At 49.0% G+C, this 72,089-nt stretch overlaps 1 protein-coding gene and 1 long non-coding RNA gene across 2 annotated transcripts; both read right to left on the bottom strand.

The window, feature by feature from the left end:
• Positions 1-14,233: 14,233 nt before the first annotated feature.
• LOC118476923 (uncharacterized) lies at positions 14,234-14,880 on the bottom strand. The gene is made up of 2 exons (XR_004857767.1): positions 14,706-14,880; positions 14,234-14,536 (listed from the first exon to the last, which is right to left on the bottom strand). It is a non-coding gene; the product is annotated as an uncharacterized lncRNA (long non-coding RNA).
• A 23,398-nt stretch (positions 14,881-38,278) lies between these two features.
• LOC100285322 (uncharacterized) lies at positions 38,279-47,034 on the bottom strand. The gene is given in 4 exon segments (NM_001158215.1): positions 38,279-38,562; positions 38,675-38,743; positions 46,451-46,537; positions 46,763-47,034. Coding segments are annotated over 4 exon segments (432 nt in total). The 5' UTR covers positions 46,904-47,034; the 3' UTR covers positions 38,279-38,427.
• Between the last annotated feature and the right edge of the window lie 25,055 nt (positions 47,035-72,089).

Genomic DNA, 72,089 nt, shown 5'->3' with positions numbered 1-72,089 from the left:
TTTGCCGCATAACAAGTTTTAACTTTGGACGGCGAGACCAACACAGCAGCTGCTCCTGCCCCGAAGGTTCCCCAAGACCCATCGCAAAACACTGTCCATACTTCGGCATCTTTATTTGTTTCTTCATCCTGAGCCCCTGGCGTCCAGTCAGCAATGAAGTCTGCTAACGCTTGGGACTGGATCGAAGATCTATGCACATAATCAATGTAAAATTCATTGAGTTCTGCAGCCCATTTTCCAATCCGCCCAGTAGCTTCTCTATTTCTCATAATATCCTTCAACGGCTGCGAAGAAGGAACAACAATATTGTATGCTTGAAAGTAATGCCGAAGCTTCCTGGATGCCATCAAAACAGCATATAACACCTTCTCTAATTCTGTATAGTTTTTCTTTGATATACTAAGAACTTCAGATACAAAATATACTGGGACCTGCTTCTTGACTTGACCATCAAGCTTCTCCTGGACAAGTGCTGCACTTACCGCTGAGTGCGAAGCTGCCACATATAATAACAAAGGAGCCCCTGGCGTCGGTGGAGTTAATGTTGTTAAATCTATCAGATATTGCTTCAACTCCTCGAAGGCTTTTTGTTGGCTTGGTCCCCATTGAAAGACTTCGACTGATTTCAACACTTCGAAGAATGGTAGATTCCTTTCTGCTGATCTGGATATAAATCTATTAAGAGATGCCAACCTCCTTGTTAATCTTTGGGCCCCCTTTTTTGTGGTTGGTGGCTCCATTCGAAGTATGGCTTCAATTTTACTTGGATTAGCTTCAATTCCCTTTGTTGAAACCAAGCATCCAAGAAATTTCCCCTTCTTTACACCGAAGACACATTTTTCTGGATTCAACTTCAAGCCAGCTTGTCTGAAACTGGCGAAGGTCTCCTGCAAATCAGCAACATGATTTTCCTGTTTCGTGCTTTTTACAATGATGTCATCAACATAAGTTAGCACATTTCTGCCTATCTGAGACTGGAGAACCTTCGCAGTCATTCTACTGAAACTTCCTCCAGCGTTTTTGAGCCCCTCAGGCATCCGAAGATAGCAATATGTGCCACTTGGGGTTATGAAGCTAGTCTTCGGCTCATCTTCCTTCTTCATCCAGATTTGGTGGTAGCCTGAGTAACAGTCTAGCAGACTCATGAGCTCTGAAGAAGCTGCTGCATCAACTAAAGAGTCTATCCTTGGCAATGGGAATTCGTCCTTCGGACAAGCCTTGTTGAGATCTGTAAAATTGATACACATTCGCCACTTGCCATTGGCCTTTTTTACCATAACAGTGTTAGCTAGCCATTCTGGGTACTTTACTTCTCTGATAACTCCTGCACTGAGGAGTCTTTTGACTTCATTACGAGCACCTTCGGCTTTATCATCAGACATTTTCCGAAGCCTCTGCTTTCTGGGTCTGAAGGATGGATCAACATTGAGCGAATGTTCAATAACATCCCTATTAACTCCGCAGAGATCATTGGCTGACCATGCAAAAACATCTTTGTTGTTGAACAAAAACCTTATCAAAGTTTTCTCCTGTTCTTCGGATAATTGAGAGCCCAACAGCACCTTCTGCTCTGCTATGTCCTCACATAAGAGCATGGGCTTCGGCAGATCTGCTGAAGCTGCTTTCTCCCTTCTGAATTTGTATTGTTCACAAGCTTCAGCTCCATCTATGTTATGGATTGCTTTTGAGTCAGTCCAGTTTCCTTCGGCCCTTCTGGCATCTTCCTGACTTCCATGAATAGCGATGGGTCCTTGATCCGAAGGTATCTTCATGCACAGATAAGCAGGATGAAGAATTGCTTCGAAAGCATTGAGGGTGCCACGACCAATAATTGCATTGTAAGGGTATTCCATGTCAACAATGTCAAACACAACTTGCTCAGTTCTAGTGTTGTTGATGAACCCGAAGGTCACTGACATGGTGATCTTGCCCAGTGCTACAATCTATCTTCCTCCGAAGCCACAGAGAGGATGTGTAGCATCATGAATCTTATCTTCTGGCTCTTGCATTTGTCTGAAGGCCTTAGCAAATATGATATCCGCTGCACTGCCTGTGTCAACCAAGACATTGTGGACCAGAAATCCTTTGATAACACAAGAGATAACCATGGCATCGTTGTGTGGGTAATCCTTGAGCTGAAGGTCCTCTTGGGAGAAGGTAATAGGAATGTGAGACCATCTTGACTTGATGAAGGGTCCTTGCACCCCAACATGCTGTACCCTTCTCTGTGCTTCCTTCTTCTGTTTCTTGTTGGCTGGCTCTGAGGACGAACCACCTGTAATCGGGAGCACCAGCTTCGGGTCCGAAGCAGCTCCAGCTTGATCGTTGAACGAAGCCATCAGCTCAAAAAGTGGAAGTGAGTTCACCGGAGGTGGGCGCCAATGTTGGGGACTTGTTCTCAAATGCTATGAATTAAGAACAAGGCAACATAAAATGTTAAATGTTAACGTCCTTCGCCCATGAAACAATATCCCCTTGAGGATAATGAACCATGGACGAAGGTTGATGAGAACATAATTATGAAGGTCAAGTCTTCGTAATTAAATTCTAATGGATGATATAAGATAACATAAAATAGAGGGTATGAAAAGATGAATGAATCATAAACGAATTAAATTATATTTATTTAATATATTGAATTGTTGAATACAATTATACCTTTGCCTTGGCAAAGACAGGTTCCCGAAAGATGCGATTACAATTACCAGAATGCGTGAACAGTAAAGGAATACTGTTCACTATTTATAGGCACAGGACACAGTCTGTGAGGAATTACAATTATGCCCCTCATAAAAGTTTACAACATTGACTCAGACCTTTATGGACTAAAAGGTCATTCTATTTTTAAGTCGGTTTGTAATACCGAAGCTTCATGAAGAGGAACCTTCGGCCATCTCATACAAACAGCTTCAGCCGAAAGCCGCTTTTTCTTAGAAGACCTTCGGCGACGAAGCATAGACCCAACAGCCGGAGAAATACGTCACCTGCCCCAGGGTCTCCAGCACCGCGTCGCCAACGATGTCAGGGTCAGGCCGCCGCCCGCATCCAGCGGGGTCGGTCAGAACCTGGCAGCCGCAGCGATGCTCCTCCGCGCGATGCCGGAGCCATCAACCACTGAGGGTCGGCGAATCCAAGGAGAGCTCAAGAATCTCCTGGAAGGCGCTGCGGCCCGACGGGCCGAGAGCACTGCCTCCCGAAGGCAGGGATACCCCTCGGAACCTCACGCCGCGACTTCCCGATTCATGCGGGAAGCCTCGGTCTACACCGGGCGCACGCGCAACACCGCGCCTGCGGCCCCGGGCCACCTCGGCAACGAGCACCACCGTCGTGACCGTCGGGCCCACCTCGACGAAAGGGTGCACCGAGGATACCACCCCAGGCGTGGGGGGCGCTACGACAGTGGGGAGGATCAGAGTCCCTCGCCCGAACCGCCCGGTCCGCAGGCCTTCAGTCGGGCCATCCGACGGGCGCCATTCCCGACCCGGTTCCGACCCCCGACTACTATCACGAAGTACTCGGGGGAAACGAGACCGGAACTGTGGCTCGCGGACTACCGCCTGGCCTGCCAACTGGGTGGAACGGACGACGACAACCTCATCATCCGTAACCTTCCCCCTGTTCCTCTCCGAGCTGCTCGCGCCTGGGTGGAGCACCTGCCTCCGGGGTAGATCTCCAACTGGGACGATTTGGTCCAAGCCTTCGCCGGCAATTTCCAGGGCACGTACGTGCGCCCCGGGAATTCCTGGGACCTCCGAAGCTGCCGGCAACAGCCGGGAGAGTCTCTCCGGGACTACATCCGGCGATTCTCGAAGCAGCGCACCGAGCTGCCCAACATCACCGACTCGGATGTCATCGGCGCGTTCCTTGCCGGCACCACCTGCCGCGACCTGGTGAGTAAGTTGGGTCGCAAGACCCCCACCAGGGCGAGCGAGCTGATGGACATCGCCACCAAGTTCGCCTCTGGCCAGGAGGCGGTCGAGGCTATCTTCCGAAAGGACAAGCAGCCCCAGGGCCGCCCATCGGAAGAGGCTCCCGAGGCGTCTACTCCGCGCGGCGCCAAGAAGAATGGCAAGAAGAAGTCGCAATCGAAACGCGACGCCGCCGACGCGGACCTTGTCGCCGCCGCCGAGTACAAGAACCCTCGGAAGCCCCCTGGAGGTGCTAACCTCTTCGACAAGATGCTCAAGGAGCCGTGCCCCTACCATCAGGGGCCCGTCAAGCACACCCTCGAGGAGTGTGTCATGCTTCGGCGCCACTTCCACAGGGCCGGGCCACCCGCAGAGGGTGGCAGGGCCCACGACGACGACAAGAAGGAAGATCACCAAGCAGGAGAGTACCCCGAGGTCCGCGACTGCTTCATGATCTACGGTGGGCATGTGGCGAATGCCTCGGCTCGGCATCGCAAGCAAGAGCGCCGGGAGGTCTGCTCGGTGAAGGTGGCGGCGCCAGTCTACCTAGACTGGTCCGACAAGCCCATCACCTTCGGCCAGGCTGACCACCCCGACCACGTGCCGAGCCCGGGGAAATACCCGCTCGTCGTCGACCCCATCGTCGGCAACGTCAGGCTCACCAAGGTCCTGATGGATGGGGGCAGCTGCCTCAACATCATCTACGCCGAGACCCTCAGGCTCCTGCGCGTCGATCTGTCCTCCGTCCGAGCAGGCGCTGCGCCCTTCCACGGGATCATCCCTGGGAAGCGCGTCCAGCCCCTCGGACGACTCGACCTTCCCGTCTGCTTCAGAACACCCTCCAACTTCCGAAGGGAGACCTTGACGTTCGAGGTGGTCGGGTTCCGAGGGACCTACCACGCGGTACTGGGGAGACCATGCTACGCGAAGTTCATGGCCGTCCCCAACTACACCTACCTGAAGCTCAAGATGCCGGGCCCCAACGGGGTCATCACCGTCGGCCCCACGTACAAACACGCGTTCGAATGCGACGTGGAGTGCGTGGAGTACGCCGAGGCCCTCGCCGAGTCCGAGGCCCTCATCGCCGACCTGGAGAACCTCTCCAAAGAGGTGCCAGACGTGAAGCGTCATGCCGGCAACTTCGAGCCAGCGGAGACGGTTAAGGCTGTCCCTCTCGACCCCAGTGGCGACACCTCCAAGTAGATCCGGATTGGTTCCGGGCTCGACCCCAAATAGGAAGCAGTGCTCGTCGACTTTCTCCGCGCAAACGCCGACGTCTTTGCGTGGAGTCCCTCGGACATGCCCGGCATACCGAGGGATGTCGCCGAGCACTCGCTGGATATTCGGGCCGGAGCCCGACCCGTCAGGCAGCCTCTGCGCCGATTCGACGAGGAGAAGCGTAGAGTGATAGACGAGGAGATCCACAAGCTAATGGCAGCAGGGTTCATCAAAGAGGTATTCCATCCCGAATGGCTTGCCAACCCTGTGCTTGTGAGGAAGAAAGGGGGGAAATGGCGGATGTGTGTAGACTACACTGGTCTCAACAAAGCATGTCCGAAGGTTCCCTACCCTCTGCCTCGCATCGATCAAATCATGGATTCCACTGCTGGGTGTGAAACCCTGTCCTTCCTCGATGCCTACTCAGGGTATCACCAGATCCGGATGAAAGAGTCTGACCAACTCGCGACTTCTTTCATCACGCCCTTCGGCATGTACTGCTATGTCACCATGCCGTTCGGTTTGAGGAATGCGGGCGCGACGTACCAGCGGTGCATGAACCATGTGTTCGGCGAATACATCGGTCGCACAGTCGAGGCCTACGTCGATGACATCGTAGTCAAGACAAGGAAGGCTTCCGACCTCCTCTCCGACCTTGAAGTGACATTCCAATGTCTCAAGGCGAAAGGAGTCAAGCTCAATCCTGAGAAGTGTGTCTTCGGGGTGCCCCGGGGCATGCTCCTGGGTTTCATTGTCTCCGAGCGAGGCATCGAAGCCAACCCGGAGAAGATCGCAGCCATCACCAGCATGGGGCCTATCAAGGACTTAAAAGGCGTACAGAGGGTCATGGGATGTCTTGCGGCCCTGAGCCGCTTCATCTCACGCCTCGGCGAAAGAGGTCTGCCTCTGTACCGCCTCTTAAGGAAGGCCGAGAGTTTCGCTTGGACCCCTGAGGCCAAGGAAGCTCTCGGGAACCTGAAGGCGCTCCTTACAAAGGCACCTATCTTGGTGCCCCCAGCTGATGGAGAAGCCCTCTTGGTCTACGTCGCCGCGACCACTCAGGTGGTTAGCGCCGCGATTGTGGTCGAGAGGCAAGAAGAAGGGCATGCATTGCCCGTTTAGAGGCCAGTCTACTTCGTCAGCGAGGTATTGTCCGAGACCAAGATCCGCTACCCACAAGTTCAGAAGCTGCTGTATGCTGTGATCCTGACGAGGCGGAAGTTACGACATTACTTCGAGTCTCATCCGGTAACTGTGGTGTCATCCTTCCCCCTGGGGGAGATCATCCAGTGCCGAGAGGCCTCGGGCAGGATCGCAAAGTGGGCGGTGGAAATCATGGGCGAAACAATCTCGTTCGCCCCTCGGAAGGCCATCAAGTCCCAGGTGTTGGCGGACTTCGTAGCCGAATGGGTCGACACCCAGCTACCGACGGCTCCGATCCAACCGGAGCTCTGGACCATGTTTTTCGACGGGTCGCTGATGAAGACGGGAGCCGGCGCGGGCCTGCTCTTCATCTCGCCCCTCGGGAAGCACCTACGCTACGTGCTACGCCTCCATTTCCCGGCGTCCAACAATGTGGCCGAGTACGAGGCTCTGGTCAACGGGTTGCGGATCGCCATCGAGCTAGGGGTCAGACGCCTCGACGCCCGCGGTGACTCGCAGCTCGTCATCGACCAAGTCATGAAGAACTCCCACTGCCGCGACCCGAAGATGGAGGCCTACTGCGATAAAGTTCGGCGCCTGGAAGACAAGTTCTTCGGGCTCGAGCTTAACCACATCGCTCGGCGCTACAACGAGACTGCGGACGAGCTGGCTAAAATAGCCACGGGGCGAACGACGATCCCCCCGGACGTCTTCTCCCGGGATCTGCATCAACCCTCCGTCAAGATCGACGACACGCCCGAGCCCGAGGCACCCTCGGCTCAGCCCGAGGCGCCCTCGGCTCAGCCCGAGGCGCCCTCGGTTCAGCCCGAGGTACCCTCGGCCCCCGGGGCCGAGGCACTGCACGTCGAGGAGGAGCGGAGCGGGGCCACGACTGATCGAGATTGGCAGACCCCGTACCTGCAATATCTCCGCCAAGGAGAGCTACCCCTCGACCAAGCCGAGGCTCGGCGAGTAGCACGACGCGCCAAGTCATTCGTCTTGCTGGGCGATGAGGAGGAGCTCTACCACCGCAGCCCCTCGGGCATCCTACAGCGATGCATCTCCATCGCTGAAGGTCAGGAACTCCTGCGAGAAATACACTCGGGGGCTTGCGGCCATCACGCAGCGCCTCGAGCCCTTGTCGGGAATGCCTTTCGGCAAGGCTTCTACTGGCCAACGGCGGTGGCTGACGCCACTAGAATTGTCCGCACCTGCGAAGGGTGCCAATTCTATGCGAAGCAGACCCACCTGCCCGCTCAGGCTCTGCAGACGATACCCATCACCTGGCCCTTTGCTGTATGGGGCCTGGACCTCGTCGATCCCTTGCAGAAGGCGCCCGGGGGCTACACGCACCTGCTGGTCGCCATCGACAAATTCTCCAAGTGGATCGAGGTCCGATCCCTGAACAGCATCAGGTCCGAGCAGGCGGTGGCGTTCTTCACCAACATCATCCATCGCTTCGGGGTCCCAAACTCCATCATCACCGACAACGGTACCCAGTTCACCGGCAAAAAATTCTTGGATTTTTGCGAGGATCACCACATCCGGGTGGACTGGGCCGCCGTGGCCCATCCCATGTCGAATGGGCAAGTGGAGCGTGCCAACGGCATGATTCTGCAAGGGCTCAAGCCCCGGATCTACAACGGCCTCAACAAGTTCGGCAAGCGATGGATGAAGGAACTCCCCTCGGTGGTCTGGAGCCTGAGGACGACGCCAAGCCGAGCCACGGGTTTCACGCCGTTCTTCCTGGTCTACGGGGCCGAGGCCATCTTGCCCACTGACCTGGAATACGGCTCCCCGAGGACGAGGGCCTACAACGATCAAAGCAACCAAGCTAGCCGAGAAGAATCGCTGGACCAGCTGGGAGAGGCTCGGGACAAGGCCTTACTACACTCGGCGCGGTACCAGCAGTCCCTGCGACTCTACCACGCCCGAGGGGTCCGGCCCCGAGACCTCCAGGTGGGCGACCTGGTGCTTCGGCTGCGGCAAGACGCCCGAGGGAGGCACAAACTCACGCCCCCCTGGGGGGGCCATTCGTCATCGCCAAAGTTCTGAAGCCCGGAACATACAAGCTGGCCAACAATCAAGGCGAGATCTACGGCAACGCTTGGAACATCAAACAGCTACGTCGCTTCTACCCTTAAGATGTTTTCAAGTTGTTCATACACCTCGCGCCCACGCAAAAGTTTAGTCATCAAGGAAGGGTCGGCCTCGCCTCGGCAAAGCCCGACCCTCCCTCGGGGGCTAAAAGGGGGGAGACCCCCTCTGCGTCGAATTTTTTCCTCGAAAAAAGATCTCTTTTTAGCAGAATTTCTTTCGTGCTTTTTGACTACTTCGAAAAGCGGATCCTGGAAACGACGGAGTACACGTAAGCAGCCAAGGCTGACCGAGCCGAGGGACTCCTACGCCTCCGGGATACGGATACCTCACTCATCACCTTCTGCGATAAGTAACTCGCATTCGGATAAAGTGACTCCGTGGACCGGACAAGTCTTTACGTTCGGAAGCTCTTCTGCCGAAGCGGTCCTTCAAGCTTTCTCGACTGAGTCGGAGACAGGGCCTCATGGACGGGTGAAAGTACGCGTAAGCGGCAAGGCCGACCGAGCCGAGGGACTCCCACGCCTCTGGGATACGGATACCTCACTCATCACCTTCCGTGAGAAGCAACTCTCGCCCACACAAACATCCCTGTTACCGACAAAAAGTCCAGATGCTCGAAATAAGAGGAAAGGAGACGCAGCTTTACAACGCAGCGAGGGTGTGTTTTCTGGCCTCAGCGGCCGCAGAAGGCACACGCTACAAGGCGATCTGATCCTGCAGGCTCGGGTCTTCACGCTGGAAGGGGGCTAGCACCCTCGGCATCGACGACACCTTCAGCGAGATCCGACCCAGCCTCGGATGGCGACGCGGTCCAGGGACTTCTCCGGGAATCCGGCCCGAGCAGGCGGCTCGGCCGGTTACCCCTGGGGCCTCGGCCAACCATCTTCCAAGGGTGCCAGCCCGACCCGAGGCCTCGGCTGATCGACTCCGGCGTCGGCCCCGCTGACGGGCAACCCGGCTAGGCTCCGGCCAACCAGGTTCCCATTTTCGAGCCAACTCCGCCTCTGTTCGTACTGATATCGCTACCCCTGGCCTCGGCTCATCGAAGAGCGGCCAAGGGGTCCCTTTAACTAAGCTAGAGGAGCCTCAGACAACAAGGCCGATCGAGCCGAGGGACTCCTACGCCTCCGGGATACGGATACCTCACTCGTCACCTTGACACGGGGCGACTCATGCTTGGTGAAGCGGTTCAGGTAATCAACAGGCGAGACTTAGTGCTCGAAAATAAAGAAAAAACACGGCTCCGTGCCGAAATTACATACATGTTCATGCCTCGACAGCCACAATGAACAAAGACACTGGCATCCAAGGTGCCATCACAAACGGAACTCCGGTTCCGTCCCCATGGGTACGAGCGGCCTCGAGCCTGTGGGGTAACGAACATCGGGAGGCTCGCCAGCGACCTCTGTAGCAGCAGCCATGGTCCCGGGTAGACGCGGCCACCGGAGGGCTCTTGTTCGCGGTCCCGCTCAAGGGACACGAACCGGCCATCAAAGCCAAAGAGCGGGCCGCTCCCAAGTGCTCCGGCAGATCCTCGCTGCCGTCCTCGCCGCGAATGCGAGGGAAAGGACGGAATGTTGCATCCTAGCTGGACAGCAACAGTTCGCCTTCCCCGGCATGACTGGAGGACGTCTCCGTCGCAGCGCGGGAGGACGATTGCCACCACCAGAAGCTGGAAGAGGAGGTGGTTCGCCGACCCGCGCAGGAGGTAGAGCCCCGGCTCGCCTCGCTCCCCGCCCCAGCGAGGATGACGAACACCCCCGATGCTGAGGGCGGGATCACAGCCTGGTTTGCCTCTCCCCATCCAGGAGCTGGAGGTCACCGTCTTGGGTGACCACCGGCGGAGGGGAGCAACCAGGCTGTGTGATGAAAATCCTTGAAGCCGAACGATGGCTGAAAGGTACCAACCCCCACGGAGTTGCGTTCCTCCAACGAGGAGGCGGAAAGACGGCGGGTACCCCCCATCCGGGGGCTTGGAAGATGGAAAGACACGACGCATGAGGGATGAAGAAGACATGGTCGCCTTCCGAAAGGGGTCACCCTCCTTTTAAAGGCAACTCTCCCTGCGTGCGCCCTCAAACGCCACTGGCCGAGTCTTCTCCAACACGCTCCAAGGCCCTCCCCTGCGGCGCGGGGGCTGGGTCCCGCATGTCATGCAAACCGGCTCAGAGCAGAAGAAGCCAAACCGCCGCGCGTGGTGCACACAACCGCCTAGCGGTTACAAGCGACCCCCCACTTTTGCCCAGACCAACGGGCGGAAGGGGCGGGCAGCCATGCAGGCGGCATGCAACCGCGCCAGGTGGACGCGCTTCTCTGACTTCTGACACGCCAGCTTGGAGGCCCAGGCCCACGCGTCACGCAACCAGCGCACCGGATGATGCATGCGGGCAACTGCACCGCCACTTGCGCCACTGTCGCACCTCTTCGGTTGCGGAACCTATGCCGCGACTCGAGGCGACCCAGCGCATGACCCAGCAGCGCTAGCCTGGCGCGACGGCCGAAAGTGGGCCGACAGTAGTGACGGTGGCAGGCGGGCGGGAGCAGCAGTCACGTCGTCAGCCAGGCTCACGTCCCATCTAAGGGCAGCAAGAGAGCCTCCTCCCACGGCGTGAAAACGGTGCGCCCGTGACCCGTTCCTCGAACGGCTCGCGCACGCGCAACGGCCGCCCCGCCAACCACTCGCCCCGTCGCATTAACTCCGCGGCGGAACAGGCGGCGTCTCTGGCAGGAGAAGCGGGCGACACTTCGCCTTCGCTGTAATAACCGCGCCAAAAAAGGTACGCCACGTCGTTCGATTTCGTATCCTTTTCCTTTTTTCCTCTTTCTCTATCTCTTGCAACAGGGACCGGGAAAGGGGGATACCCCGAAAAGGATCCTTCCCTGTGAAGGAACCGGGCTCCGAGCCCCCCTACTGATCAGAGGTTCGAAGGCTGGCCCTCCGAGGGGTTCAACAGTCGCCTCAGATCGCGTGGGCCCTACACCCACTACTGGTCAGAGGTTCGAAGGCCGGCCCCCCGAAGGGCTCCACGGCCGCCTCAGGCTACTCGGGCTCCGCGCCCATTACTGATCAGGGGTTCGAAGGCTGGCCCCCGAAGGGTTCACAGTCGCCTCAGACGCCGAGCGAGGGATGACCAGGGGTACGTTCGATACATAACCAAGGCTCGGGCTGCGCTCCCGAGGTACCCTAGGACATTTCCGAGACCAGCGGGAGCGATCTTGTAACGGAATCCCATCGGAGGGAGGCATCGAGCCCTCGGACCCCGTCGCCAGGGGACCGGGTCCGGCAGATCACCCGCAGGTACTTTTGGGCGTGCCTCTGGGCCCCTAGCCGACCCCCAACGAACGGGGCACGGACGTCCACTCGGATTACCCGCTTGCAGCTCACCGGAGACACCATGTTCGGTGCCCATCGAGGGTAACATGGCGCTCTCCCCCCTCCTCCTTGCGAAAAGGCGACGTAGGGGCGTATGTAAAAAGCCGAGTCTGTCCCTGATCGCCCTCTCGCCCTGTGCGGAGGCTCGAGGGCTGCTCTTGCAAACCCGGCTCCGGCCAGACCGTTGACAGCGTCAACATACCAGCCCGAGAGCTTGGGCCCCGACCGTGCACCCGGGCTGCGGCCAGATCGCATGAGGGAACAACCAGACTAGCCGAAGCATTACGCAAGGCATTAAGACCTCGAAGGAGTGAAACCACTCCTCCGAGGCCTCGGGGGCTACACCCGGCGGGTGCGCTCGCGCGCACCCACCGGAACAAAATGCAACCGAGAAAGGCTGGTCCCCTTGCAAAAAAGTGCGACGAAAGCCTCCAAGCGAGTGCTAACACACCCTTCGAGGCTCGGGGGCTACTGTCGGGGACCATAATTAGGGGTACCCTCAAGACGCCTAATTCTCAGCTGGTAACCCCCATCAGCATAAAGCTGCAAAGGCCTGATGGGAGCGATTAAGTCAGGAATCAGTCCATACGAGTGACTCGATCACGCTTCGCCTGAGCCTAGCCTCGGACAAGGGCAGCCGACCTCGAGGGACTTACGTCTCGCCCGAGGCCCCCCTTTTAACGGCGGACACATCTCCGGCTCGCCGAAGGCCTTGGCTTCGCTAAGAAGCAACCCTGACTAAATCGCCGCACCGACTGACCGAGTTGCAGGAGCATTCAACGCAAAGGCGGCCTGACACCTTTATCCTGACGCGCGCCCCCCGGCAGAGCCGAAGTGACCGCCGTCACTCCGCCGCTCCACTGGCCGGTCTGACAGAAGGACAGCGCCGCCTGCGCCACTCCAACTGCAGCGCCACTCGACAGAGTGAGTCTGACAGGCAGTCAGACCTTGCCAAAGGCGCCATAGGAAGCTCCGCTCCGCCCGACCTAGGGCTCGGACTCGGGCTAAGACCCGGAAGACGGCGAACTCCGCTCCGCCCGACCCAGGGCTCGGACTCGGGCTAAGACCCGGAAGACGGCGAACTCCGCTCCGCCCGACCCCGGGCTCGGACTCGGGCTAAGACCCGGAAGACGGCGAACTCCGCTCCGCCCGACCCAGGGCTCGGACTCGGGCTAAGACCCGGAAGACGGCAAACTCCGCTCCGCCCGACCCAGGGCTCGGACTCGGGCTAAGACCCGGAAGACGGCAAACTCCGCTCCGCCCGACCCAGGGCTCGGACTCGGGCTAAGACCCGGAAGACGGCGAACTCCGCTCCGCCCGACCCAGGGCTCGGACTCGGGCACAGCCCCCAGAAGACGACGAACTCCGCTTCGCCCGACCACAGGGCTCGGACTCCGCCCTGGCCTCTGCCGAACGACCTCCGCCTCGCCCGACCCAGGGGCTCGGGCTCGGCCTCGGCAACGGAAGACAGATTCGACCCCAGCTTCGGAGGAGCCCCCACGTCGCCCGGCCTCGGGCGCGGGCCCGCCACGTCAACAGGGAGCGCCATCATCACCCTACCCCGAGCCGACTCGGGCCGCAGAGAACAAGACCGGTGTCCCATCTGGCTAGCTCCGCCAGATAGGCAATGATGGCGCCCCGCGTGCCCTGTGACGACGGCGGCTCTCAGCTCCCTTACGGAAGCAGGGGGACGTCAGCAAAGACTCGACCGCTCCGACAGCTGTCCCTCCGCCAAGCTCCGTTGCTCCTCCGACAGCCACGACATCACGCCAGCAGGGTGCCAAGATCTCTCCGGCTGCCACATTGGCATGTACTTAGGGCGCTAGCTCTCCCTCCGCTAGACACGTAGCACTCTGCTACACCCCCATTGTACACCTGGATCCTCTCCTTACGCCTATAAAAGGAAGGACCAGGGCCTTCTTAGAGAAGGTTGGCCGCGCGGGACCGAGGACGGGACAGGCGCTCTCTTGGGGCCGCTCGCTTCCCTCACCCGCGTGGACGCTTGTAACCCCCCTACTGCAAGCGCACCCGACCTGGGCGCGGGACGAACACGAAGGCCGCGGGATTTCCACCTCTCTCACGCCCGTCTCCGGCCACCTCGCCTTTCCCCCCTTCACGCTCGCCCACGCGCTCGACCCATCTGGGCTGGGGCACGCGGCACACTCACTCGTCGGCTTAGGGACCCCCCGGTCTCGAAACGCCGACAAACATGAAAGGTGTACGTGAAGGATCCTGACTTCCTGTGTGTGCTGAGTTGCTAGACACTCTTGTTACTTATTTATGGCATATTCATGGTGTGGTTTACCATGGTATATATAAGACAAATGAACCTAAAGGCTTAAGGCAGGTGAAAGTTGATGTGAGGACAGACGATTGGGCTACCACAAATGGAGCAGGATGGGAAAATAAACTTGATTCATTCTGGCAAGGCAGAACTCAAGGTGAAGATGCTTGCACATCATCATCACCTCTAAAAAAGCAATAGTGGGGGAAAACAAGTGTCACTAACCGCTGACTAATCATAGCAGCAATTCTTGAGATAGAAATAAGTGCATAGTGAAGTACACTAGAAGACATAAAAAGACTTCCAGGTCCCATATAAATAGTTGCTTAAAATTCATTCTACCTGCCTGAGCCAAGATAAGCAGGAAGCTGGATCTGCCGCTCCTCTAGAACTTCAGACTGAGAGTGCCAAGTTGTAGAGTGGCTAGCCCTGGTGTAATGCCCAAGACAAGACTTATGGTGCTTCTGGAGAAGATGTATCCTAGAAGCCCCATAGAGAATAAAAGACCACCTGCAATACCAAATGAAGTACCATTATTTCACTTATCTGAATGTGGATACATGCACGACAAACAATTTTTAGCAAAAATTAGGAAGTGCCCTGCCACTCAATATAGACTTGAAATGATAATGCATATATCTATTGAGCAAGATCTTGTCATCCTAGCCGGTACTTCCACCTGAGTAGAAGTCTGCACGCCAGCTGCTTCTCCCCTCCCTCTCTTCGGTCCAACAAGAGGAGGCAACACAGCAGCAGCCACCGCCAAGCTTGATCTTCTTGTAACTCTGGACGTGGGGATCTGTCTCCAGAATATACCAAGACAGAGACATGGGTCAATGAATTAACGAAGTAGAAACAATGAGAATAAAATATGAGGTGCTGGCGTGCTGCTGCTATTCAGCAAATTCTTTATGCATATTTAGTTAGAATTGTATAGGCACACATATAAATCAGCGTAAAACCCCATTATTTTTTGACATAAAAAACCGAAGAGTGTAAAATACATGGTGATTGATCATAAATACACCTAAAAGTAGCATTAAGGTCGTGCATTAAAAAATTAGCATAGATGCTAGTATGAATCAACATAAGCAACCATAAATGTTTACAGGTGCGAAAGCCATAAATGGTAACTAGACTTGAGACATACAGGGAAAGCAAAGCCAAAAATCAGATGCAAAGAGCAATCTGAAAAGGCAGCCACAATTTTACAGGTGAGTGGGCGAGTGGGTGTTGGGGACAGGTGGGGTATGGATTTATCTGTTACAAGCTATCTATAGACATTTTTTAATTAAAATAAAGAAAGATCCACCTTTTCTTTTCTGATGAGCTTGCACCCTTCTACTGGATCAATGCTTTGGAAGACTTCGTGCAGTACTGCGTCCATCACTTGAAGATTGATATTGCCAACATACCTATTGAGAATGTGATCGATGAGCACAAAAAGGATAAATGTAGAAAAGGTAGTCAACATTATTTTGCAGAATTACATCATGCGAGGCCAATATGATCTATAACATTGAACACAAAACATTCGGCATAAAGGCCTTGTTTCATTTCGACCATTTAGAAATTAAGGGGTCAGAAAAGACATATTTTATGGAGATGTTCTTAAAAGAAGAATTTAGAACTATAGCAGTCCCTAGGGTATAAGATCAGAGAAAGAAAAACTTCCAACACTTACACGTTGCGGCATGTACTTTAATCAAGCCCAGGAGTCAGGTTTCCACTGACTATGGGCTCTATCTGCAAAGACATACAAGTGTAAGCAAAAGGTTCTATGAAGAACAGAGATAACATCTATGATTTCATAACGCAGTTCGCATTTGTCTTAAATGAAGAAAACTGGAGTCAGGCAAACAAATAAGTGAAACTATACCCACAAATAACCCAGTGAAATCATAAAGCTAAGGGTGCACATGGTACCTTTGGAATGAAAAAATCAAATCTGTTTGACCTCATAATTTCTCTCAGCCTGTTTATGACAAACTCTTCCATCTTCCTGTAACTGTTCTCTGCCTGACTCTACATCAAACGCCTCATTTCTGCGTCCCTTGACAGGGAGTCGGGTGCGACGCGGACGGCTGCGTGAGCTCCCTCGACCTCTCCAGCTCCAGCATATCGGGCCCGCTCTTTGGCAACGCGAACGCGACTCGGTCCCGGCTCCGCAGCAGGAGTTCCTGCTTCCTGGCCGCCATCTCCCTCCACTTGCGCGCGCTCTCCCCAGCCCCCGCGGCCGCTCCCCCTCGGCACGTCGTGGCGGGGAACCCGCACTCCGTGAGCCAGGCCGCGAGCTCCTCCCCCGCGCCCGGTGGCGCCGGCGCCCGCAAGCGCACCGCGGCGGACTCACCGAGGAGGTTGACCGCCGCCATCTCCACCAGCGGGTCCGCCGCCAGGATGGACCGCACCCGCGCCACACAGCCGCCGCACATCATGCCACTCACATCGAGCAGCACGGTGGTGGCACCGCGGCCCCCTCCCCGGCCGCCGTGTCGAGCTCGGACGACGGGTCAGCCGTGGCGCGAGGCCGGTCCGCGGGTGCGCCGCGGGTGGGGAGACGGAGGGGAGCAGTATGCTGGCGAAGGCTAGGGTTTGGATTGGCGTGAGGGAGAGGGCGGTTGGCGATCTGGTGTGACGCTGTGGGGTGAATGGGCCTAGCGCTCAGGCTCTTCTAGCTGGGCCTGTGAAGGTTCGGGCCTCCGCCACGTACAGGTCAGCCAGATCGAAAGGTAAGGCCAGGGCTTCCTGTAGTTATAGGAAGCCCAGGGCTCTAAATACTATAACTATAACTATATATATATATATATATATATATATATATATATATATATATATATATATATATATATATATATATATATATATATATATATAGGTATAACGGAAGCCCTGGGCTTCCAATAGTTAAAGGAAGCCCAGGCCGACCACCCCTGCAACGTGGTACAACCTAGCGCGCCGACTCATCCAGGCTGTCGAGTGCGCCACCCGCCCCATGTCTGTGCGCGCAAATAAAACAATGCATGCATGAGTCAAACACGTTTCCTTACATGCGTATAAATTTAGGAAAGATATGTATGACGATTTCTATTTTTAAATGCTTTATTTTCTCCATAAATTTAGGATCGCTGCAACAGCCATGCAGCTAGACTCGTAAGGACCATTTTATAATATATACTGATACTAAATATGTTATATTGTGTAGATAATTATGCAATTCGGTATACTGCATAAAAATCTGTTACCAGCTGCATGCGCACGAATTTATGATGGAAAGAATGTGCAATGAAAGGAAATGAATTGCACGCATAGAAACAAAAAACTGTATTTAATGTTTTATTTATTTCCTTCATAAATATAAGATCCCTCCAACAGCTGAAAGTTGCCTAGAGGGGGGTGAATAGGCAAGTTAAAACTTTTTCAACAAAAACTAGAAGCAAACTAGGTAAAACTGAATTGATCTCGAAATTCACCCAGTTAACTTTGGAAATGAGATGTTCTAGTTGATCCACAAGGTTCAAAGTAGTAGATCTGAGAAGGGCACTTCTCAAAATCCACACACCAAAAATATATAAACAAATCTTCCACGCAATGGTGAGAGAACGAAGAACACGAATAAGCACAATGAACAAGAACACAAAAGACACAAGATTTATCCCAAGGTTCGTCACACCACCAAGGTGCCCTACTTCCTCGTTGAGGCACCCACAAAGAGCCGGGTCTCTTTGAACCCTAATCCTCCCTTTGCCGACCACAAAGGTCAAGCTCACACACTAATCTTTGCTCAAACGAGCGGGTAATACAAACTTTCTTGTGGTCTTCCACAAGATTTGGAGACTCACAAGAGACACCTAGTCGTCTAGGAGCTAGAAGCTCCAAGAGTAATGAATCCACAAAGAACTCGATGCAGTACCAAAGCTCGAATGAAGAAAAGCAAGAGAGATGTGGAGATGAAGCACAAAAACCGCAGCTCTCAAACTCACTCAAAGATTTCTCTCCAAAGATTTGAAATGGGAGAGGCAAGAGATGTGTGAGATAGAGTGGGAGGTGTTCTTCAAGTTAGAAATGGAGTTTGGGTCGTGCTCTTGTGTGTGGGGAGAGAGGTAGGAGTGAGTATATATAGGTGGAGCTCAAAACTAGCCGTTGGGTAAAATTTTCTGTCTGAGACCGGTTGAACCGCCCCTGGCAGGTCAGGCAGACTGTCTACCAGTCTGACTGTCAGACTGACTGGCAGACTGACCTGCAAACTGGTCAAGTTGACCAAGATCGGTTGAACCGCCCCTAAGACCGGTTCAACCGCCTGGGGTAGGCTAACAGACAGTCTGCTAGTCAGACTGGCAGACTGCAGGTCAGACTGCAAAAACAGGTCCTCACACCGGTTGAACCACCCCTAGGGCCCGTTCAACCGCCTGGGGGTCACATTGGCAGTCAGTCTGCCAGTCAGGAGGTCAGACCGGTCAGGTGACCCTGACACCGGTTGAACCTCCCCTATGACCGGTTCAACCGGTTTTGACCAGTGAGGTCCAGGGAAAATACCCCGGCTGAACTTTCCCTGGACATCGGTTGAACCTCTATGGACCCCGGTTGAACCTGCCTGGACCCCAGTTGAAGTTGAAGTTCAGCTGGAGTTGAGAAAGCTCAACTCAGCTGAAGTACAGCTCAGCTGCAGCTGAAGAAGCTCAGCTGCTTTTCAACAAGAACACTGTAGGTTTCTCAAACCTAACCATGATCAACCATAGAATTTTAAAGAGATTTTTGGTTTTCAAAAAATAGCTTTTGAATATAGAGGCTTGAGCTTTGGCAAACACCAACCTTCTTTTTGGATCTCCCTTGATAGTACGACGATTCCTATACTCAAGTTAAATAAAATATAACTAAGTAAACTCCTTGAGTCATTGTTGTCTCATGTGTGATTTCTCCATGGCGTTGCTTCATAAGGATCACAAACATCTTTGTCTCACCTTTTGAAGCAAACATAAATCAAACCCTGTGACTTGTACCATATCACCATATGTGAGTTCAAATCATGGCTTCAAGTCACCGTACTAATGCATCAACATGTTATAACTCTTCATAGCTGATTAGATCATCGACTTAGTGCAAGTACTCTCTTCTTCACCTTAGCCATGGTACCTTAGTCCACAAGCCGTCGCTTGGCCTTCACCTTCGCTTAGTTCCTCGAAGCCCTTTCCTTGCTATCTTCACCATATCAAGCCATTCTTGAGTCACATCATATTGAGCATCCATTGAGAGAATCATTTCTTCCATATTGTGAACCTTGCTTGAATGTCTTCTAGATATAACTATTAAGATCAATCAAGCTCTAGTTTGATTCTCATAGGAGCATATATGGACTGATAGTAATATGGTCAGGCCAATTCACGATTCCTCATATATTATTCACTTTGGCTTGACCAATCCTCTTAATCACTTCAACCTCTATTCTGATCATATCTATGTAGTGATTTCTTAGGTTTTGTCCATATATTCAAACCAATATAGAGACCATATTATATCCATTTGCATTGTCTCATTGATCATTATACACTATTCAAGTATGTTCATCATACTAAATTTCCTGTTCAACACTTAGCAAATTTGTTAGACCTTTAAATGTGTTGTTATCCAAATCACCAAAACTCACAAAAGGGATGAATGCACTTTCAATCTCCCCCTTTTTGGTGATTGATGACAACACATTTAAAGCTTACATAAGATTTGATAAATAAGATTTTGAATCCTATGATATAGTTTCCTCCCCCTAAATATGTGCATTTCAGAAAATAACACTTTTAAACTTAAATGCCAAAAGCACATATTTGGGTCAAAGTACCAAGACAATTTATATCATACTATTCATGGGGTGCAGTGTGTCATAAAATAAACGTGATGCTTATGACATACTATGCACTCATCAACTTTCTATATCTTATGTTTTTCTTATGAATCCCCCTTTTTGTTAATTATTTATCCCCTTTTCAAAAATAAAGATAAGCTTTAATGCAAAATTTCTCCCCCTTTGTCATAAATCTCCAAAAAAGGATACAAAGAATATAAAGGGTATAAATTATGATTAAGCAAGATATGAACACACTATCATGAAAAGGGTCCTTAGATGACACAAAAGTAATGTAGAAGTGACATGAAGTGATGTACCTTTGCATTTTACCTTTTTAAGGGGAGTTCCAAACTTGTGTTGGATTTAGAATTCATTTGCAAGCTCTTGTTGGCATAATTGTGACATAGGTCCAAGATATCAAATGAATATTGTCATACTAATTGAAAGATAAACCTTGATACCTGGAGTCTAGATGTCACCTAGCATTTTATTATCATAACAAGAGGAAACATGAAGATTGCACAAGTATGGATTATCCAACTAGTGATCATTTACGAGAATATCAATTGAAAAACACCAATTGATACAGTTTGATAGATAAACATATCACTAATTTCATATTACATTACGTTCTCCTCAAGTTTTATTGCACACATATATATGTATTCAATTGATACCTATTGAGAGTACTTATTTTCAATTTAAAGTACCATTGGCATAAAAAGAGTATCAATTGAATATAATCATACAACATAAGGAACATGTGCACTATTTAATCAATTTAGTTCTAGAAAGGAGAATTTATAAGCTATGCTACTTTAGACATTTGCAATCCAAAAGGATATGATACATATTTACCAATTTTAGATGACGTTGGAGTAGCATATACAAGAGAAACTCATTCTCTTATGAAATGTATAAAAGATACATTTATTTGAGCAAAGAATCTTTGATACCCATCAAATTTGCAGTGGAAGCGATTGTCTTTGCCCGAAAGTTCCTTTCTAATTTGAGACTACACACATAATAGACTTGAAAATGAAGTTAGTCTCAAAGATTCAAATTATAGACCATTCTCCCCCTAAATGTGTGCATACAAGTGATGAATACTTGTTTAGCTTATGCACTTGGACTTGTGAGGCCAGGGGATTAAGTTCTACAATTTGAACCTTGGTATAAATAAAGTATGAAAATATAAAATTACACCAATTTAAGGAATTACTCATAATCAAACGGTATACTAATAGACATGATATGCAATATTTTAAGCCAAGATTCAAGTGCAACCTTATGATGTGACTTAAGATATTGCATATACATGCATACACTAACTTGTAAGAGCCTAGATACACAAATGTAATACAATAGTTCATGGAGTGACACACCTTTGTTCCATGCCATATGGTCTTCATTATAATCATGAATTTCTATCTTAGCTTTTGATAGGATTGACATTTCAAAGAGAAACTTATCCTCTTTAAACGATCAAGAGAAACTCATTCTCTTCAAAGAACTACACAAATTCACTAAAAGAAAATGTTAGTCTTTAAGGACACAAGATATAGAATGAGCTCCCCCTAAATGTATGCATCGAGTACTCGAATTACTTGTAACATGCACTTGATTCAATTAAGATTCTTAGAGGAGTTCATCATATATCTTGGTCAAGGCATAATATATTTGAAACAATTGAATTTATGCTAGAGAACACATATCGTTCCCCAATAGAACTAATCCATGGGGTGACATGTGGTAAATATTTGATCATTTCCTTGGAACCACTCATCCTCATTTGATGTTCTCCAAGGTGTGAGACTACAAAACATGAACTTGAAGAAATCATTAGCCTCACAAGATATAGGCTAAACTCTTCCTCAATTTGTGCATGCAAGAGTACACAAAGTACACTTATGCACATTAACAATACAAGGTTAAAGGAGATGTTTGCACTATATCTTGGTTTAACATAACATGCTTTACATAGATGATGAAAATTAAACCAATTAAAAGTTTAAGAACTAAAAGTATATCAATTGAAATCTTGGAGGGTAAAGCATGCTAATATGAACCTCAACCTCATAATGAAGGATATCATATAAATATGTCACTACATCTTCATTATTTGGTTGACAAAAAAAATATAACTCCCTTCTTGATTCACTATGATCTCTTTTCTCTTTGTGATTTCATCCAACCAAGTGATCTTGAACTTCATTCATTTTTTGTAGATTTTGAATCCATCTTGAAAGCTCTTGGAAGGACCTCGTTGTAACACTTAGAAAAGAGAGCATTAAAAACACAAGAGAGGGTTTCACAAATGATGATCCTTATATGTGGATGGCAAATGAATCATCATTGTTGAAACCCAAAAGGATAGACTAAATTCCTTTAAATTAGTGCACACATATAGTTGATGTCAAAATTATATGCACTACTGAACATTTTATATTGCAAGGAATTTAACCTATACTATGGTACATCCCACTAAGGATAGAATACTAAAACAACTGAAGGAGAGGAAGTTTTCATACCTTGGCCTCTTATCAACTTCTTCTTACTTTAGTTGAATAGTATCCTTTAAGCTTGTGATTTATCCAATTTAAAACAAGCACCATCTCTTAACATAGATTTTCTATGGATAAACTCAACACAAGAGATGACATTAGTAGCACAAGCACTAGTTTCTTATTTAGCAACCCTTTATATGTGGAAGACAAGTGTGTTGCTAAAATAGAGAAACATCATAATATGGACTAAATTTCCTTGAACCCTCATGCACAATATATTTTGAATGACATGGATAATATGCATGGTTATTCAATGAAGTCTAAAGGGATGACTTAATCCATATTATGGTGAGTGTCTAATATAGAAGAATCAAATCCAAATTAACTAGATAGAGAATACGTCACATAATTTTGGATTGTTCACCATATGATAATATTCATTCAACTTCCAATTAGACCTTTATTTCATAATCAACATCTGATGTATATCCTCAAGTGCTTCTTTTTTCTTAGTGGCTACACAAGTCACAAAAAGATAAGATTTGAAAATAATATGCATTTGAGATTCAGTTGTTATCACCCTTGCTACTATCTCCAAATATGATTTATACATTCATTATCGAGCACCCAACTTGATCCATTGAAGACGTGATCCTGCAAAACAAGTTTAAGCTTCGTATTTTGGTACCCAATTTGAATTGGGTCCTTTGAGATTAGTAGTAAGAGCCTTGAGTACCCACACAATCCTTATTGTGGCCTTTCTCTTTGTGTAGGCACCCACATATACTTGACAACCATCTTACATGGTGTTGGGTCTATGCTTCGTCGCCGAAGGTCTTATAGGAAGAAGCGGTCTTCGGCTGAAGCTGTTTGTATAAGATGGCCGAAGGTTCCTCTTCGTGAAGCTTCGGTATTACAAACCGACTTAAAGATAGAATGACCTTTTAGTCCATAAAGGTCTGAGTCAATGTTGTAAGCTTTTATAAGGGGCATACTTGTAATTCCTCACAGGCTGCGTCCTGTGCCTATAAATAGTGAACAGTATTCCTTTACTGTTCACGCTTTTTGGAAATTGCAATCGCATCTTCCGGGAATCAACCTTTGTCAAGGCAGAGGTATTATTGTGTTCAATGATTCAATATATTAAGTGAATATAATATAATTCGTCTATGATTTATTTACCCTTTTATACCCTTTGTCTTATGTTATCTTATACAATTTATTGAAATTTTATTACGAAGACTTGAGCTTCGTAAATTATATTCTCATCAACCTTCGTCCAAGGCTCATTATCCTTAAGGGAATAATGTTTCATGGACGAAGGACGTTAACATTTAACATTTTATGTTGCCTTGTTCTTAATTCATAGCATTTGAGAACAAGTCCCCAACACATGGTTTCAAGTCAATATTTAATCACATAGATAAAAACTAGAGTTAAGAATAGGAGCCTTTTCTCCTTTTATTAATACATCATTGTGTTGCCTTCTTGATGATGAACCTACCTTGACTTTGGGTGCACCTAGCTTATCAAGGTTAGTTGCACAAGAATTCATATCATAAAGACAAGTTATGCATGGAATTTACAACTTAGTGATCCAATTCAATGTGAAGCATATGATATCGATTGAAGTAGATTTCTAAGATATCAAAATATGGGTTTCCAAAATTTAGAGAGTATGGATCACTAATTGTACCTTTTACATTTTAAAAATCATATCCATGTTAGTGCATATGTATGTGATGAATATCAACAAAAAGGATTCTTATGCACTTTTAGAATTAACGATAAGGGAATTTTAAACAGCATCAAGAGTAGCTATTTAGAAAACAAAGATTACAATCCATATGAATGAGATACAAATTTATCATTTTGGATTGTCTTAGTATAGCTTACTCAAGTGAAACTTATTCTCTATGACACAAGATATATAATGTTCTCCCACTAGATATGTGCATCAAGTATTTGAATGACTTGCCACATGCACTTTCAATTTAGTTAAGAGTCTCATGAGGAGTATATTACATATCATGGTCAAGGCATGACAAATTTGCAATGAATTAACTTATTCCTAAGAATACTTACCACCATATAAAATGTACCATTTATTATACCAATTTGACAGATCTTACTATCTGTGGTGGTGTCACCTTAGTATTCTTCTTTTCATCATTTGTGGAGACTTCCTTCTTTGTTATCTCTTTTCCTTTTAAAACTAGTCGATAAAACACTTTGAAAAGAGGTATTAGTAGTACAAGGAAGTATTTAATGAATGATGATATCTATATATGAATGGCAAACAAATCATCATTTATGAGGCGTAAAGGCATAAATTAAATTCCTTTTAAGTTAATGCACATGGAGGAGTGAATTAACAATATGCACCAATTTACAAATGTAAGCCAAAGGAATTTAACCTTCATATTGACATTACTTTCCATAGAATATATTATTACCAATTGAAAGAATGTCACTTGAAAGGAACTATTATTGGTCACATACCAAATGAAACAACTAGTTCCATACCTTTGCCTTGAGCATTCCTAATCTTTATTTAGGTGAAGATTAACCTTTAAACTTGTGATTTTACCAATTGAAAGAGCACAATCTCTACTTATGAATTTCCATGAAATATATTAAAAGAGATTGTATTAATAACACAAGCGATAGTTTCCTATTTAGCAACCTCTAGTATATGAATGACAAGAAGGTTACTAAAACAAGGAAACCTCATGATATGAACTAAATTACCCTTACAAGCGTCATGCATAACATCAATTGTAAAAAAGATGAAAGTAGCATGATTATTTAATTAAGTTTACATGGCAAGTTTAATTCATAGCATGGTGAGTGATTAATGTATAAGACTCAAAACCAATTTAAACAAGAATGAATACATCACATAGTATTGGTTTGATCTTCTTTGAATGTTGAATGGCACACTCCATTTGGGAAGCACATTTTCATGTTGTGAGACTACATAAACACTTAGATAGAAACATTAGTCTCACAACTCTAGTCATATAGAGAATTCCCCATTTGGTAAGTTCTATAAGAATTTGAATTTCTTACTTAGCACTCTATTCATTTAAGAACATGGGATAATACTCTTTATGTCTAGGTCATGGCAATAATATGATGATTAACTTGAAATATGCCACAAGATACATACAATCAATTTAAAGCATGTAGATTGTCACAATATAAAAATATGAACTTGCAATCTACCATATAATTAGATCCTTTCCAAAACAAGGTAAAATCTTTTAAGTTCATTCTCAAGTGCTTCATTTTTCCTATGTGGCTACAAAAGACACAAAGGAATATACCGATTAAAAGCAATGTGCACTTAAGAATTAATTGTTACCATCCTTTGGATATCACTTGGTTGTAGGCCTTTTGCTTGATTCCCACAAAGGTTAATCCTTATTCCCTACAACACAAGTTCATGCTAGAGATGAATATGAAGTTAGTGATATAACAACTCAATTCATCTTTGGGTCAATCTTAAAGGATAGACAATGTAAGATTGATAGCTTGAGATAAGAATTGAGTTGAACCGCTCAAGCACCCCAAAACTTCATATCATCTCTGGGTACCTGCAAAACTTATTAAGTACATTTTGGTACCCATCTCATGATAGGTCTATCAAGGTTAGCCAATAAGGACTTAGGCACCCAAATAGCCTTGGTCCTAGAATGTGGTGAACTCATCACCTTTCTAGCACAAGAGTAAAATTTGGGTCTCCTAAGCATATTTGAATGTATTGACAAGTTAGGCTTAGGAGTTTTACCCTTTGGACAAACCTTGAATAAATGACCTTTTTCACGGCAATTGTAGCAAATGCGGTGATTGTCCTTGCAATGCATTTGCCTTTTGCTTTCATCTTTCTTGATGGTCATCTTTCTTGATCATGCAAGGTCTTGATTTTTCATGTGGGGACATGAATCAATTTCATGACCTTTCTCCTTGCATCCATAGCACCTTCTATCGCTTCTCTTTGATCTTTCTTTGTTGAAGCACATAGGTACATTGTTAGAGCAAATCATATGAGCATTAATTTTCTCACCATAGATTTTGCTCATGCCCTTCTTGGAAAACTTGGTATTCTTTTGAAGGGGTTTTGTGCATGCTACGGTTGTCCCCTTCTCAAGCTTTTTCACCATATTATCACGGTTATCTTGAGAAGGTTGAGCATGACACTTTCCCTTCAAAAGAGTTAAGCTCCTTCTTAGCCTTCCAACTTCTTCCTTGAGCTCTTTATTTTCTTGTGTCATAGAAATATCACTAATTCCTGAAATTTCTAGCTCAATGGAAGATTGGCTTTCTTGAGAGCAACATTTGTTAGCACATGATAATATAGTTTCTACTTGAGTACATGTGCATATGTGAGGTTGGTATGATTTCAAACTAGTTAACACAACCTCATGAGCCATTTCTAACATGATATGTGAATCCATAAATTTATTATGAGAGCACACAAGCATATCATGTTTTTCTTGCAAAGCTAGATTTTCAATATTTAGCCTTTCTATCGTGTTCTTGAACATAGCATTTTTATTTTCTAATTGAGCAATATATGATGAATGATTAACAACTTTAATTTGCTCAATTGAAATGTCTTCATACCTTTGGACCAAATCATCATGAGAGCACTTTAGCTTCTCATGCTCTTTGGTCAACTTCTCTAAGTCTTCAATTTTTCTGATGAGGAAGTCTTCTTGCTCATGAAGCATTTCTTTTTGTTCTTCCGCTCTTTTCATGAGTTTGAGCAAGCTCATCCGATGTTTCTTGCTTAGCTGAGCGAAGAATTGTTGAAGATCATCCTCATCTTCACTATCACTTTCTTGCTCCTCCTCATCCTCACTTTCGCTTTCACTGTCACTCCCATTAGCAATAAAGCACATATGAGAAGTGGATTTGAAAGACGAACCTTATGAAGAGGTGGATTCGTCATTTGGTCTCCATCGATCATTTTCTTCTTCAATTTTGTTCTTCGCCTCATCTTCCTTCATTTTGAGGAACATCCTTTCGGCGATTTTCATGGCAAGATCTATTGCACTAGGATCAACATCTGCAACAAAAGATGAAGTCGAGGCAACCTCAACTTTTTCAATCTTAGAAGCACTTTCGTTTCTTAGTCCCCCCGACATGATCTTTTCCTCACGCGGTTAAGCGTTAGAACGAGGATTAGGCTTTGATACCAATTGAAAGTTGCCTAGAGGGGGGGGTGAATAGGCAAGTTAAAACTTTTTCAACAAAAACTAGAAGCGAACTGGGTAAAACTGAATTGATCTCGAAATTCACCCAGTTAACTTTGGAAATGAGATGTTCTAGTTGATCCACAAGGTTCAAAGTAGTAGATCTGAGAAGGGCACTTCTCAAAATCCACACACCAAAAATATATAAACAAATCTTCCACGCAATGGTGAGAGAACGAAGAACACGAATAAGTACAATGAACAAGAACACAAAAGACACAAGATTTATCCCGAGGTTCGGTCACACCGCCAAGGTGCCCTACTTCCTCGTTGAGGCGCCCACAAAGAGTCGGGTCTCTTTCAACCCTAATCCTCCCTTTGCCGACCACAAAGGTCAAGCTCACACACTAATCTTTGCTCAAACGAGCGGGTAATACAAACTTTCTTGTGGTCTTCCACAAGATTTGGAGACTCACAAGAGACACCTAGTCATCTAGGAGCTAGAAGCTCCAAGAGTAATGAATCCACAAAGAACTCGATGTAGTACCAAAGCTCGAATGAAGAAAAGCAAGAGAGATGTGGAGATGAAGCACAAAAACCGCAGCTCTCAAACTCACTCAAAGATTTCTCTCCAAAGATTTGAAATGGGAGAGGCAAGAGATGTGTGAGAGAGAGTGGGAGGTGTTCTTCAAGTTAGAAATGGAGTTTGGGTCATGCTCTTGTCTGTGGGGAGAGAGGTAGGAGTGAGTATATATAGGTGGAGCTCAAAACTAGCCGTTTGGCAGATTTTTCTGTCTGAGACCGGTTGAACCGCCCCCTAGGGCGGTTGAACCGCGCCTGGCAGGTCAGGCAGACTGTCTGCCAGTCTGACTGTCAGACTAACTGGCAGACTGACCTGCAAACTGGTCAAGTTGACCAAGACCGGTTGAACCGCCCCTAAGACCGGTTCAACTGCCTAGGGCAGGCTAACAGACAGTTTGCCAGTCAGACTGCAAAAACAGGTCCTGACACCGGTTGAACCGCCCCTAGGGCCGGTTCAACCGCCTGGGGGTCACACTGGCAGTCAGTCTGCCAATCAGGAGGTCAGACCGGTCAGGTGCCCTTGACACCGGTTGAACCTCCCCTATGACCGGTTCAACCAGTTTTGACCAGTGAGGTCCGGGGAAAATACCCCGGCTGAACTTTCCCTGGACACCGATTGAACCTCTCTAGACCTCGGTTGAACTTGCCCTGGACCCCGGTTGAACCTGCCTGGACCCCAGTTGAAGTTGAAGTTCAGCTAGAGTTGAGAAAGCTCAACTCAGCTGAAGTTCAGCTCAGCTGCAGCTGAAGAAGCTCAACTCAGCTGAAGTTCAGCTCAGCTGCAGCTGAAGAAGCTCAGCTGCTTTTCAACAAGAACACTCTAGGTTTCTCAAACCTAACCATGATCAACCATAGAATTTTAAAGAGATTTTTGGTTTTCAAAAAATAGCTTTTGAATATAGAGGCTTGAGCTTTGGCAAACACCAACCTTCTTTTTGGATCCCCCTTGATAGTACGACGATTCCTATACTCAAGTTAAATAAAATATAACTAAGTAAACTTCTTGAGTCATTGGTGTCTCATGTGTGATTTCTCCATGGCGTTGCTTCATAAGGATCACAAACATCTTTGTCTCACCTTTTGAAGCAAACATAAATCAAACCCTGTGACTTGTACCATATCACCATATGTGAGTTCAAATCATGGTTTCAAGTCACCGTACTAATGCATCAACATGTTATAACTCTTCATAGCTGATTAGATCATCGACTTAGTGCAAGTACTCTCTTCTTCACCTTAGCCATGGTACCTTGGTCCACAAGCCGTCGCTTGGCCTTCACCTTCGCTTAGTTCCTCAAAGCCCTTTCCTTGCTATCTTCACCATATCAAGCCATTCTTGAGTCACATCATATTGAGCATCCATTGAGAGAATCATTTCTTCCATATTGTGAACCTTGCTTGAATGTCTTCTAGATATAACTATTAAGATCAATCAAGCTCTAGTTTGATTCTCATAGGAGCATATATGGACTGATAGTAATATGGTCAAGCCAATTCACGATTCCTCATATATTATTCACTTTGGCTTGACCAATCCTCTTAATCACTTCAACCTCTATTCTGATCATATCTATGTAGTGATTTCTTAGGTTTTGTCCATATATTCAAACCAATATAGAGACCATATTATATCCATTTGCATTGTCTCATTGATCATTATACACTATTCAAGTATGTTCATCATACTGAATTTCCTGTTCAACACTTAGCAAACTCGTTAGACCTTTAAATGTGTTGTTATCCAAATCACCAAAACTCACAAAAGGTATGAATGCACTTTCAACAGCCATGCAGCTAAACACATTAGAACTAGTTTATGATATATACTGATAAATATGTTACACTCGGACCGCCGAAACTGCGCCGGATCGGAGGATGTCACGCGCGATCATCGCTGCGCGCATCTCGCGCCTTCCGTGACGCCGCTCGCTCGAACCTCGCGCCTCATGCGTCACCGTCGCTGCTCGCATGTCGACGAGCACCGCTTGCTCGCCGGCCTTGGAAGTGCCGCCTCCTCGGGGCCTCGGAGACGCCGCCGCTTGCCCGCACAAGGGCCCCGCTGTCGCTCACCCTCAGGATCGGGGAGCCGCCGCCACCGACCTGGGAACCGTCGCCACTATTCCGAATCGAGGAACCTCCGCCACCGCGCGTCGAGGTCATGGAGCTGCGGCCACCGGCTGGGGGTCTACCGTCGCGCACGCTCTGGGGCAACCACCGTCATCGCACGCGGCGTCGCTAATGAATCGGGGTGGAGCGTAAAAAGCTGAACCCTAGCACTCCGGGTCCTGTTTTATAGACGTCCAGACCTGGTCTGGCTCGATCGGATTGCACCGTCTGACCTGCGCTTCCTCTAGTTATTGGAAGCTCAGGGCTCTTAATATGTATATATATATAGTTTATCTATTAAGAGCCTTGGGCTTCCAAAGAGTGACCGGAAGCCCTGACCTAACGCCACCTTTCGTTTCAGCCGCACCACCTCAAAGAGACCAGGCCTCGAGTCGTCTATAAAAGCTACCCGAGACCACCACGAATTAGAGTTTCAGCGTGGCAGCGGTTGCGGGCGGGCAGATCCAGCACGAGGGGTGCTGGCCGAACGTGTGACGGCGGCCATGCGGGCTGGCGGATCCAGCGCAGGCATCGCTGGCTGAGCACGCGGCGGCTGCTGCCGGCGTGGCAACCATGTAGGGACCTACTGCCGCTGCTGATCTCATTCGCGCGCGCCTGATCTCGCGGTTCCCCAGGGTGCCATGGGGATGTGGCAGCTGCAATGGTTGCGCGACGGCGGAACCAACGCGCGTGGGCGGGCTGATCCGACACGGGCGAACCACGACGGTGATGGCCGACATGCGAGCACGTGGGTCTGGCGGGATCCAGCGCGAACAGGGCGCGGCTCTGCCCGACGCGCGGCCGGGCGGTTCCGACGTGGACAGAAGGGGTCCACGGCTGGCGGACGGACGTGGCGCCGTCACAGGCAACACGGCTGAGATGGGATCGGCGGCGACGGACTTCCCGAGGGGCGAGCTGCGACGACGGCCTCCCCTAGGCGCGAGCAGCGTCGGATCCCAGAGGCGCGTGCAGCGGGCGACGACTCCCTTAGGGCGTGAGCGACAGCGTATTTTTATGCTACTCTGTATACATATTTATGCCAACGTCAATAGGTGTTTACAATATATATTTCAGTTAATAACTACCCTTCCATCTATTGTCTATTTATGATATTTCTATTCACATTTTATGTAAACGTTTATAGATTTATATGCATTATCTCGTTACCTAACCTAGTGTGTATACGGGGATTCTAACATTTACGTTAGCTCGGTATTTACGATCAAAATTGAGAGGTTTACACTCAAAACTGAAGGTTTTTACGATCGAACATGGAGATGCCCAAACAGTGACCCACATGCCAATTTTTAAGTAGTGTACTGTAATGCATAAATACCTTCACCGTGTAGCATAATTAGTATCAAATATATCATAAACTGTTTGTAACTAGCCTAGTTGCATGGTTGTTGTAAAAATCCTATTTTTATGGATGAAATAAGGCATTTAAATCAGATTTTTTTTTTGTTTCTATGCATGTCAATCCATTTTCTTTCAATGCACATTCTTACCATCCTAAATTTGACGAAATAAGGTATTTAAATCAGATTTTTTTTATATGCATACCAATCCATTTTCTTTCAACGTGCATTCTTACCATTCTAAATTTATACGCATGTAGCAGAAAACATATTTTTTACGCGGTGTACCACACTACATAAATATCTGCATTATATAACATAATTAGTATTAGTATATGTCATAATCTGGTAACAACGAGCCTAGCTGCATGACTGTTGTAGATGTCCTATTTTTATGGACGAAATTAACTATTTAAATCAGATTTTTTTGGTTTCCATGCATACCAATTTATTTCCTTTCAACACTCATTCTTTGTCATCCTAAATTTGTATGCATGCAACAGGAAACTGATTTTTACGCGGTGTACCACACTGCATAAATATCTACACAGTTTAACATAATTGATATCAGTATATATCATAAATATCATAATGAGCATATGTGGGAACATAAAATATAGATTGAGGAGAGAAATGTACTTTCATAGTTTCTTCAATGTTATCAAAATTGGAATGATGTTGGCTGCATGTATGAATTAATTGTTAGTTCATTATGAATCGTTTGAATATATGAATGTGTTTGGTAGTGAAGTAAGTATATTGCATATATCACTGTTATCAAACAATGGATGACCACTTTGTAATGTCACTTGTACTTATCTGTCACATGTAAAACAGTATATACGTATTAAATCAATGAATAAAAATACTGCAGTACCCCTTTCAAAAAAAAGTATATTGTGAGAGGATCATTGGATTCTGGATATGTTAGTTTCCTTGTAACCTAGCAGAGTAAGTTAAGATCAGCTATATATAGGACAATATACATTTCTACGTGTAAGGATAGGATGGTTAAGTGTGCGAGTATGGTAACCTATATGGATGGGGGAGTAGCTGTCAATAATTTCATCAAAGCGTTTGATGGTGAATCCTCTACTAGAAATAGCAATTTTGACTTGATGTGGAGTTGATGGACCTTTTTTATATTGATTGTGTTTGATGGTAGTGAATGTTTCCTGCCATGCATTGCGACGATAAAAAATGATGTGAAGGATATTTGGGAGTTCATCATATTCTTAAAAGATTCATCAACTTCTGTTACCTTGAAGGAAAATTTGAGTGACACAACGGGCCAGATCAGGTGGGATGGGTGTCGATGCAGTGATAGTTCTTAAAGTGACATCATAAGATTTATGAACAATATGTCTTGCTTTGTTGTCAAAATAGAACATTTGTGTTGTGTCTGTTCCCATCTGATGCTAGAAATTTAAATTTGTATCTGTCAAAGATAGGTATTGTTATGGCAATAATGAAAAAGATTGTACAACTAAAATTCACTGATGGTTAAATATATGTGTGAATTTTAAAATATAGCAATGAAACATCAAGGTAGGAGAGTCAGCCACGACATCCAAGTACCGGTTATCATCATCAAATATATCTCAGTGTAAGAATCTCTTATCTCTGATTTTATTTATTTTATCGTGCACAGAAGGAAATATAGGAAAAAAGATATGAACAAATCCATTGTTTGCTTATCTGTAGAGTAAGTACGAAAAAATATAGAACTAAATATAATGGCAACAAAGGTAATGTACAGACGTTTAGATGAAAAAAGACACAAGGAACACGACAGTGTATGATTAGAATGAATTTGTTCCACTTTTGCACCAGCAGACAGTGTAAGCACAACTAATAAGCTATTTTTTAAGAAAATTTGCAGGGACAAAACGATAAGAGATTTTATAAAAAGGAACAAATTGTGCAAAAAAAATGGACAATAAGTAATCTCTATTCCTAGGCCCAACCATTTGACATTCACTTACGGTTGATGTTGTACCAAACACCCTAACACTACAGTACGACCGACAATTTTCGACCGCCAGAGGCTACCGAAAATAGGATATATGTCACTGAAGATAGCTAAAAAATATAGCCGAAAATTAGCTATTATTTTCGATGGCCTCACTCATGCCACCGAAAATAATCTATTTACAGCGGTTTTACTCTAGCCGCCAAAAATAGTAGTTGATTTTGGTGGCCTGACTTAGACCACCGAAAATATAGACCGCCAAAAACTATATACTGATCAGTAATCTCTATTCCTAGACCCTCCGTGCCTCTATGAACTTAGCTGGAGAAGGTAGATGAATACACGCTGTTGTACATTGGACATGCTGTGAACAGCAGATGCAGATATTGCGCGTCGAATCGAACCTCCACGGCTCGAGAGGATCTGGAATACTTGCGGAGTCTGGAGGACATACTCATACGTCCGTCGATAGCAGCTAAAGACGAACCTTTTTCCGTCCAAATTCCATCGGACAGCTGAACAAAAAGAGGATATGTGGACCAACATGGTGCTAGCTTGGCTCCCGACGTTATTATGTTAGGAAGTTAGGTATTTTTATATTTTATTTAATGTAAAAATAGTTTAGGAAATTCACTACCGGAATCGTGGGCTTTGCCGAGTGCCTGAAGCACTCGACAAAACCTGAAAAACACTCGGCAACGTTAAAGAGAGCTCGGCGAACAGTACATCGGCAACGGCTTCTTTGCCGAGTGCCCGTCGGTACTCGGCAAAGAAAAACGGTCGTCACGGCGCCGGGTGACGGAGACGGCGCCTTTGCCGTGTGTTCTAGGTGACTCTCGGCAAAGAAGCAACATTTGCCGAGTGTCACCTAGAACACTCGGCAAATAAGTTACCTCTTTGCGGAGTGTCTCCAGCCTACACTCGGCAACGGCTCCACCGGCGGGGCCCGGCATCAGGTTCTTTGTCGGGTGCTCTTGGAGGCATTCGGCAAAGCTTGCTTCTTTGCCGAGTGCCAGGACCACAGCACTCGGCAAAGAAGCTTTACCGGTGCCCAGGTGTTGCTTCTCTGCCTAGTGTTATGGCCCTGACACTCAGCAAAGAGGTCCTTTGCCGAGTGTAACACTCGACAAAATGACCAGTATACACCTTTTTTATTTGTTTTTTTATTCCATCCAAACAAACAAAAGATATCACATAATCATCACAGATATCACATATACATCGCATATCTCACAAAGACCATAAATCAAACATAAGTATCCAACACAACATTACCAACAAGTTCTGAAGTCTCAAGTATCTCATAAGTTTCAATACTAAAAACATAAGTCTCATCGAGGTGGGCGGCTGAACTGGTGCGACGATGGGCTGGGCGATCCATGAGGGTTGTTGGATGCCACCCCAGATTGTCCCTGCACAGAGAAGAGATTGCATATGTTATATCTGATGCATTATCAATATCTAACTACAATTTTGATACTTACAGTAGTATAGAACAGATCAGGGTCAATTGTAGGGAACAATGGAGGTGGTGGAGCGAAACCCTTTATGACGCCAAGGCTCTACATGTACTGGAACATCTCCCCATCCTCACCTCCATCTCCTGACGTTCCCTCCTCTATGTTTCTAGCTGGGTCTGTAGTATTTCAAGCCAATGTTATAGTAATTCAAAGAGAAGGTATATAACTAAAGGAATGACGACTTATAGAAGCACTAACCTCGAGTTGTTGTATGCGATGATGTGAGTTGTCCTGTCGATGTCGTATGGCTGGACTCGAGCCAGTGCTCCTTGCTCGCACCTGAGACGGAGTGAGAGTGGACGACGAGTCGATTGCCCCGTTGGCAATTCAGTACTGCCCATGTCCTAAGGGCCTAGGGGTTAGTCTCCCAATGGCCCTAGGAGACCTAGGCATCATTTGAGATATACCAGTAGTTAATGGCCTTGGCATGGTGTGGCTGGATTTAAAGAATATATTTGAGATATACCAGTAGAATTATGTCAACATCTCTCACATCAGTTGCTAGATTCTGTAAGTGTTTACCATCTCTCTTGTACATGATTCAATAATTTATATTGAATGTTACCTAGCATTCCCTTACACCTACTTCATATCATAAAGGATGGAGATCAAAGATGCCATAAGGAGGGGATTTACAATACGATATTTATCAACCTAGTGGTTGTTAACCAAAAACCATTATGGGCTTTCATGTCGACATCCTCAAAAGATTGCTCAAGTTTTACACAAACAACTTTTTATGTACATACTTCTACCATAAAATTTGAAGTTAGTGTCCACTACCTTCTACTATGTGCCTGTTCATAATTGAATGCATAGTATAATTTGTCCTCCATGTTTATAACATTTCTATAGCTTTCACTGGATACTTCTAGTGATATCAATGGAACAAGGCATTGTACACATCTTTGACTTCATTAGGAAGCCAATCATAGAGTTAGAAGAAGTCATAGACCTTCTTAACGATTAATTCCTGTCATTCAAACTTAACTCCCTAAACTTCTAAATGATTCATCATGCACAAAGGACCGATCATTTCCATTATGTAGGATGTTGGGGAGAAGGTTTCTATCCAAATGTCCAAAATGACAAAATCAATGGTTAGATGGTTTTCAGGTCTAGGATGCTAATGTAAGCCAAGGGAAATTCATCATTGGCCATTGAACCCCATTTGAAAAGCTTTGGAACATGTGAGCGATATGAAGGTGCATGGAACTGAAGCCAAAAACCTTAGAGTCTTGTTCAGTTGCGTCTAGATCAAAGAGGATCGAGGGGGATTAAGTCCCATTCTATTCAATTTTGACTAGGGAGGGATTTAATCCCATCCAATCCCCTTTGATCCAAACGCAACCGAATAAGCCCTAGGTGGGAGATGGAGTCCAAAGGGAACTTAGGAGAAGAGATCCAAGAGGCCTCTAGAAAGAGAAATATGTGCATGACGCATCTGCATGGTGAATTGACATAATTGTACTTTCTCAAATGCGAGGAATTAGCATGTAATAGGGAGGGCACATGTAATTTCATGCAAAGGTGTACTAGGGCTCAACCCTATGAATAGGTGAACAGTGCAACCGCTAGAGGGGTTGACCATTTGTTGAAACCACGCTTGTTGTAGTTGTATTTGTAGATAACTTCTAAAGGTATAATTTCAATATCGAAACTTATGTTTTGAGAATAATCATTCGATGCCCATGAATATATGAAGTTTATATAGTTCATATTAAATAACTGTCTCAAACTATTAGCTAATCTCACGATATCAAGTCTTCGTTAGAATAAAGCTAAATAATCATATTTGAGTAAAGACTTGTCATGCATATATTGTAAAAGGATAGCCTCAAACCCTCATTATACCATCTCCTATCCAATTGCTTCAAGAGAGGAGAATGGTCTAACAAGTTAACCATGTTGCCCTATTGTCATTCTTTCAGAATTTCAATAGGTCGCCAACATTTGGTGCCCCCTCAAATGAACTCATTAACGACCATGATCATGCCGTCATAAAGGAAAATTTTGTTACCATAATATATTGTGCTAATGATGCCGAAGAGCAATACTATAACGATCTTGCACATTCTTTGTTATGCGAAGGAAAATTTCATTTTCAGCAATTGTAAGTAATATCCATGGTGCTTTTATTTATGGAATTGAAACGTTTCACATGTAGTGAAAGCCAACTGAGATGTGTTTGTGTTTACCAGCAATTACCATACAGCATTAGCTTTTACTCCAGTTAGTTATCAAAATATAACGTCTTACACAAAAAGAAGATAATTCAAATTAAGCACCTGATTGATTCAACAATAACTATTAAGCCTAGGGGGGAAAGGACACGACCAAAAAATGTATGAATATATAGGTAAAACCATAAAAGAGATACTTGCGCTTGTATACGCATAATATAGCTACGTATATCACAGTATTCCGGAAATTAACATTACCTATAGTTATCACAGGACGAGAAATTTCAGACATCCTTTCTAATGAACAAGTAAACTAAAAACGACAATGTGGTAGCTACTACAGGTTTGCAGACTAACGATTATCACATAGTCATAACAAAAGAGAACATATCTGGTACATACAAATGTTTGATGTACATATGGTACACATGAATTAACAAAGTTTATAAAAAAATTAAAAATCATACATATTCTTTCCACCATACCCCAATTATATACAAAATTTTAGGTTCAAATTCGTTATACTTTAACTGTAACAAAAAAACATTTTAGCCGATTTTCTAATTTAAATTTGTCAAAAATTGTCTTTTATTACACTTTATGTGATACAGATTTGAACCTAAAATTTTGTATATAATTAGAATAAAGTAGAAAGAATATATATGAATTTTTCAAAAAAAATTGTGAACTTTGATAGTTCATGTGCACCGCATGTGCACTAAACACTCATGTGCACCAGATATGTTCTCGTAACAAAATGATACGTTCTCGTAATAAAATGCTCTGTATAGTCAGTTCTAATGATCATTCAGCATGACCCCAAATACTCACCTTTGATCATACTATTCAAATTATCTGCAACAAAATACATATAAATATGTCGATAAATTACATTTTAGATAAATCAGCTTTTCTTAAGATAATACACCTTTTATACATATGTGAGCAAATCGAATGCATACATGAAAAGAGGATCACAGGAATATCTGAAAGCACACAATCAGGTCAATTCAATACTCCATGGTTACAGAGATTGTTTTGCACTCTCACATACAGAGGGAAATTTTATGGAAAGGGGCAGACAGGCAAATGTGCTAAGAAGTGGATGTAAAACTACACAAATGGATATCACTATTTTAGGAAGTTTTCTCCATAAGTTGTATTGGTGCCAAGATGTTCTGTTTACTTGTCTCCACAATGCAACCATTCATCACCATCTCTTCCAACATGAAGTGCACTTTCTCCAGATGGAACATGATATCGAGCTCGCACTGGCCAAAAGGGATGAAAAAATAAAAGAAAAGCAGCATCAGCACTACTCACATAAATATTTTTACAATGCTAATAGCTGAGAGAAAAACTCTTGGGATCACATAAGCTTACCACATTGCCGAAGTGGCGATCCATAGTTTCCACCAGAAGATGTATGAATTCAAGGATAGCTAACTCATTCTGCAAAATGGATGTATTGTTAATATATTTGTATCAGAGGGAGGAGATGCCTAAAGAAGTAATGGAAGATGCATCTACTATCCAGTAACCCTTGACGACTTCAAAAAATGGAATGCAGTTAGATTGCAACAGAAGTTACAAATCCAGAGGCACTCATTGAAATTTGTGAGAAGATGCATCTAGCAGTGCTTGACAGCTTGAAAAAAAAACACTGCAATGCAGTCGAATTGCAACAAAACATTAAAAATCCTGTAGCACTGATTTGCATATGCAAGTGACGATATATTATCAGACAGAAATCCATTCAATGAGATATTTGTATATTTCATAACTAATGAACTAACGAAAACATATCCGTAGCAAATGCTGCCATCAAAGGATAACTCGGTAGAAGCCTTCTCTGGTGATTTGGTTGAGATCTCCATACCTACTGACTACTGGGCCTGCAGATCAATCCCTACTAAATCCCATTGCACGCCAATTTTTTTATTGAACAAATATAAACTCACTCCATCTTAAACAAGTCTTGTCAACTAAATTTGACCTTAAAATTATTAGCAATAGTGTCAATTGCTACAGAATTAATATCAATTTAACAATCCTTTTAATATAAAAATATATTCAAGTATTCATTCAACTCTACACCAAGGTTTTAAAGTCAGGCGACTAGTAGACGACTAGTCGAGAGGTTGTTGCAGAGGTGATAGTCGATCTGAACGACTCGACTTTCTCTAGTAGTCGCTCGACTCGTCGACTAGTCGCAGCAGTTGAGTCGGGCAACTTATTTGGGCCCAGGTATAAAAATGTGAGCCCACCCACCCATCTCAACCCTAGTAGGTAGGATGCTATTGGACAAGTTTTCTACCTTATTTATCTATGTATATGGAATGATTCATGACTTGATGAGGACCAAGACAAATGATAGAGATCTTGTGAGGCATGCAACTACTCTGTTTGCATCATCTTTACATTGGCTAATATGTGGAAACAAAGACAAAGGTTGAAAGCTTTCCTTGTTAGTAATGAATGGTGTGAGAGCAGCAAATTGAAGAACACTGAAGTAGGAAATGCATGTGTTTGTCACTTTGTTGCATTTTGGCAAGCAGTAGAAGATTGCATAAGAGCTTCACAATATATTCTAATATTCTTGAGGATACTTGATGGTGATGAGAGAACAGCAATTGCTGAAATGTGGGCAACCATGGACCATGCAAAAAAGAGCATCAAAAAAGCTTTGGAGCACAAAGAACAATAATGGATGAAGTAATTTCTATTGTTGATAAGAGGTGGGACAGTCAGATGGATACCAATCTATATAGAGCAACTTTGTTTTTGAATCCAAACAAGTTCTTTGAAACCAGAGAGAACGATAGAAGACTTGCTACAAGACTATATTCAATATTTAATGATATATTATAGAAGATGGAGATGGATGAAAATATACGAAACAAGGTATTTTTTAGTGTTCCATCATGTTTTTAGTCTTAGCATATATAGAAAGTTATAAAAATGTAATCACCAACTTATGTTCGACTAGTCTGTCCTAGTCTCGACTAGTCTACTAGTCAGTAGCTGCATGACTCGACTCGAAAACATTGCTCTACACTATTAAATAATTCAGACAACTGTTGTTGGTCAAAAATTGCAAAGCTTAACTTTGTTTCCAAATCAGGACATGTCTTAAATTGACCTATGAAATATTGCTTGATAGGCAATAAATAATTCAAAAATTGTAAAGAAAGGATGATAAGAGTAGTACAACAACAAAGCCTTTTAGTTTCATGCAAGTTAACGTAGGCTAAAGTTGAAACCTAACATAAACCACAAGTCAAGGTTCAGACACCTGGATAACTGTTTTCCATGCGCTCCTATTCAAGGCTAAATTTTGGCTATATTTCATCTTCTCAAGTCTCCTTTTACTACCTCTTCCCATGTCAATTCGGTGTTCCCCTACTTCTCTTCCCCTTACTATAAGTCGGAACAACATTAGGGTACCAAGGGGACCAAACAAAAGATAGCAAGGGAAGCATAACATAAGTCGTAGCACCATATAATACGTCCATGAAGTCATGACATCAAAGCCTTAATATAGATTTTTATAGAGGTTCAGGCCGCGGTAGCGTAATACCCTACGTCCTCCTTGGTGGATGTATTTGCTTCGGAGGGACAAGTTACACAACCAGGGAGAACTTAAGCCAAGATCACTCTACTTGTCTCTATATGTGTTGCTTGCCCTATGATATGTCTGTTTTTCGTTGGAGTCGAGATGTTGGACCTAGAATGAATCCTCCACTGAATCCCCTTAAATGTTGTTCATCTGCTCGCTTTTATAGTTCAAGGGAGTGGTAGAGCTTACACGTGTGTTCAACTTGTGGGCCCTACGTATCATCGAGCCAACTACCCCTGTATCATCGCAGCCTTGTACCTACATGACTATAGAGTGTAGACCCTATACATTGTAGTCATGCAACATTCGCGAGGGATGCGCCTGTGTTAATCATCCTGTTAAGGTGACCTCATGAGGGCCTAATCAGTGAGGACAAGTACCTTAATGGAGTTGGTACGTCGTGATAAGAGCTTAGTATGGTTCCTTGTACTTTTAATATGTAAAAGTATAGTCATACTACATAGTCATGGCTATAGTGATTTTACCATTCCTTGTACTTTTAGTGCGACAACACGCATGCACAATGGCAGAGAATACACCTACAGTCTAAGAGCATGTCAGGGTGAAGGCGTGATTGCAAGATCATCAGTCACATTTAATGCAGTATTTGGGACCCTTATTGTTCTCCTTATCTGCAATAGTTCCTTCCTAAGGTGATCGCCATACGAGTCGAAGGGGCAAGTATGATAAGTTGCATATATAGTACTGGGGCTCGCGTTGCCTAGTACAGTGCAATTGGTAGCCAATGTAGCCTTTTGCAGTTATTTGTATTTCATGGATCATGGTACACTTCGCATGTGCACGCGTAGAGACGGCAATGGGGCCCCGATCCCCGATTCCCTGCGGGGAATTCTTCCATTAGGAGATGGAGATGGGGAAATTTTTCCCCATGGAGATGTAAACGAGGAAAATATCTCCCCCAGCGGGTAAACGGGGATGTGGAAGCATTTCCCATCCCCGTTCCCCGCGGGGACCTGTTAAACTTACATGTGACGATATTTTCATTTAATAGTTAATGATAGAAATAAATAATTACCTTGTTAAGAGATCACTCGTTGTACAAATGTGTTTATTTTGATGTGCACTTAATGATTTTTTACATCTGATAATGTTTTGCAATAATAACAAAGGAAGTACATCATGATTGCAATTTAAGTGGGGATGGGGATTTATCCCCGCGGGGAACGGGGATGGGAAAGAAATGTCCCCGAAAGCATTCGTAGGGATCCCCGCGGAAGAAGTTTTTCGTCGCGGGGACGGGAATGGGGAGCTAAAACCCGACGGGGAATTCCCCATTGCCATCCCTATGCACGCGTGCCTACAGGATTGATGCTCATACATTATAGCGATCTTCAGTGCCCTGCAACCTAAGTCGTGCCGCAACACGCTTGTTAGGCTTGTAATGTCGCCAATCACATAATTAATATGTTGTACCCAAGACTTATCCATTAAGCTTTCGCTATGGACTTATCCTCGGTCACCTAGGTGTGGGCTTTATCTCTTAGGGTCGTACCGTCCCCAATGGACTCGTCACATCCTTTTTCATGTGATAGATTACATTTAACTGCCCTGAGCCCTTAGCACCTTCGGGAGCCGTGGGGCCCAGTCACCCTAGCAGTACGAGGTCAGTGATTCTAGGGACCTCGAGGCCAATGGAGGGCGCCAACAACTAAGTGTCGTTAGTGTTCGAGGGACAGGCTGCCCCGAGCACCTGTTACTTTATTACCCTCGGACACTAGGGTCCCCAAGGACTTATACTTACAAGTGTCCTGAGACATGATGGGCTCGAGGACTTGGGCTTATAACTGCCCCGAGGACTTAGGATTATAAGTGCCCCCAAAGAGTTAGGCTTACAAGTGCCCCAGAACACGAGAAGACCCATGGTCTTATGCTTACAAGCGTCCAGGGCACGAGATGCCCCAAGGACAAAGCCTTGTGGGTGCCCTAGGGCACAGGGGCCCTGAGGACTTATTCTCTAGTCAGTTGCCTGCGGCACAAGGTGCTTGGAGACTTAGAATATTTTAACCATAGAGGTCCTAAGGGGCCGAAGCCTCATAGCGTGTAGGGAGGCTAGAAGGCCACCAAACCTTCTAAGAGCTAAGCTAACTCATCTGGATACTTCTATATAATGTTATTTAGAGTAGGGCCTCTCCCTGTACCAAGCCTAGGGTAGTTTCCTACAACTCTAGGCCCCAGGTGTGGTGGTCCCATCATGATAGGTCCTAAAGTCAGTTCCCAAGCCGGTATCCCTGAGTGTGTCTTGAAAGCAATCGAGGGTATGGCCTTCTTTGGGCGCTGATAGGATCCCACTACACATTAGTGTCTCTAGAGGTCTCCATTAGACATGTCCAAACCATCTCAATCGATGTTGGACAAGCTTTTCTTCAACGGATGCTACCCCTAGCCTATCGTGTATATGTTCATTCCGGACTTAATCATTTCTTGTACGACCACAAATCCAACACAACATGCACATTTCCGCAAGACTTATCTGCTAAACATGATGTATTTTGTTAGACCAACATTCTGCACCACACAATATAGCAGGTCTACTCGCCGTCCTACAAAACTTGCCTTCTAGCTTTTGTGGTACCCTAATGCCAAATGCTTGATGGCACTTCATCCACTCTACTTTGATTCTATGGCTAACATCTTCATCAATCTCCCCATCTCTTTGTAATATTGATCCTAAATACCAAAAGGTATCCTCTAGGCACTACTTGACCTTCCAAACTAACATTTCATTTCTTATGTGCAATAGTGTCGAAGTCACATCTCATGTATTTGGTTTTAGTTCTACTCAATCTAAAACCTTTGGACTCTAGAGTGTCCTGCCATAACTCTAGTTTCCTATTTACTCACGTCTGACATTCGTGAACTAGTACTACATTGTCCATAAAAAGCATATACCAAGGGATATTCCCTTGTGTGTCCCCTTGTGACCTTAATCATCACAAAGGCAAAAAGGTAAGGGCTCAAAGCTTGATTTAGTCCTACTCTAATCGGAAAATCATTTGTGTCTCCATCACTTGTTCGAACACTAGTCCCAACATTGTTGTACATGTCCTTAATGAGTCCAATGTACTTCGTTAAAACTTTATGTTTGTCCAAAGACCACCACATAACATTCTTTGGTATTTCATCATAACCCTTCTCCAATTCAATGAGAACCATGTGTAGGTCATTTTTCTTACTATACTGCTCCATCACTTATCTTTTTAAGAAAAATGGCTTCCATAGTTGACCTTCTAGACATGAAACCAGATCGGTTCAAAGAAATCCTTGTTGTTCCTCTCAGACAATTCTCGATAACTCTCTCCCCTATGAAAGCTTCTCACTAATAGGCATATATCTAGCCATGCATCTACGTCTTCACAGAAAAGTCTCTTAGCACTCTCATTGTGTCCCTAGTTAAGGCATACTAATTGCCTTCAAGACCAAATCATCCATGACAAACTTGGCTTAGCTAAGAAAGGATGATAAGCGTGTATCCAGTAAACTAAGACTTGCATAACTATAACAGTACCACAGAATGTCCCAGAGATTATTAGGAAAAGAATATGGTAAGTTTGTCAAAAGTACTCATGAATATTAGTTTGGTAGGACTAATACCCTTGATTAACCTTATGTACAGTGACACAAAAGAGTAGCCCTAAGCCCCTAAGAAATGGTGACATCAAGGACATGTTAGTCAGAACAGTGAAGCTATAAAAATCCCATGAAAGGTAATTCCATTGAGATCTTTGTACCAACTATCATCCCTAATAAACCCAATTGCATAGTAAACTAATAATTTCTTACATGAAAAAAATATACGAACAGAAGTTAAATCCATAGCATCAAGAAAAAACACTTTCGGAGGGCTGTTTATAATATTAAATGTTGCTTGATCTGTGACAAATAATTCGGATTCATTGATAGAAGATGGTAACAGTAGAGTGAGCGAATTCAGACTTGCACAAGAATAATAGTAGTATAGTACCTTAGTGACAGGGAATGTGGAACGATGGCGCGTTCCGCGTTCCGGGAACTTCGTCCCGAAACGAGGAACGGGAACGATGGGGAACATTCCAAGAAACGCTAGCGGAACGTCGTATACCTAAGATAGGAACGCTTACCTTGAGGAGGCCGTGCCGCCGCGCTGCCGTCGTCCGGCCGCCGCGCTGGGAGTGGGACGCGCTGGGATGATGCGCCGCCCGACCGCCGGACGTTGTGTCGCGCTGGGAAGAGGATAGCCGCGTGGAAGAGGAAGGGGAAGAGGAAGGGAAGAGGAAGGGGAAGAGGAAGGGAAGAGGATTCGACTGGACTGGGTGACTGACCGTTCGCGACTTCGCGCAGTGGGGAAGACGAAGACGAATCGCGCGCCGCGGCGTTGCAGGCCGCCCGTGGAAGAGGAATCAAGCGCCGCGTCGTTGCAGTCCGCCCGTGGAAGAGGAATCGAGCGCCGCGTCGCCCGTGGAAGAGGAATCGCGCCGCCGCGTTGCAGTGGGTCGCAGGGAGCCGCGTAGGAAGATGAATAGCGGCGCGTTGCAGTGGGTTAGAGAAGAGGAAGGGATAGCGGCGCGTAGGAAGGGATAGCGGCGCGGCGGAGCCGCGTACTGGCTGGTGGCCCACCGTCCACGCGTAGCTGGTGGCTGGTCCGCTGTTATTTAAATAATCCACAGAGCCAAGCACAACTCAAACTTCAAACATGGTTTTCGGTTCTTCAAGCAAAAGAAAGTGTGCAGATGAATTAGAAGATGATGATGTGCAAGTCGTCCAAGAGGTGCCTGTAGATATCCAAGATGGTGGTGCAGACGCAGACAGCGGTGACGAAGATGGGGCTGCGGCTACTGGTACGAGACATCCAATTTGCGACTTTTGTCAAGATCAACAGATGGCTACAAACATGGCGCACATGCTAAATGGGACATTGATCCAGAAGACTCTTCTATCTAGGCTTTGCAAGAAAGTAATTATTGTTACCGTTATATATATATATATATATAAATAAATAAGCTAAGACACTATGACTTATCATTATCGGGATCCCATCATTATCAGTTATATATACATATATTATATATTATGTATGTGTCATTGCTTGTTTTAATTACGCATCGTTCCCTGTTCCATTACAATCGTTCCCTAACTTCGTTCCGAAATCGTTGGGAACACGTTCCACGCATCGAATGAACGTCGATCAGCTGTATACCCCTCAACGTTCCATGTTGCTTTAACAGACGTACCGCGTTCCTCGTTCCCGTTCCTCGTTCCCAACGTTCCGGGAACCTTGTCACTATGTATAGTACCATAGTCGAAAGGTGTAGGCTAAACAGATCACTTATTTGAGGTCTATGTAACCTTTGTCGTTCACAGGTTCTGCATGATAATGTTTCCTGCCAAACCACTATTATCACAACTACGGTTGAGCACACATAGATTGCAGCAGCTAAACCACGGTATAGCAATGGTATGCCAGAGGATCGACTTCACCCACAGTTTGCAATCACAGTCAAATTGTCATGAGGGTATAGCAATGGTATGCCAGAGGGTCGCACCTCATCGCTGTCGACGCCGACGAGGAAGAAAAGGGAGGCGTAGCGCCTGTAAACGACCTTGTAGTTCCGGTGCTCCACAAACGAACACTGCATCAACACAAAAGCAGCGGTAGTCTCAGAAAATCGGAAGTGCAGGGAAACCCCCCATCCCGATCCAGATCCAAGACGATCCAACACAAACCCAGCAGATTCGTGGATCCGGAAAGGAGGGCGATGATCCGGGCCGATCAATGGGAGAGCAGAAGCGGAGGGGACGTGGGAAAGAAGGACGGCCGGGGGTGAGGGGCGAGGAGGCGGTGCGGACGGACAAACCTGCTGGTCAGTGCGGGCGAGGCACTTGCGGACGATCTCGCCCTCGAGGGCCCGTCGCTCGTCGAGGGAGAGGTGCTCGTAGTACTGCGCCAGCCGCGTCTGGCCCTGCTTGTTGACGAACAGCACGAACCGGATCGTCATCCCGCCCTCGGCCTCCCTGATCTCTGCTGCTCGAGGCAGTCAGTCGTCTTCTACCTGTCGTCTCAGGTATGTTCTGCTCGCCAAAAATCAGAGAGGGACTCCACGGTGCGCCGTTCCTGGGCCATCCAGACGGCTAGCACGCACCTAAAGTAGTACTAGTAGGTCTGCGGCCCACCAATAAAGAGGCCTTCCAACGATAACAAATTTTCTTTTATATTTAAAATAATCAAAATTGCAATATTGTATCATGACTTCTAAATACTAACTCCGTTCTTAAATATATGACATCGTTGAATTTTTTAGAAAACTTTGACCGCTCATCTTATTCAGAAAATTACGAATTATAATTTATTTTGTTATGATTTGTTTTATCACTTAAGTTTGTTTGAGCATGACTTGAAATTTTACATTTTCAAATAATTATTTTGAATAAGATGAGTCGTCAAATTTTTCAAAAAAATTAACAGTATCATATATTTAATAACGGAGGAAGTATTATATTTATGGGTGTTTATCGCTCGATGTGTGCTTGTTCGGCTGCATGGGGATCGAAGGAAAGTAAGGGAATTAAATTTATTTTTATTAAATTTTGACTAGCAAGAGATTTAATCTCTATCCAATCCACTTCAATCTATTCCTAACTAGAGGTAACAATGAGCTCTAAATTTTACACTATAAAAATTAAGAATTGTATCGGATTAGGATCAGACTTGTTGGTGTGGGGGATAGATATCCCCCGTGTCCACTAAAGGAGTAAAAGACCTCACGAAAGGCCCAAGGGCCCAATAAATCATGAGGTTATTCCTTCGTGGGCCTGGGGAGAAACAACCAACAAGGCAGAGCGACGTGATACCAGATTGGTGCAAGCCCGGATGGCCCACAACGTCGAGCGAGTAAATCGCAACAGAGACTCGACTTTCCCGCACTGAAGCCCCCATGCAACGGAGCCATGCGAGGATAAGTCGGCGAGGGTTACGTAGGGATAAACTCAAGAGGTTCACTACCTTTTAACTACTTGTTGTTATCATATCCACATGTACTGCCCCACGGTCGAGTATATAAGGCCTAGGGGGCACCCCTTCAGAACGATCGACCCTATCTTACTTAGCCACCCACAACAACTCTCTGTGTCTTCAATCCAGAGAGCCCTCTTGTAACCACGCTCACATACTCACCAGGACGTAGGGTGTTACGCATCTCTAAGCGGCCCGAACCTGTAAATCTTGTCCACTGTCCCTCGTGTGATCGGCACGAACCATTTTGCTACAGTCGTCGACACCGTCCTACTCCTAGAAACACCTTGAGGGGCAACCCCGGGTGTGCGGTCGGACCCAAAACACCGACAGCTGGCGCGCCAGGTAGGGGGTGTGTCGACGATCCAAGCTAGCTCAATGGCCGTCACCTTCTACAGCAAGATCACCATGCGTCCCGGATCCGTATTCTGCTTCGGGACAATCTCATCTGTAGCGGATGAAGAGGGAATTCTACACCGTATCGCGGATCCGCCGGAAAAGAAGTCTCCTCCAACGAACTCCGAAAATGCCGGAAAGGCGCCACCTCCAGCTCTTCGGAAAAAGATCGTCTCCGTAAAGTCAGGGGCCAAGGGCTCGCTGACCCGGAAAACTCCGCTGTCTACTTCCTCGACAAAAGAATGGACACGGATCACGAGGAAGAAGGAGACCAGGGAAAAGCAAGTCGTTCTTTCCGTTCCTCTGGCCTCAAAGGAGAACGGAAAGAAAGTCGCCACAACAGCAGCATCATTCTACCCCGATGTCCTCTTCATCGGGAGAGTGGAGTCGCCCACTGTCTCTGACGACGAACCGACCGCGCCCGGAGAAGAGCCACCTCAACGAGAATCCCGCCGACGGAGGAACCGGCGCAGGAACGTTCGACGACATCACGCGGCCGGAGAACGGGATCCAGAGCAGCCTGTCTCGCGAGACGAGGACTCGGAGATAGGAGAAACTCCGGAAGAACGCGTCTTCAGAGAACGAAGGAACTCCCGACGACGTGATCGCCGGCGGGCTCAGGAACAGGCCGAGCAAGACGCAAGGCAACGCCGGGAGAATCCGCTCTTCGGACGCAACCTGAATCCCGACTTCGCCCGAGCTATGAACACGCCAAGCGAAGTCGGAGGGGTACTAGCTCGGATAGCTGATGGACTTCCTCGGACTCCCGACGCCGAGGGATACCGACGCCTGTTCACCCAGGCAGCCAACCATCTTCTACCGCTCGCTCACCCACCGAACGATCTACGACACGCCATCAACAGTCGCCAAGATGCACGAAGCTCCATCAATGCTTCACGCGAACAGCGGCATGAAAACGAGATTCACCGTCGGGAGGAGTACGACCGAGATCATGGCATCCCGACTCAAAGCCAGGCCACCAGGACTGAGTCGGCGACGGCCTCAACTGGCGGAACCACCCGGGGACGGTCGAGGAACCACAATCACAACTCCCCTCCCCGGGACAGACATCGTCCCCGACGACAGGAGGACACGTGCGGAGTGTCCGCTCTTACTCCGCGCCTTAGGGCCATCCAATGGCCTTCCAACTTCAAGGTATCCAATGTCGACAAATATGAACCTAAGCAGGATCCAGGGGGTTGGCTAGCCGTCTACACCACCGCTGCTCGGGCTGTCGGAGCATCTGAGGACGTTATGACCGCGTATCTGCCCATCGTCCTTGGGCAAGATGCGCTACAGTGGCTACGACATCTACCCCGACATTGCATCGACGACTGGGGAGACTTCAGTCGACGTTTCACCGCCAACTTCCAGTCCCTCTCCGACAAGCCAGCGCAACCGTGGGACCTCAAATCCATCAAGCGTCGGGGGGATGAGACTCTCCGGTCGTACCTCAAAAGGTTCCAGACCATGAGAAATCGCATCCCCGAGGTCACGGAGGCGGCCGTGATTGAAGACTTCTACAGAGGATCCAACGACTCGGCTTTTGTCCGAGCCATACTACAGAAAGCGCCGACTACTTCCGAGGAGCTGTTCCGGGAAGCCGACCTCTACATCACCGCCGACGAGCGAGCTCAGGACCTCATCGGAGGAGCAAAGCCTGCACCGGCAGCACCGCGACGCGACGTGAACCAGCCACCCGACAAACGCTGGGAGAAGAGGCCTCGCGAAGAAGTACACGCCGCCGGACCGCCTGCCTCTCGCGCCCGAGGAGGACCTCGCGGAGGTGAACGCACGCTGGACGACATCTTAGACGCCCAGTGCCCATACCACAAGGACATGCGCCACACTCTTCGCAACTGCCGGGACTTCAAGCACTCCGTCGGGCATGGCCGACCCTTCCAACCTCTACCTCCTCCTCCGCCAAGGGGAGGACCGGATGAACCACGACAACCCCATCAGCCGGAGGAGGGAGGAGGAGGAGCTTTCCCACGCGTCGACAGGGAGGTCAACGTCATCTTCGGCGGACATGGGTCGCAGGAGAACAAGAGACAACAAAAGCTCAACGACCGCCAGATACTGGTGGCGACCACCGGTCCTCCCGCCCCATACCGGTGGTCAGAACACCCGATCACCTTCACTCGGGAAGATCAATGGCTCAACTTCGACCATCCAGGCAAATACCCGCTCCTCGTCGATCCGGTGATCCGAGAGAGGCGGGTGAAGAAGGTGCTAGTGGACGGGGGGAGCAGCATCAACGTCACCTTCCCCCGGACGCTCCAAGGCTTGGGGGCTCACCTCAAAGAGCTCCACAAGTCGGACACTCCTTTCTTTGGCATCGTGCCGACGGAGGGAGAATACCCGCTGGGACACATCTACATGCCAGTCACCTTCGGAACTCCGGAGAACTACAGAACCGAGTTCCTGAGGTTTGAAGTGGCGAACTTCGACTGCGGGTACAACGCCATCATCGGAAGACCGGGATTGGCCAAATTCATGGTCATTCCGCACTATACATACATGATACTGAAGATGCCAGGACCGCAAGGGATCATAACTGTGCACGCTGACTTCCAAGGCGCCGCAGAATGCTTCCGAGTGGCCATCCAAGCAGCACTCACCACCAAGCCGTCAACGGTCCCCTCCACACTAGCGAACTCCAAGCCTGAGGAGGACCTCGCAGTACCGGCAAACGAAGCTCAGGCCACGACCTCTATGCGGCCGACTGAAGAAACCAAGCGAATTAACCTGGGGTTCGCTGATGAGCGCAAGACAGCCATCATCAGCTCTAGCTTGGACGACAAATAGGAAAGCGCGCTCGTCCAGTTCCTGCAAGATAACCGAGATGTATTCGCATGGCAACCTGCGGATATGCCGGGAGTCCCAAGAGAACTGGTCGAGCACAAGTTGAAGGTTTATCCCCAGGCAAGGCCGATCCGGCAAAAGCTATGTCGTTTCACGCCCGACAAGAGAGAGGCCATTCGCGCCGAGTTAGCTCGCTTGGTTGCGGCTGGATTTATTAGAGAAGTATTACACCCCGAGTGGTTAGCTAACCCTGTTCTTGTACTCAAAAAGAATAAAGTGGATTGGCGCATGTGCGTCGACTATACTGATCTCAACAAACACTGTCCGAAGGATCCCTTCGGGCTCCCGAGGATAGATCAGGTGGTGGACTCTACCGCCGGATGTTCTATGCTGTCTTTCTTAGATTGCTATTCCGGGTATCATCAGATTAGTTTGGCAAAAGAAGACGAGGAGAAAACGGCGTTCATCACTCCGTTTGGTGCTTTCTGTTATACCTCCATGCCGTTCGGCCTCAAAAACGCTGGAGCGACCTATCAGAGAGCCATTCAAACATGCTTAGCCGATCACTGGGGCAAGCGTGTGGAGGCTTACGTAGATGATGTGGTGATCAAAACAGAGAGTTCGGAAAACTTCATCGAAGATTTACAGCTGGTTTTCAACAGCCTGAGAAGATATAGATGGAAGCTCAATCCTGAAAAATGTGTTTTCGGGGTACCAGCAGGAAAGTTGCTCGGGTTTATCGTCAGCCACCGGGGAATTGAGGCTAATCCAGATAAGATTGAAGCTATCATGAAGATGGAAGCTCCTCGGTCACAAAAGAAGGTTTAGCGACTTACTGGATGTATGGCAGCTCTGAGCAGATTTATATCCAGGCTGGGAGAAAAAGGTTTGCCATTTTACAAGCTACTCAAGAAGGTGGATAAGTTTCAATGGACTTCAGAAGCACAAGAAGCTCTAGACACACTGAAGAAATTCTTGACAACACCACCAGTACTGAAACCACCCCGGCGAGCTACGTCGACTCAACCGGCCGAAGATTTGCTACTGTATATCTCTTGCACGACTCACGTGGTAAGCACCGCGTTGGTAGTCGAGCGAGTGGAAGAAGGACATGCCTATCCAGTACAACATCCCGTCTACTTCATCAGTGAAGTTCTAGGCCCCTCGAAGAAAAAGTATCCTCAAGTTCAGAAGCTATTATACGCAGTACTTCTAACTGCCCGCAAGTTGCGTCACTACTTTGACGACCACAAAGTCATAGTAGTCACTGGTTTTCCAATAGGGGATATTCTTCACAACAAGGAAGCCATTGGTCGAATAGCCAAGTGGGCTTGCGAGCTGGGATCCCACGACATCGAGTTCCGACCTCGCACTGCCATCAAAACTCAAGCACTGGTTGATTTCGTATCAGAGTGGACAGAACAGCAAGTACCGGATAATCCAGAAACCGCAGAAGTATGGCGAATGTATTTTGATGGCTCGTTGAAGCTGCAAGGAGCAGGAGCAGGGATTCTCTTCACCGCACCTGGAGGCGAACACCTCAAGTACGCCCTCCAGTTGCTATTCCCGGCCTCTAACAACGCAGTCGAGTATGAAGCTTTGATACACGGATTGAACATCGCCATATCACTGGGCGTCAAGAGATTGATGGTATACGGAGATTCTCTGGTAGTCATCAGCCAGATAAACAAGGAATGGGATTGTTCAAGTGATTCAATGGGAAAATACTGCGCTGCCGTCCGAAAGCTGGAAGATAAATTCGAGGGTCTGGAATTTCATCATATAGAAAGAGATCGGAACACAGCAGCCGATGTACTGTCCAAGCTCGGATCCAGTCGAACTCAGGTCCCACCCGGAGTCTTCGTGCAAGAAATTCTGCAGCCGAGTATCTCAATGGATCAAACAGAAGAGTGCAACATCATAAATCAACCCGAGTCAGACTCTGATGACTGGAGAAGGCTGATTATTAAGTACATAAAGAATGAAGAAGAACCAGACGACAAGAACACGGCAGAGCGCATTGCCAGACAGTCGGCTCACTATACACTCATTAGGGAGGAATTGTACAGAAGGGGCGCATCAGGCATCCTCATGAAGTGCGTTCTCCCGTCCACTGGGAAGCAACTTCTGGAGGAGGTCCATGCAGGGCAATGTGGAATACATGCAGCATCCAGAACACTAGTTGGAAAGGTTTTCAGGTCAGGATTCTATTGGCCGACGGCGAAGAACGATGCAGCCGAGTTAGTTCAGAGATGCGAAGCTTGCCAATACTTGTCAAAGCAACAGCACATGCCAGCACAGCAACTACAGACCATACCAGTAACCTGGCCTTTCGCATGCTGGGGACTGGATATGATTGGACCTTTCAAGAAAGCTCAAGGGGGATACACTCATGTATTGGTGGCGATTGACAAATTCACTAAATGGATAGAGTTCAAGCCCATTGCTTCTTTAACCTCTGCTAAAGCCGTAGAATTCATACAAGACATAATATTCAGATTCGGGATACCAAACAGTATTATCACTGACTTAGGATCCAACTTCACCAGTTCAGAATTCTTCGACTTCTGCGAGCAAAAGAGCATTCATATCAAGTACGCATCTGTAGCACATCCAAGAGCCAACGGGCAGGTTGAGCGAGCCAACGGAATGATATTGGAGGCACTCAGGAAAAGGGTCTTCGATAAGAATGAAAAATTCGCAGGAAAGTGGATAAGAGAGTTGCCTTATGTTGTTTGGAGCCTAAGAACCCAACCTAGCCGAGCCCTGCATGGAAACACTCCTTTCTTCATGGTCTATGGGTCGGAGGCAGTGCTACCTGCTGATCTCAAGTTTGGGGCGCCAAGGTTGATCTTCGAAAGCATAGCAGAAGCTGAGACCACCAGGCTGGAGGACGTTGATGTACTTGAGGAAGAACGACTGAATGCGGTAATCCAATCAGCACGGTACCAGCAGACTCTAAGGCGCTATCACGACAAGGCTGTGCGGCAACGGTTCTTTTCAGTAGGAGACCTCGTCCTCCGCCGAATTCTAACGGGAGAGGGACGGCACAAGTTATCACCCTTATGGGAAGGACCCTTCATAGTAGCAGAAGTCACTCGGCCTGGATCGTATCGCCTCACTCAGATGGATGGCACAGAAGTTGGGAACTCCTGGAACATAGAGCACCTCAGAAAATTTTATCCCTAGCTGTATTTCAAAACTGCTGGGGCGACAATGTATTCTGTAAAGTGGAAATATGTCATCAATAAAGAGATATTTCAAAGATACTCGGCTCGTTTACGATTGACTTGCATTCTTACTTAACTCGGGGTGACCACTATGCCCTACAAACGGAGCAATCGGCTTAAGTCGGCAACGACTTAAGGCGGTGCAACATGCTCACACTTACTTAACTCGGGGTGACCACTATGCCCTACAAACGGAGCAATCGACTTAAGTCGACAACGACTTAAGACGGTGCAACATGCTCACGCTTACTTAACTCGGGGTGACCACTATGCCCTACAAACGGAGCAGTCGGCTTAAGTCGGCAACGACTTAAGGCGGTGCAACATGCTCACGCTTACTTAACTTGGGGTGACCACTATGCCCTACAAACGGAGCAATCGGCTTAAGTCGGCAACGACTTAAGGCGGTGCAACATGCTCACGCTTACTTAACTCGGGGTGACCACTATGCCCTACAAACGGAGCAATCGGCTTAAGTCGGCAACGACTTAAGGCGGTGCAACATGCTCACGCTTACTTAACTCGGGGTGACCACTATGCCCTACAAACGGAGCAATCGGCTTAAGTCGGCAACGACTTAAAGCGGAGCAACATGCTCACGCTTACTTAACACGGGGTGACCACTATGCCCAACTAACGGAGCTATCGGCTAAAGTCAGTGGTGGCTTAAGCCGGCGCAACATACTCGCGCCTATGTAATTCAGGGGATGACTTCCATATCCCGCCAACAAATTTCATAATCATCATGCGTCATTACCACAAATTTACGAACCAATAAATTCTGATACAATAAGAGAGTAATTATGTCATTCGAATGATAAACTGATGTCTTCTAACAAATACTCGATCATGCTAAACGCGCGCTCGGAGCACGCAAAATGTTTCCCTATTTCGCAATGTCTTTTTCAGGAGCGACCGACGAAGTAGGACGACTCGAGGAATCGGGGGCAGCATTCACGTCAGCCTTTATGTCTTCAGGAACAACCACGCCGGGTCTCCTCATTAAGATTCGTCCAGCACGAATAGCCTTGTCCATGGCTTTATCGCGCTGGGCTTTGAGAGTAGCCGCAGTTTCTTCGGCAACTTTAACAGCCAGCCGAGCGGCCTCTAACTCCTGGGCAATGGATTTCTTGGAAGCTCGGAGTTCTTTGATGGTGGCATCCTTCGCTGATATCAATTGCTTAAGGCGGGTCACTTCGTCCGCAGATTCTTGCAGCCTACAACGCTGATTGTCCAGTTCCTCCATTGTAAAGCGGTGACTCCTCTCCAAGATGGTCAGCGAGTTGCTAGAATCACGATACAATCTGTCTAGATTGTCACGAGAAGCAGCAAGGATGCGTTTTTCTTCCTGCAAACAAAAAATCAACTCCTTCAGAAACCAAGCAAGTAATAAGAGCATAGCAAGACAAGGCACGGTTTTGTAAGTTACCTTTTCAGAGTCAAGCCGAGCATGAAGAGAAGAACTCAGGGCATTGGCGTCATCCAAGGCAGCGGAGACCTGATTTAATTCGGTTTGGCTCTGAGAGTACTTCTCCTCGAAGTCAGCGCACCGTTGAGCCATTTCAGCCTGATCTCGAGAATGTTTTTCCTCAAGAATTGTAATCTGCCGAGTCATTCCTAGCAAGAAGTAATCAAACAAAACGAGGTCAGAAGGTAAAACAGTCCACAACAAAGGCAAAGAGAAGAAAAAGGGCACTAACCAGCGTTAGTCGCCTCCAGCTCGGATACACGACGATGAGTGACACTGGATTCCAACACGCAAGAGACGAAGCCACTTCTGGGACGGAAGCACCCTGCAATCTCAGCTGGCTGGCCATCCCATCTACCAAAGCCTAATGAGAAGAACAAATGAACATCATGACAAAAGTTCATGCAACATAAAGAACAAGCTAAAATATAGCACAGTACCTGGAGGTTGGAAAAGAATGAAGGGATCCCCAAATCAGGAGAAATCAGCTGATAACCAGGCGCAAGGCCACCACCCGAAGCAGCTTGCAACGGACCAGCAGGAATCAGTTCAGTGCCTTCAACAGAGCCAAACGCTCGATCAGTGGGGACGCTGCCCTCTAAAGCGCCTCCCTGGTCCAAAGTTTGGGCTACCACCATGCAGCCAGAGTGTGGAGGTGATCCCGCATGAACGTCCATGGAAGTGCAGGAAGGAGACCCTACTTGGGCACCCTCGAGGGCTGGGTCATAGTTGGCACTGCCCACTTGAGCCGGATCATCCCCGGCAACACCCTCGGGGGCTGGGCAGTGGCTTACACTCTTCACCCGAGCTAAGTCATCCTCGGCGACATCCTCGGGGGCTGGGCATGTGTCAGCACCATTCTTGAGGTCCAGGCTCTCCGCAGTAACCACCTCTAAGGTTGACGGGCCTTCAGCCACTTCCATGGGACCAGGACAATCCAAGTCAGCATCCCGACCCTCGAGATCGCGCTCTAAGGTCGACGAGGCACGGGATGACCTCAACCCAGCATCAGGCACGACAGCGCAAGTCTCTGTTGCATCATCATCCACTGGCTCTGATAACAAGTCCTCTGGGACCATATCCTCGAGTTTTATCAAAGTTGGCCAGGGACAATTCTTGCAGACCAATGAGGGCAGACAAAGCAGGAGAAGGAACTCCACTACTTCCACCGCTGGCGATGAACTGCCGACTGTTTTTCCGAGTTAAAGGAGCTTCATTTTCTTCCTCCTCATCTTCCACAGTGACAACACAAGTAGCACCCCCATTGGGATCAGCAACAGACGGAGCACCCACATTGGGATCAGTAGCAGTTTGGGTACACCCATTGGGGTCGGCGTCAGTAAGTCCAGTCGCAGGCACTCCTTCAGTAGCAGGAACTGAGGTACCAGCGTCCTCATCAAAACTGGATACTCGCCGGAGGCGTCTTATTTTCTTCTTTTGCTCATCAGCAGAAGGCTCAGGCTGATTGGTTCGGCTAGGACGCCTCGGGCGAGTACTGACAGGTTTCGGGACATCCAAAGTTGTATCAACCTCTGGAAGGGGCACCACTGCCAACGTACCAACAGGAGCAGCGTCGGAGGAATCCTCAGCTAACAGATCAAGCATGTCATTTATGTCCGCATCACTAGGGTTCAGGGGCACTTCAAAATGAACCTGCCGTTCATCATCAGGAATCTCCCCAAGCGAAGCAACCAAGGTACTGACTTCTTCAGCAGAGGGTCGCACTCTAAGGCCCAAATTGCCATCAGTCACAGGTGGATTTGACACAAAAAGGGTGAAGGCTTTGAGAGGAGGCAGGTTCCAGGCCGAGTATGCCGCTGGAGCACCAACATTTGACACCTTACCCCTGAGGATCATTTCAAGTCGGCTTACCAAGTCTACAGAAGGAATTCTCCTATTGGTAACCCGAGTTGAGTCGGCCAGCCCTCGATACAGATATGCTGGATAGGCCCTATCTTTCAGTGGCTGAATGTTCTTGAAGACAAAGTCATCGACCACAACTTCAGCAGTTAGACCTCTCTCTTTCAGCAGTCCAACTTCAGTTAGCAACACACCTGCCTCAGCCACTTCCTGATCTGTGGGAGACTCGGTCCAGCTCGGAGTGCGAACGTCTGGCTGTCTTCCCGACCGGGAGGGGAGAGAATTTCCATAATTATCAACTATGAACCACTCTAGACGCCATCCCTTAATACTGTCCTTAAGGGGAATCTCAAGATACTCAGTTTTCTGCCCGCGGCGCATCTCCAAACTGGCACCTCCGACCAACTGATGCTGTCCCCCGGCCATCCCAGGGCGACAATGATACAAATACTTCCATAAGCCGAAATGCGGCAGCACGCCAAGAAAGGCTTCGCATAAGTGAATGAAAATGGAGATTTGCAGAATGAAATTAGGGTTCAAATGGGTCAAGTTAATGTGGTAGAAATCAAGGAGGCCGTGGAAAAAGGGGGAGATGGGAAGGCCGAGGCCACGGAGAAGAAAAGGAGCGTAAACTACAGACTCGTGGGTATCCTCTGTCGGGACAGTAGTCCCGTGGCAAATCCGCCAAGAACAGAGTTCTCGCGGAGGAAGAACCCCGATGGATACGAGGTGGAGAAGTTCAGCTTCGGAAATGATGGACATATGGTTACCTGCAAAGGGCAACTGGCTGTTGGGGTCGATTGGAGGGATCACCGCAGCAGACGAGCTCGCAGTTTTCCTCTTGGGCGCCATCTCGATTTTCACCAGCGAACAGAGTAGGAGGCGAATGGCAGAGAGGATTCAGAAGCGGGAATGCAAGAACTAGGGCACGGAAAGCAAAGGCGGCTAAAAGCGCAGCTCTTATGGGATATTCTCGAGCCAGATACCGTTTCAAAAGTGCCCAGTCATCACCCGGCGGTTATTTCCGAAACCCCAGCATGCCACGTGGTCATCCGGCAGTTATTTCCAAAAAGCCGACGCGCCACCTCATCACTCGGTTATCATCCTCAAAATAACTCATGCGGCCGGCTATCACTCGGCGTTGACTCTAAAACGCTGATTTCATATTCAGTTGCTCGGCATTACTTCTAAAATGCCGACGTCGACCTTCAATCATTCGGCGTTGCCTCTAAAACGCTGACCTCGTGTTCAATCGCTTGGCATTACTTCTAAAATGACGACGTCGACCTTCAATCACTCGGCGTTGACTCTAAAACGCTGATTTCATATTCAGTTGCTCGGCATTACTTCTAAAATGCCGACGTCGACCTTCAGTCACTCGGTGTTGCCTCTAAAACGCTGATCTCGTATTCGATCGCTCGGCATTACTTCTAAAATACCGACGTCGACCTTCAGTCACTCGGCGTTGCCTCTAAAACGCTGATCTCATGTTCAATCGCTCGGCATTACTTCTAAAATGCCGACGTCGACCTTCAGTCACTCGGCGTTGCCTCTAAAACGCTGATCTCGTGTTCAATCGCTCGGCATTACTTCCAAAATGCCGACGTCGACCTTCACTCACTCGGCGTTGCCTCTAAAACGTTGATCTCGTGTTCGATTGCTCGGTATTACTTCTAAAATGCTGACGTCGACCTTCAATCGCTTGGCGTTGCTTCCAAAACGCCGATACCGACTACAAGATTACTCGGCAGCTACTTCTGGAAGCGTCAGTGTGATGCACAAGTTATTCATCTACTGTCTCAAAAGAATCAGTTCTATAATCAAGGAAAGCGAGTCATCAAGAAGAGGCCAACGTCATTCTTTCATTAAGGGAAGACAATGAGCTTACAAATCAACTCTTTGCGAGTTGATGCTTCCCTACTATTACTACATTACATTACTACTACTACTATACTACACTATACTACTCTACATTACTACTACTACTATACTACACTATACTACTCTACATTACTACTACATTATTCTAACTACACTATACTAATATCTAAAGACCAGTGGCGTTTTAGCCACTGGCCTTGCTGCTGCTGCCACCGCCGCCGCCCTTGGTGCTGCCCTTGCTGCTGCCACCTCTGGTGCTGCCCGTGCTGCTGCCGCCTCTGGTGCTGCCCTTGCTCCCGTTGCCGCCGCCGCTGCCCCCGCCGCTGCCGCTGCCGTCACCGTCGCCACCGTCGTCGTCGTCACCGTCGTCGTCGTCGTCATCCTCGTCCTCGCCGCCGTCCGAGTCCTCCTCATCAGAGGAGTACTCCGACTCATCCGAGCCCTCGAGCCTGGAGCGCTCGACGGCCTGGATGTACGTCCAGACTTCCGTGGCAATCCCCTGGGAGTCGTCTGAATCATCAGACGACGCCGGGGGAGAGACGGGAGCTGGAGACCCCTCGGACTCGGAGGAGAACTCCTCCTCCGAGTATTCCGAGTCGCCGAAGTCCTCCGACGGAGGAGTTGGCTCGCGCTTGCGTTTGTTACTCTTGCCCATGGCGGAAGCAGACAGGAGAGAAGAGAAGGATGCAGTAAAGAACAACGGAGAGATGTGAAAAAACCAGAGGAGCAACGACGCTATTTATAGAAGGGAAAGGCAACCGCTCACCTTCAACCGTGGTCACCGAACAGTCGCAAAGCATTCAATAAGCACTTCCACCAGTCTGAAGACACGTCAGGCGGCTGACGCCGTTTCACGCAACACTACACCCATTGGGACTCCAGTCAACAGCGCAAAGGATATGATTACACTCGCCGTCCCATCACATTACTACTCAGAAGCAGCCGGCTAAAACACTCAGCGTACCAAGCCGTCCCTTGCCCACACCCATTGGGGGGGGGACGCCCAGGAATTGTCAGTATATTTTTCAAAACGGTCACATCTGTGCAGGGCACGCAGTGAATACCTCAAGACAAAAATGAGATATCAGTAAGGATCAGAGGAAAGCCAAATATAGCCAGCAAAGTACAAAATATGGCCGACAGAAGCGACGTGAAGACTAGACAGAGAACATCCATCAAACGTCCAATCAGTCGCAGAAGCAAATAAATTGCACTACCTAGCAAGATATGGATGGATTGCAAACTCGGCTGCTAAAGACAAAATATATGCTGACCTCTGCAGCAAAATATTGATGACATAATGCTGACCTCCAAAGCATAATGCAAATAACTTCATGCCAATTTCTACAAACGAAAGGGATGAATTTCAGCAAAGAGGCACGAAAGGAAGACCTTCGAATGGATTATCCTTAAAAAAATCCATTTGAAGGTCGGGGGCTACACCCATTGGGTGCACCTTCGGTGCACCCCATGGATTATCATTTCAAGCCAAGATAGTGCCGACTTCTAAGGCGAGGGACAAGATTAAAAAACCAACTCTCAACCAAGATGCAGGAGCACAAATGGAGATAATTTCTGGGGAAGACCTTTGAGTAGATTGTTTTCTAAAATCTACTCAAAGCTCGGGGGCTACACCCATTGGGTGCACCTCCGGTGCACCCAATGAAGTTCAGAATCCTACAAAATTGAAATGCCGACCTCTAAGGCACAAGCATGAAACCAAGCTTCGATCAAATGAGTGATCGGAGCAAGAGAAGATAGCAGGAAGACTTCTTTCTTCAAAAACACCCGCAAGTTGGACCTGGGATCTTTGGGCTGATTACTTCTAAATTAACCCAAAGATCGGGGGCTTGTGGGGGATAGATATCCCCCGGGTACACTAAAGGAGTAAAAGACCTCACGAAAGGCCTAAGGGCCCAATAAATCATGAGGTCATTCCTTCGTGGGCCTAGGGAGAAACAACCAACAAGGCAGAGCGACGTGATACCAGATTGGTGCAAGCCCGGATGGCCCACAACGTCGAGCGAGTAAATCGCAACAGAGACTCAACTTTCCCGCACTGAAGCCCCCATGCAACGGAGCCATGCGAGGATAAGTCGGCGAGGGTTACGTAGGGATAAACTCAAGAGGTTCACTACCTTTTAGCTACTTGTTGTTATCATATCCACATGTACTGCCCCACGGTCGAGTATATAAGGCCTAAGGGGCACCCCTTCAGAACGATCGACCCTATCTTACTTAGCCACCCACAACAACTCTCTGTGTCTTCAATCCAGAGAGCCCTCTTGTAACCACGCTCACATACTCACCAGGACGTAGGGTGTTACGCATCTCTAAGCGGCCCGAACCTGTAAATCTTGTCCACTGTCCCTCGTGTGATCGGCACGAACCATTTTGCTACAGTCGTCGACACCGTCCTACTCCTAGAAACACCTTGAGGGGCAACCCCGGGTGTGCGGTCGGACCCAAAACACCGACAGTTGGGGACCATAATTAGGGGTACCCCCAAGACTCCTAATCTCAGCTGGTAACCCCATCAGCACAAAGCTGCAAAGGCCTGATAGGCGCGATTCCGGTCAAGGCTCCGTCCACTCAAGGGACACGATCTCGTCTCGCCCGAGCCCAGCCTCGGGCAGGAACAGTAGACCAAGGCAGATTCACGCCTCGCCCGAGGGTCTCCTCAAGCAACGGACGCACCTTCGACTCGCCCGAGGCCCGGCTCGGGCAGGCTTCACGGAGAAGCAACCTTGGCCGGATCGCTACGCCAATCGACCGTATCGCAGGAGCATTCAATGCAAGGATCGCCTGACACCTTATCCTGACGCACGCTCCTCAGTCGACAAGGCCGAAGTGACCGCAGTCACTTTGCCCCTCCACTGGCCGACCTGACAGGAAAACAGCGCCGCCTGCGCTACTCCGACTGCTGTGCCACCCGTCAGGGTGAGGCTGACAGCCGCCAAGATCGGCCTCAGGCGCCATAGGAAGCTCCGCCTCGCCCGACCCCAGGGCTCGGACTCAGCCTCGACCTCGGAAGACGGACTCCGCCTCGCCCGACCCCAGGGCTCGGACTCAGCCTCGACTCCGGAAGGCGGTCTCCGCCTCGCCCGACCCCAGGGCTCGGACTCAGCCTCGACTCTGGAAGGCGGTCTCCGCCTCGCCCGACCCCCGGGGCTCGGACTCAGCCTCGACTCCGGAAGGCGGTCTCCGCCTTGCCCGACCCCAGGGCTCGGACTCAACCTCGACCTCGGACGACGGTCTCCGCCTCGCCCGACCCCCGAGGCTCGGACTCAACCTCGACCTCGGACAACGGTATCCGCCTCGCCCGACCCCCAGGCCCAGACTCAGCCTCGACCTCGGAGGAGCCTCTGCCTCGCCCGACCTCGAGCTCGAACCGACCACGTCACAGGGAGGGCCATCATTACCCTACCCCTAGCTAGCTCAGGCTACGGGGAACAAGACCGGCGTCCCATCTGGCTCGCCCCGGTAAACAAGTAATGATGGCACCCCGCGTGCTCCATGACGACGGCGGCTCTCAGCCCCTTACAGAAGCAAGGAGACGGCAGCAAGGATCCGACAGCCCCGACAGCTATACTTCCACGAGGCTCAAGCGCTCCTCCAACGGCCACGACATCACATGAACAGGGTGCCAAAACCTCTTCGACAACCACGACGGCATGTACATAGGGCTCTGGCTCCCCTTTGCTAGACACGTTAGCACATTGCTACACCCCCCATTGTACACCTGGGCCCTCTCCTTACATCTATAAAAGGAAGGTCCAGGGCTCTCGTACGAGAAGGTGGCCGCACGGGAGAACGGGCCGACGCACAAGGCTCGCGCCCTCTCTCTCTCTCTCCCTCGCGAACGCTTGTAACCCCCTACTGCAAGCGCATCCGCCCTGGGCGCAGGACAACACGAAGGTCGCGGTTTCCCCTTATTGTTTCCCCCCCTTGTGTTCCGTCTCGCGCCGACCCATCTGGGCTGGGACACGCAGCGACAATTTACTTGTCGGTCCAGGGACCCCCCCAGGGTCGAAACGTCGACAGTTGGCGTGCCAGGTAGGGGCCTGCTGCGTGTTGACGAACAGCTTCCCGTCAAGCTCCAGATGGGTAGTCTCCAGCAACTCTCCAACCCGGGACAGTGCTCCGTTTCGGGAGTCTTGAGTTCATGTCCCTCGACGGCAGCTACGACATGATACTCCTTCCTCCGCCGCGCGACAACGACAATGGCGGCCGTCAGCCCGCCCGCCGGCGGCGGAATCGACGACGTCTTCCCCGCGTGACGGAAGAGCAACATCTGGGTCTGTCCCGTCACCTTCCCCGCCGACGGAGGAGGAGGCGGGGCAGGCATGGCCAACCAGGAGGTGGCACCTCGTCGGCTGTCGAGAGAGTCGACGGCGCCGGCGCCCCAACGGGGGACACGTCGGGCGTCGACCTTGCGTCTGAGACGAAGACGAGCGTTGTTTCCCCGCAACACGCCAACCCCAAGCAAGACAGACGACGCCAGCACGCTCGCGAAGGACTTGTTGGGCGTTAGCCTCGTACCTGAGATAACGGTGCAGTCCGTACCTGACGCGACTTCGTCACCATCTGTCGATCAAGAGGTACCGTCCGTTTCCCATCCTATGCCTTTTAGATTCAGCTTCGATCCACCAAGCGACCCCGCTTCGGTGGATGCTTTCATAAAGGCATATCCGAACCTTCCGGGGTATCATATGCGGTCAACCTGGGACCGACTGACGATCGTCTCGACCTACGGGCCCTCGGGTTCCGAGGAAGATGACGAGCCCGACTCTGGTTGGGATTTCTCCGGGCTCGATAACCCCAGTGTCATGCGGGACTTCATGACCACATGTGATTACTACCTCTCCGATTGCTCCGATAGTAGCCACAGCCTCGGCGACGAGGACTGTGGCCCAAGTCGCGAATGTTTCCACGTCGATCTAGGGGGTCTCGACGAAGGCAACCATCTTGGTATGCAGGAGGACGGTGATCCCCCTAGGCCTGCGCCTCGCGTTGACATCCTTCAGGAGCTAGTTGTGATCCCAGTCCCTGCGGGGGGTCAGGACGCACAGCTCGAGCAAATCCGCGAGGTACAGGCCAGGCTCAACGAGGAAGCAGGACAACTTGTGCAGCTTCGGAAAATATCGGGCAGGAGTGGGCAGGCCGAGCGCCGGCCGGAGAAGTGCGTCATCTGGCCCAGGACGTCAGGCACCGCATCACCGACGATGCCAGGGCAAGGCTGCCCCCAGCTTCCAGTGGGGTCGGCCAAAACCTGGCTGCAGCAGCAATACTACTCCGAGCAATGCCGGAACCATCCACCACCGAGGGGCGGCGTATCCAGGTAGAGCTCAAGAATCTCCTGGAGGATGTCGTGGTCCGACGTGCCGAAAGCTCTGCCTCCCAAAGGCAAGGGTACCATCCGGAGCATCGCGCCGCGACTTCCCTATTCATGCGGGAAGCCTCGGTCCACACCAGGCGCACGCAGGACACAGCGCCTGCGGCCCCGGGTCGCCTCAGCAACGAGCACCACCGCCGCGACCATCGAGCCCACCTCGACGAGAAGGTGCGCCGAGGCTACCACCCCAGGCGTGGGGGACGCTACGACAACGGGGAGGATCAAAGCCCCTCGCTCGAACCACCCGGTCTGCAAGCTTTCAGCCGGGCCATATGACGGGCGCCGTTCCCGACCCGGTTCCGAACCCCGACTACCATCACCAAGTACTCGGGGGAGACAAGGCCGGAACTGTGGCTCGCGGACTACCGGCTGGCCTGCCAGCTGGGTGGAATGGACGATGACAGCCTCATCATCCGCAACCTCCCCCTGTTCCTCTCCGACGCCGCCCGAGCCTGGCTGGAGCATCTGCCTCCTGCGCAGATCTCCAACTGGGACGACCTGGTCAAAGCTTTCGCCGGCAACTTCCAGGGCACATATGTGCGCCCTGGGAACTCCTGGGATCTTCGAAGCTACCGCCAGCAGCCGGGAGAATCCCTCCAGGACTACATCTGGCGATTTTCGAAGCAGCGCACCGAGCTGCCCAACATCACCGACTCAGATGTCATCGGCGCGTTCCTCGCCGGCACCACTTGTCGCGACCTGGTGAGCAAGCTGGGTCGCAAGACCCCCACTAGGGCGAGCGAGCTGATGGACATCGCCACCAAGTTCGCCTCTGGTTAGGAGGCGGTCGAGGCCATCTTCCGGAAGGACAAGCAGCCTCAGGGGGCCAGCCGAAAGACGTCCCCGAGGCGTCCGCTCAGCGCGGCACCAAGAAGAAGGGCAAGAAGAAGTCGCAAGCGAAACACGACGCTGCCGACGCAGACCTTGTCACCGCCGCCAAGCACAGGAACCCTCGGAAGCCTCCTACAGGCGCCAACCTGTTCGACAAGATGCTCAAGGAGTCGTGCCCCTATCATCAGGGCCCCGTCAAGCACACCCTTGAGGAGTGTGTCATGCTTCGGCGCTACTTCCACAAGGCCGGGCCACCAGCCGAAGGAGGCAGAGCCCCCGACAACGACAAGAAGGAGGGCCACAAGGCAGAGGAGTTCCCCGAGGTCCACGATTGCTTCATGATCTACGGTGGGCAAGTGGCGAACGCCTCGGCTCGGCACCGCAAGCAAGAGCGCCGGGAGGTCTGCTCGGTGAAGGTGGCGGCACCAGTCTACCTAGACTGGTCCGACAAGCCCATCACCTTCGACCAGGGTGACCACCCCGACCGCGTGCCAAGCCCGGGGAAGTACCCGCTCGTTGTCGATCCCGTCATCGGCAACGTCAGGCTTACCAAGGTCCTCATGGACGGAGGCAGCAGCCTCAACATCATCTACGCCGAAACCCTCGGGCTCCTGCAGATCGATCTATCCTCGATCCGGGCCGGCGCGACACCCTTTCATGGGATCATCCCCAGGAAACGCGTCCAACCCCTTGGGCAACTCGATCTGCCCGTCTGCTTCGGGACTCCCTCCAACTTCGAGGTGGTCGGGTTCCAAGGAACCTACCACGCAGTGCTGGGGAGACCATGCTACGCCAAGTTCATGGCCGTCCCCAACTACACCTACCTTAATCTCAAGATGCCGGGCCCCAACGGGGTCATCACCGTCGGCTCCACGTACCGACACGCGTACGAATGCGACGTGGAGTGCGTGGAGTACGCCGAGGCCCTCGCCGAATCCGAGGCCCTCATCGCCGACCTGGAGAGCCTTTCCAAGGAGGCGCTAGATGCGAAGCGCCATGTCGGCAACTTCGAGCCAGCAGAGGCGGTTAAGTCTGTCCCTCTCGACCCCAGCAACGACACCTCCAAGCAAGTCCAGATCAGCTCCGAGCTCGACCCCAAATTGGAAGCAGTGCTCGTCGACTTTCTCCGCGTGAACGCCGAGGTTTTTGCGTGGAGTCCCTCGGACATGCCTGGCATACCGAGGGATGTCACCGAGCACTCGCTGGATATCCGAGCTGGAGCCCGACCCGTGAAGCAGCCTCTACGCCGATTCGACAAAGAAAAGCGCAGAGCCATAGGCGAGGAGATCCACAAGCTGATGGCTATAGGGTTCATCAAAGAGGTATTCCATCCCGAAAGGCTAGCCAACCCTGTTCTTGTGAGAAAGAAAGGCGGGAAATGGCGAATGTGTGTAGACTATACTGGTCTAAACAAAGCATGTCCGAAGGTTCCCTACCCTCTGCCTCGCATCGATCAAATCGTGGATTCCATTGCTGGATGCGAAACCCTGTCTTTCCTCGATGCCTACTCAGGGTATCACCAAATCAGGATGAAAGAGTCCGACCAGCTCGCGACTTCTTTCATCACAGCCTTTGGCATGTACTGCTATGTTACTATGCCATTCGGTTTGAGGAATGCGGGTGCGACATACCAAAGGTGCATGAACCACATGTTCGGAGAGCACATTGGTCGAATGGTCGAGGCTTACGTTGATGACATCGTAGTCAAGACGAGGAAAGCCTCCGACCTCCTCTCCGACCTCGAAACGACATTCATGTGTCTCAAGGCGAAAGGCGTAAAACTCAATCCCGAGAAGTGTGTCTTTGGAGTCCCCCGAGGCATGCTCTTAGGGTTCATCGTCTTCGAGCGGGGCATCGAGGCCAACCTGGAGAAAATCGCGGCCATCACCAACATGGGCCCCATCAAGGACTTGAAAGCAGTACAGAGGGTCATGGGATGCCTTGCGTCTCTGAGCCGCTTCATCTCGCGCCTTAGCGAAAGAGGCCTACCTCTGTACCGCCTCTTAAGGAAGACCGAGCGCTTCGCTTGGACCCTCGAGGCCTAGGAAGCCCTCGGGAACCTAAAGGCACTCCTTACAAGCACGCCCATCTTGGTGCCCCCCGCTGCCGGAGAATCCTTCTTGATCTACATCGCCGCTACCACTCAGGTGTCAGCGCCGCGATCGTGGTTGAGAGAAGAGAAGAGGGGCACGCATTGCCCGTCCAAAGGCCGGTCTACTTCATCAGTGAAGTACTGTCTGAGACCAAAATCCGCTACCCGCAAATCTAGAAGCTACTGTACGCGATAATTCTGACGCGGCGAAAGTTGTGACACTACTTCGAGTCTCATCTGGTGACTGTGGTGTCATCCTTCCCCTTGGGGGAGATCATCTAGTGCCGAGAGGCCTCGGGTAGGATTGCGAAGTGGGCAATGGAGATCATGGGCGAGACAATCTCGTTCGCCCCTCGGAAGGCCATCAAGTCCCAAGTCCCGGCAGACTTTGTGGCTGAATGGGTCGACACCCAGCTTCCAGCAGCTCCGATCCAACCGGAACTCTGGACCATGTTTTTCGACGGGTCGTTGATGAAAACAGGAGCGGGCGCGGGCCTGCTCTTCATCTCACCCCTCGGGAAGCACCTCCGCTACGTGCTGCGCCTCCATTTCCCGGCGTCCAACAACGTGGCCGAGTACGAGGCTCTGGTTAACGGGTTGCGCATCGCCATTGAGCTAGGGGTCCGACGCCTCGACGCTCGTGGCGACTCACAGCTTGTCATCGACCAAGTCATGAAGAACTCCCACTGCCGCGACCCGAAGATGGAAGCCTACTGCGATGAGGTTCGGCGCCTGGAGGACAAGTTCTACGGACTCGAGCTTAACCACATTGCCCGATGATACAACGAGACTGCGGACGAGCTGGCTAAGATAGCCTCGGGGCGGACAACGGTTCCTCCGGACGTCTTCTCCCGAGACCTACATCAACCCTCAATCAAGACCGACGATACGCCCGAGCCCGAGAAGGTCTCGGCTCAGCCCGAGGCGCCCTCGGCTCAGCCCGAGGCACCCTCAGCCCCCGAGGGTGAGGCACTGCGCGCCGAGGAAGAGCGGAACGGAGTCACGCCTGATCAAAACTGGCAGACCCAGTACCTGCAATATCTCCACCGAGGGGAGCTACCCTCGATAGAGCCGAAGCTCGGCGACTGGCACGGCGCGCCAAGTCGTTCGTCTTGCTGGGTGACGGAAAGGAGCTCTACCACCGTAGCCCTTCAGGCATCCTCCAGCGATGTATATCCATCGCTGAAGGTCAGGAACTATTGCAAGAAATACACTCGGAGGCTTGCGGTCATCACGCAGCGCCTCGAGCCCTTGTTGGAAACGCCTTCCGACAGGGTTTCTACTGGCCAACTGCGGTGGCTGACGCCACTAGGATTGTACGCACCTGCCAAGGGTGTCAATTCTACGCAAAGCAGACCCACCTGCCCGCTCAGGCTCTGCAAACAATACCCATCACCTGGTCGTTCGCTGTGTGGGTCTGGACCTCGTCGGTCCCTTGCAGAAGGCACCCGGGGGCTACACGCACCTGCTGGTCGCCATCGACAAATTCTCCAAGTGGATCGAGGTCAGACCCCTAAACAGCATCAGGTCCGAACAGGCGGTGGCATTCTTCACCAACATCATCCATCGCTTCGGGGTCCCGAACTCCATCATCACCGACAACGGCACCTAGTTCACTGGCAGAAAGTTTTTGGACTTCTGTGAGGACCACCACGTCCGAGTGGACTGGGCCGCCGTAGCTCACCCCATGACGAATGGGCAGGTAGAGCGTGCCAACGGCATGATTCTGCAAGGACTCAAGCCACAGATCTACAACGACCTCAACAAGTTTGGCAGGCGATGGACGAAAGAACTCCCCTCGGTGGTCTGGAGTCTAAGAACGACGCCGAGCCGAGCCACGGGCTTCACGCCGTTCTTTCTAGTCTATGGGGCCGAGGCTATCTTGCCCACAGACTTAGAATACGGATCCCCGAGGACGAGGGCGTACGACGACCGAGGCAACTGGACCAACCAAGAAGACTCACTGGACCAGCTGGAGGAGGCTCGGGACATGGCCTTACTACACTCGGCGTGGTATCAGCAGTCCCTGCGACACTACCACGCCCGAGGGGTTCGGTCCCGAGACCTCCAGGTGCCCCGACTTGGTGCTTCGGCTACGACAAGACGCCCGAGGGTGCCACAAGCTCACGCCTCCCTGGGAAGGGCCATTCATCATCGCCAAGATTTTGAAGCCCGGAACATACAAGCTGGCCAACAGTCAAGGCGAGGTCTACAGCAACGCTTGGAACATCCGACAGCTACGTCGCTTCTACCCTTAAGATGTTTTCAAGTCGTTCATATACCTCGTTTACATACACGAATAAAGTCTAACCATCAAGGAAGGGTCAGCCTTGCCTCGGCAAAGCCCGACCCTCCCTCGGGGGCTAGAAGGGGGGAACCCCCTCTGCGTCAAAATTTTCCTCGGAAAAAATCTTTCTGCCAGAACATCTTTCGTGCTTTCCGACTACTTCGATAGTGGGATCCTGAAAACGACGGAGTACACGTAAGCAGGCAAGGCCGACCGAGCCGGGGGACTCCTATGCCTCCGGGATACAGATACCTCACTCATCACCTTCTGCGATAAGTAACTCACGCTCGGATAAGCGATTCCGCTGGCCGAACAAGTCTTAACGTTCGAAAGCTTTTCTGCCGAAATGATTTTTTGTGCCTTCTCGACTATATCGATAACAGAATCCAACGGACGAGTAAGAGTACACGTAAGCGGCAAGGCCGACCGAGCCGAGGGACTCCTACGCCTCCGTGATACGGATACCTCACTCATCACCTTCCGTGAAAAGTAACTCTCGCTCGGATAAACAATTCTGTTACCGACAAATAAGTCCTGATACTCGAAACAAGGGGAAAAGAAACGTAGCTTTACGACACGACGACGGTATGTTTGGGCCTCGGCGGCCGCAAAAAAAACATATGCACACTACAGATAAACTGTTCCTGCAGGTTCAGACATCAATAGGGGGAGCAGCAGCACCCTCGGCATCGACTCCACCTTCGGTGGAGTCCGACCCAGCCTCGAACGGCGACACGGTCGAAGGATCTCCACCCCGAAGAAAGATGTCAGCACCGCGCCTGGGCCATCGTCGCCGGGGTCTCCTCCAGGAACCCGGCCCGAGCAGACGGCTCGACCGGCCGCTCCGTAGCCTCAGCCAACTGTCCCCTGAGGACATCAGCCCGACTCATGGCCTCGGCAACCCGACTCCGGCGTTGGTCCCGCCAGTGGACGGCCTGGCCAGGCTCTGGCCGACGAAGCTTCTTTTCGAGCCAACTCCGCCTCTGTCCATGCTGACACCGCTGCCTCTGGCTCCAGCTCATCGTAGAGCGGCCGAGTGTTTTTCTTTAACTGAGCAAGAGAAGCCTCGAGCTGCAAGGCCGATCGAGCCGAGGGACTCCTACGCCTCCGGAATACGGATACCTCACTTGTCACATTCTGCAAGAGGCAACTCACACTTGGTTAAGCAGTTCGGCTAGCCGACAGGCGAGTCCTAGTGCTCGAAATGAGGAAGAAACACGACTTTACGCCAAAATACATAGATGTTCAGGCCTCGAGAGCCACAATGAACAGACACTGGCACTCAAGGTGCCATTACAAACGGAACTCCGGTTCCACTCCCGCGGGTATGAACAACCTCCACATCAGAGAGCCTGCGGGATGACGAACTCCGGGCGACTCGCCAGCGACCTCTGCAGCAGCAGCGATGGTCCCAGGACGGACGCTGCCGCCGGAAGGCTCTCGTTCGTGTCCCCTCGAGGGGGTCGAGAACCATATATTAAAGCCAAAGAGCCGGAGGTCGGTCCGCGGGTGGCGCTGATGGTCTCATCGGCGGAGAAGCTTTCTCCAGATGCCACCACCTCAGCACCGACGGTGACGTCCACCTGCCCACCAACACCGCACCAGTGGGCGCCGGGCGCCCCAAAGTGCACCGGCAGGTCCTCACTCCCGTCCTCGTCACGAAAACGAGAATGGGACCGTCCCAAAACACGAGTGCCGCCCTCACGGCGTACGACGTGTTGGGAGACCCCCCGGTGCGGCTGGCCACCATCGCCCGGACAAAGGACAGAATGTTGCACCCTGGCTGGGCAGCAACAGTTCGCCTTCCCCGGCATGGCTGGAGGGCGCCTCCTCCGCAGAGCTGGAGGATGGTTTCCACCCCTAGAAGCTGGAGGAAGCGAGACGCCGGCCCACGCGAAGGCAGGCCCCGGCTCGCCTCGCCTCGCCCT

This window comes from Zea mays, chromosome 4 (genome assembly GCF_902167145.1).
Source record: "Zea mays cultivar B73 chromosome 4, Zm-B73-REFERENCE-NAM-5.0, whole genome shotgun sequence".
Taxonomy (NCBI): Eukaryota; Viridiplantae; Streptophyta; class Magnoliopsida; order Poales; family Poaceae; genus Zea; species Zea mays.
Note: the sequence above shows the minus strand (reverse complement) of the source record. Positions and strands in the feature narration are given on the sequence as shown.